Here is a 72,089-nt window from a genome sequence, read left to right on the forward strand (position 1 = left end):
AGGATGAGGAGGTGGCTGATAGGCTCAGCAACAAATCATCGAGATTTCCAAAGGATGGATTTCCACAATTAGGTGAGCAAGGAAATATCATTTGTCGGATCAAATGATATGATGATGTATGCTCGAGGGAAACATACACAACTGAACAATGATAGAAGGGTGCACCCAGGAATCTGGACTAGGTAGCACGATCAATGTTTGAATGATGATTCAATAAGCAAATAGCATTAGAATGAAACTATAGACCAATAACTGCAAAGTAATAGGGTTGCTAGAAGTTTTGAATTTACACATCACAGACCCTTTGTCGAAAGGTTTCATGAAGATGCAATCAAACATCAACGGCAACAAGAAAGGGAATAACGAAGCGACAAGTTATAGGATCAATATATAAGATGCAAGCTCAGAACCAAAGTTGCCTTTCAAGACAAGCAACATGATGTTGAAAGCTCGACGTAAGTCGTGCTCACACACTTAAGAACTCGTGCACCAGAGGAGGACGAGGTAGCACAGTCAAAGATAGCAAGACCAGGATGCAGCCGATAGTCTAGGAATGACCAGATTGAATTCAGAATTTCCCAGTAAAAATACTAGGGGTATTTGATTTGTAGTGCGGAATAATTTCACTAGTCGGTGTTCTCGGTTGACAACAACCTAGAACCTAAGAACAATTGGACCTGGTGAGTAATAACAATTGATGAAGAACCCATAAGAAGTTATGATGTTCCATGATATTCTTGAGATACCAGATTGTAATACTCGACGGTAGAGCAGAGTAGAGGGTGGACACGTGAAGTGATCTGCAGAAGATAAGTACTTCATCTTGTCTGAGAAATGGAATCAAAGGGGATCAATCATGGTCGGAGCCATGATAGCAAAGGATCAATTCACAGGTACCAGATGATATTATACCAAGGAAATAGTTATTATTACAAGAAGTTTCCATGATAGGATCTACATCATGTCCATGGGCATGAACACAAAGTTCAAGGTCGACTCCCACTTCTCCAATGCATAACCTTTCATTTACTTCTCGCGTTCGATGAAGTTGTAGTGTTGAAATTTTATCTGGCAAAATACCAGAAGAGTATGACTCGTGAAAACTTTCGAGTTCACACAGTTTTAGAGAAGGTTGTATAGGTTCAACCCATCGGGGTTTCATAGAAACATATACCACAAGTTTCAAGAGTAAATATCACAAGCTCGAAAGTAGAGCATGGTTAGCAAAACAGATGATACAATTTACCAAAGGTATCATATACCCATGGAAAGGCTCACAAGATTATTGAATAGGAAGGACACTGCCGGATAATAATCCAACAAGGGATCCTACGGTCTACAATGGAGCTGATGCGAGTATCGGTACTCTATCTGAGGAAGATGGAATGAAAGGGCATCAGATTATATAAACAACTGAGTATTTCAAATCTTAAATACAAAGGAATTATCATTTCCAAATCAAGGGATCAAAAGCCAACGCTCTCATTAAGAATGGATCAGTCGAATAGACTTAGGGGTACAATCGACGACAATTTGATTGGTCGATAACCAGCTCATGTTCAAAATGACGTGTGAGCCGGAAGGATGAATCATTGGATCTGATTAAGGATGGCGAGCATTCACAACATTTTGAATCAACGGACTCAAAATGATAATGATAAGGGATGCCAATAAAATTATAGACTTATGGGATTAACCATAATGCAATCAAGTAAGAACTTCAAGAGTAATAGGCTACTCAAGATTTTCGGAAGTTCAAATAGTATTTTGAAGACTTTTGTGAAATACATGAACCAACTGGGGATGAGCAAATATCTGGTGAGTGCTAGAAATTTACCCATAGTGGTATTCATGTGGCAAATAAATGCAAAGCAGAAGACACAAAGTATTCTCGGAACAATAGAGAGAATTTTGGGGCATCTTGTAATATCAAGATCAATGAGGAATGATTATATGAATGGCACGTGTACGTGGTTATCCATAAAGGTTTATCGATAGAAGGGAATTGCAAAAGCAACACGCACAAGGTCTCGAGAGAATATCGGAGAGTATCTTCAGAATCTTCTAGTGCAGCAGGTGATCATCTGAAGTGAGGGGCTCTCGGGGAGAAAATATTTTCGAGAACCTAAAGTTAGTTTGTTTTTAGCAAAATCATTTAACCCGAATAGAAGAGAGATCAGAGTCCCAGAGTATAGGTCGAGGAATAAAAGATCCTAATACCACCCAAATGGCGACGTGGGCCCGTAAGGCACACAGCCATGTTAGTAAAAGTTTTGCAATATCTAGACTCGACTTCGGCCAAGGAGTGTGGAAGGGGAATTCCTAAGGAAGTCGGCTCTGATACCAACTTATGACGCCCCCGATTTAATCGTACACTAATCATACACGCAAACGTGTACGATCAAGATCAGGGACTCACGGGAAGATATCACAACACAACTCTACAAATAAAATAAGTCATACAAGCATCATATTACAAGCCAGGGGCCTCGAGGGCTCGAATACAAGAGCTCGATCATAGACGAGTCAGCGGAAGCAACAATATCTGAGTACAGACATAAGTTAAACAAGTTTTCCTTAAGAAGGCTAGCACAAACTGGGATACAGATCGAAAGAGGCGCAGGCCTCCTGCCTGGGATCCTCCTAACTACTCCTGGTCGTCATCAGCGGGCATCACGTAGTAGTAGGCACCTCCGGTGTAGTAGGAGTCGTCGTCGAAGATGGCGTCTGACTCCTGGGCTCCAACATCTGGTTGCGACAACCAGGTAGAAGGGATAGGGGGAAAAGAGGGAGAAAGCAACCGTGAGTACTCATCCAAAGTACTCGCAAGCAAGGAGCTATACTACATATGTATGCATTAGTATCAAATGGATTAAGGGAATCATATGTGGACTGAACTGCAGAAAGCCGGAATAAGGGGGGATAGCTAGTCCTTTCGAAGACTACGCTTCTGGCAGCCTCCGTCTTGCAGCATGTAGAAGAGAGTAGACTGAAGTCCTCCAAGTAGCATCGTATAGCATAACCCTAACCGATGATCCTCCCCTCGTCGCCCTGTGAGAGAGCGACCACCGGTTGTATCTGGCACTTGGAAGGGTGTGTTTTATTAAGTATCCGGTTCTAGTTGTCATAAGGTCAAGGTACAACTCCAAATCGTCCTGTTACCGAAGATCACGGCTATTCGAATAGATTAACTTCCCTGCAGGGGTGCACCACATACCCCAACACGCTCGATCCCATTTGACCGGACACACTTTCCTGGGTCATGCCCGGCCTCGGAAGATCAACACGTCGCAGCCCCACCTAGACCAACAGAGAGGTCAGCACGCCGGTCTAAACCTAAGCGCCCAGGGGTCTGGACCCATCGCCCTTAGCACACCTGCACGTTGCGAACGCGGCCGAGAGCAGAACTAGCCCCCTTAATACAAGAGCAGGCTTACGTTCCAACCCGGCGCGCGCCGCTCAGTCGCTGACGTCACGAAGGCTTCGGCTGATACCACGACGCCGGGATACCCATAACTACTCCCACGTAGATGGTTAGTGCGTATAGACCAAATGGCCAGACTCAGATCAAATACCCAGATCTCGTTAAGCGTGTTAAGTATCCGCGAACGCCGACCAGGGCCAGGCCCACCTCTCTCCTAGGTGGTCTGAACCTGCCCTGTCGCTCCGCCTCAAAGTAACAGTCGGGGGCCGTCGGGAACCCAGGCCCACCTCTACCGGGATGGAGCCACCTGCCCCTTCAGCCCCCATCTCCGAACAGTATCACAGGTAATGTAACTGTGTAAAGTATATTGTATATGCCCGTGATCACCTCCCGAAGTGATCACGGCCCAGTAGTATAGCATGGCAGACGGACAAGAGTGTAGGGCCACTGATGGAACACTAGCATCCTATTCTAAGCATTAGGATAGCAGGTAATGGTAACAACAGTAGTAGCAAGGACAGGCTATGCATCAGAATAGGATTAACGGAAAGCAGTAACATGCTACACTACTCTAATGCAAGCAGTATAGAGAAGAGTAGGCGATATCTGGTGATCAAAGGGGGGGCTTGCCTGGTTGCTCTGGCAAGAGAGAGGGGTCGTCAACACCGTAGTCGTACTGGGTAGCAGCGGTCTCGGGGTCTACCGGAAAGAAGTAAGGGAGGGGGAACACAATAAATAACAGAGCAAACAAAGTAACACAAAACGTAATGTGGCAATGCGCGGTGCTAGGTATGCCCTAACGCGGTACGAGGTGGTACCTGTGAAGGGGGAAAACATCCGGGAACGTATTCCCGATGTTTCGCGTTTTCGGGCAGAGGAGCCAGAGGGGGAAAGTTACGAGTTCGATAGGTTAGGGAGGTGTGGCGGACGAACGGGTTGCGTATCCGGAATCGTCTCGACATTCTGAGCAACTTTCATGTTGAAAATATTTTAATCCGAGTTACGGATTAAAAGATATGATTTTCTAAAGATTTTATTAATTTCTGGAATTTAATTAATTATTTAAATTAATTCGAAAAACAGATTAATGACATCAGCATGATGTCATGCTGACATCAGCAGCCAACAGAGTTGACTTGGTCAACCTGACCAGTGGGTCCAGTGGGACCCACCTGTCATACACTGTTTATGTTAATTAGGGTTTAATTAACCTAACTAATTGATTAGATTAATTAACAGGATTAATTAACTTAATTAATTAATTAATTATTTTAATTATTTATTATTATTATTATTATTATTCATTTTTTTTGTTCTGGGGCGGGGCCCGTTGTCATAGGCCCAGGGGGTTTTGCGAGCGCTGGGCGAAAAAGGCAGCGGGCGCCTGGGCGTGGTCGAACCCGACAGAGCGCTGCGGGGCGCCGGGGGCCACGGCGTTGTCCAGGCGGCCACCGCGGCGAGAGGCGGCGTAGGGACGCGGGGCGGCGGTGGTCGGCGGGCAGCTGCATCGGGGTGAAGCGGCAGGGTGGAGCCGACGATGAGAGGGGGCCAGCAGCGGGCGCGTCCGAACGAGGTGGGGCGCGGGCGCGGGCGCAGGCAAGGGGCACGGGCGCGGCCAGGGCGGCCGGCGCGCGTGCGGGCGTCGGTGAGTGAGGCCATGGCCGAAGTGGCCGGAGCAGGAGAGAAGGAGGAGATGCCGGGGCCTCACCACGGGGTCATGGGGTCTAGGCAGCGGTGCTCGGGGAGGTTGACGGGGACGGCCGGCGCAGGGGAGGAGGCGACGACGTAGAGGACGCCGGGGAGGCAGACTGGGCGGCGACGATGTTGAGCTGGCTCCAGGGACGGCGAGCGGCGGGCGGTGTCGAGGGCGCCGGTGACTTCGAGGCGGCCCCAGGCGGGTGTCGCACGAGGGCGAGGAGTCCGAGAGGGCGGCGCCGGCGCCGGCTCGCGGCGGCCTTAGCGGAGCCGCGGCTTGTGTCGGGCGTAGGCGTACGGGAGGGGATCGAACAGGGCGCCCCTCCCCTATCCGTTCGCCAGGGCGTGCGTGTGTCGTGGGTGACGGCGCGGGTGAGGGGAGAAGGGGATCGTGGGGGGCGACTGGGTTCGTTCCCCCGATCCAGATCTGGATCGGGGAGGGGGAGAGAACGACGTGGGGGGGTGTGAGCAAGTGGGACGGGGGATTAGGGTTTCGGGGGGGTGTCATGGAGGGAGTGGGTCGTGGCTGGGCCGGCCGGGCGGCCCGATGGCCTGCTGGGCCATGGTCCAGCGGGGGGGGGGATCTTCTATTTCTTTTTTTGTTTAACTGTTTATAACATTTTTCCTTTACAGTTTTAATTCATATTATTTTAGTTTTATGAAATATAATTCTAGCACCTAAATTAGTGGTAGTAATTATATTACTGCCACAATTATCCTTTTATTTATTAAAAGTAGTTTTCAATAATTTAATCATTTAAGTGACGATTAAATAAATAATTTAGCTATTGTTTCTATCATTTAGTGCATCTAAGCATTTTATAAAATTTTGGGTTCACCACCCTGATCATATATGATTTATTTGCTACACTTTGAACATTTTAGATTTGACTTTAGAAAACTTTTATCGTTTAACTTTATTTTAAGTTAGAATTCAAAAGGGACGTGATACACCGCAAGATTAACAACAATAACCATGGTGACGTGGCATCATTATCATGAGATAACTGTAGCCTAATTATCCGGGCGTCACAATTCTCCTCCACTACAAGAAATCTCGTCCCGAGATTTAGGAGGGAAGTAAGGGAAACACGTGGCTACGAAATTCTATCGAGTCTTCTCGGTCTTGGTTGCTCTTCTCGAAGAGGTTGATCCCTTTCGTTGATGTCTTCATTTCTCTGATTTAAATCACCATGACCAAGTCGTCATCCTTTCTTCAGAACTCCAACGTACTTACGAATAGGTAATAGGCAACTTGGCTACGTCAGAATGCTTATGAGGGAAACAAGCTGGGGGTTAACCCATGAATGAGCATAAGACTACCTCTCGAGTTGAACATATAAAATACATCGAGAGTAAGGTACAAAGGTACAATGAGAGGGTCCAAGCGGATAGATAGTTGCTCAAGGTCTGAACCATAGTGAGAAAGGGTTCAGAGCAGCGAGAGTAATTATTGCGTCTGATACCAGAATGGAGCACTAGGAAGGTGGCTCGCGAATTACCTACGAAACCAAGAGCAAGGGATAACTTTGTTAACAAGGTGTACAGGAGAGTCAGGTTTCGATCCTGTGGAACTGTGGGTTATGGGCCCACCATGTGGTTAAAAGTAGGAAGGACAGTGACATCTTGCACGATCATGTAAGCAAGGCATGTTAGAGGATAGTCTGTCGGTCATGTCGGCAACACATCAGTACCAAGGGCGAGGGACGGAGAGAACCATTTTCCTGCTCGTTGAACGAGGCGGACCAGTAGGCAAGATTCTCGTCCATCGGTGGTTACCAGAATGCCATCAACAAAAGTAACAGGGTCGTTCTAACAGAGTGGTACAACGAGGTGTTTACATAAGCAAGGATATATTACTGCTTATACAATATAGATCAAAAGAAGGTTTAAACAAACCAATGGAAAGGAAAAGTGATTATCAGGTTTTAAACGAAACAATGGAAAGGAAAATGTGTTTAAACACATATTTCAAGGGTATATTATTCCCAAGGACAAGCAGAACATATTATCCATGACAGGATATAATGTAGAAAACTCTTTATGTAGGGGAGAGAATTTTCATGACATTACCCGTACAACGGTGTTTGGATAATTGAGCAGGAAACATTTAACATTAGGCTTTAAATGTTCTTGTTGAAAATTGGAGTACCATATATATGCTTTGAGATAGCTTTGACATGGTATTCAGGCAAAGGTCAGACTTTGGAACACAAAGGATCCATCAGGAATAACTTGTAGAATAAGTCTTACAATTTCCTCATGGAAGAATGGATAACCTTGCTGAAAAGGAATCTATAACCATAGGGCCTCCGGCCAGGTGGGCTAGGTATGACACCACCTTATCGGGTCATACAAAGACCAACGTTATAACTCTTGGAAATATGTTCCAACCATCATATCTGACCGAGATTCAGATTTGATTGGTGTCAGGATACCTCAGACTCAGGATGCCTGAGAAGAAAAGGTGCAATACAATTTGACGAGATGACATTGTGAGATTCTCAGAAATGATCTATGGAAGTGAGCTCTGAAACAAGAGTTCATCAGTAAACAAAGGAGAGGATGAGGAGGTGGCTGATAGGCTCAGCAACAAATCATCGAGATTTCCAAAGGATGGATTTCCACAATTAGGTGAGCAAGGAAATATCATTTGTCGGATCAAATGATATGATGATGTATGCTCGAGGGAAACATACACAACTGAACAATGATAGAAGGGTGCACCCAGGAATCTGGACTAGGTAGCACGATCAATGTTTGAATGATGATTCAATAAGCAAATAGCATTAGAATGAAACTATAGACCAATAACTGCAAAGTAATAGGGTTGCTAGAAGTTTTGAATTTACACATCACAGACCCTTTGTCGAAAGGTTTCATGAAGATGCAATCAAACATCAACGGCAACAAGAAAGGGAATAACGAAGCGACAAGTTATAGGATCAATATATAAGATGCAAGCTCAGAACCAAAGTTGCCTTTCAAGACAAGCAACATGATGTTGAAAGCTCGACGTAAGTCGTGCTCACACACTTAAGAACTCGTGCACCAGAGGAGGACGAGGTAGCACAGTCAAAGATAGCAAGACCAGGATGCAGCCGATAGTCTAGGAATGACCAGATTGAATTCAGAATTTCCCAGTAAAAATACTAGGGGTATTTGATTTGTAGTGCGGAATAATTTCACTAGTCGGTGTTCTCGGTTGACAACAACCTAGAACCTAAGAACAATTGGACCTGGTGAGTAATAACAATTGATGAAGAACCCATAAGAAGTTATGATGTTCCATGATATTCTTGAGATACCAGATTGTAATACTCGACGGTAGAGCAGAGTAGAGGGTGGACACGTGAAGTGATCTGCAGAAGATAAGTACTTCATCTTGTCTGAGAAATGGAATCAAAGGGGATCAATCATGGTCGGAGCCATGATAGCAAAGGATCAATTCACAGGTACCAGATGATATTATACCAAGGAAATAGTTATTATTACAAGAAGTTTCCATGATAGGATCTACATCATGTCCATGGGCATGAACACAAAGTTCAAGGTCGACTCCCACTTCTCCAATGCATAACCTTTCATTTACTTCTCGCGTTCGATGAAGTTGTAGTGTTGAAATTTTATCTGGCAAAATACCAGAAGAGTATGACTCGTGAAAACTTTCGAGTTCACACGGTTTTAGAGAAGGTTGTATAGGTTCAACCCATCGGGGTTTCATAGAAACATATACCACAAGTTTCAAGAGTAAATATCACAAGCTCGAAAGTAGAGCATGGTTAGCAAAACAGATGATACAATTTACCAAAGGTATCATATACCCATGGAAAGGCTCACAAGATTATTGAATAGGAAGGACACTGCCGGATAATAATCCAACAAGGGATCCTACGGTCTACAATGGAGCTGATGCGAGTATCGGTACTCTATCTGAGGAAGATGGAATGAAAGGGCATCAGATTATATAAACAACTGAGTATTTCAAATCTTAAATACAAAGGAATTATCATTTCCAAATCAAGGGATCAAAAGCCAACGCTCTCATTAAGAATGGATCAGTCGAATAGACTTAGGGGTACAATCGACGACAATTTGATTGGTCGATAACCAGCTCATGTTCAAAATGACGTGTGAGCCGGAAGGATGAATCATTGGATCTGATTAAGGATGGCGAGCATTCACAACATTTTGAATCAACGGACTCAAAATGATAATGATAAGGGATGCCAATAAAATTATAGACTTATGGGATTAACCATAATGCAATCAAGTAAGAACTTCAAGAGTAATAGGCTACTCAAGATTTTCGGAAGTTCAAATAGTATTTTGAAGACTTTTGTGAAATACATGAACCAACTGGGGATGAGCAAATATCTGGTGAGTGCTAGAAATTTACCCATAGTGGTATTCATGTGGCAAATAAATGCAAAGCAGAAGACACAAAGTATTCTCGGAACAATAGAGAGAATTTTGGGGCATCTTGTAATATCAAGATCAATGAGGAATGATTATATGAATGGCACGTGTACGTGGTTATCCATAAAGGTTTATCGATAGAAGGGAATTGCAAAAGCAACACGCACAAGGTCTCGAGAGAATATCGGAGAGTATCTTCAGAATCTTCTAGTGCAGCAGGTGATCATCTGAAGTGAGGGGCTCTCGGGGAGAAAATATTTTCGAGAACCTAAAGTTAGTTTGTTTTTAGCAAAATCATTTAACCCGAATAGAAGAGAGATCAGAGTCCCAGAGTATAGGTCGAGGAATAAAAGATCCTAATACCACCCAAATGGCGACGTGGGCCCGTAAGGCACACAGCCATGTTAGTAAAAGTTTTGCAATATCTAGACTCGACTTCGGCCAAGGAGTGTGGAAGGGGAATTCCTAAGGAAGTCGGCTCTGATACCAACTTATGACGCCCCCGATTTAATCGTACACTAATCATACACGCAAACGTGTACGATCAAGATCAGGGACTCACGGGAAGATATCACAACACAACTCTACAAATAAAATAAGTCATACAAGCATCATATTACAAGCCAGGGGCCTCGAGGGCTCGAATACAAGAGCTCGATCATAGACGAGTCAGCGGAAGCAACAATATCTGAGTACAGACATAAGTTAAACAAGTTTTCCTTAAGAAGGCTAGCACAAACTGGGATACAGATCGAAAGAGGCGCAGGCCTCCTGCCTGGGATCCTCCTAACTACTCCTGGTCGTCATCAGCGGGCATCACGTAGTAGTAGGCACCTCCGGTGTAGTAGGAGTCGTCGTCGAAGATGGCGTCTGACTCCTGGGCTCCAACATCTGGTTGCGACAACCAGGTAGAAGGGATAGGGGGAAAAGAGGGAGAAAGCAACCGTGAGTACTCATCCAAAGTACTCGCAAGCAAGGAGCTATACTACATATGTATGCATTAGTATCAAATGGATTAAGGGAATCATATGTGGACTGAACTGCAGAAAGCCGGAATAAGGGGGGATAGCTAGTCCTTTCGAAGACTACGCTTCTGGCAGCCTCCGTCTTGCAGCATGTAGAAGAGAGTAGACTGAAGTCCTCCAAGTAGCATCGTATAGCATAACCCTAACCGATGATCCTCCCCTCGTCGCCCTGTGAGAGAGCGACCACCGGTTGTATCTGGCACTTGGAAGGGTGTGTTTTATTAAGTATCCGGTTCTAGTTGTCATAAGGTCAAGGTACAACTCCAAATCGTCCTGTTACCGAAGATCACGGCTATTCGAATAGATTAACTTCCCTGCAGGGGTGCACCACATACCCCAACACGCTCGATCCCATTTGACCGGACACACTTTCCTGGGTCATGCCCGGCCTCGGAAGATCAACACGTCGCAGCCCCACCTAGACCAACAGAGAGGTCAGCACGCCGGTCTAAACCTAAGCGCCCAGGGGTCTGGACCCATCGCCCTTAGCACACCTGCACGTTGCGAACGCGGCCGAGAGCAGAACTAGCCCCCTTAATACAAGAGCAGGCTTACGTTCCAACCCGGCGCGCGCCGCTCAGTCGCTGACGTCACGAAGGCTTCGGCTGATACCACGACGCCGGGATACCCATAACTACTCCCACGTAGATGGTTAGTGCGTATAGACCAAATGGCCAGACTCAGATCAAATACCCAGATCTCGTTAAGCGTGTTAAGTATCCGCGAACGCCGACCAGGGCCAGGCCCACCTCTCTCCTAGGTGGTCTGAACCTGCCCTGTCGCTCCGCCTCAAAGTAACAGTCGGGGGCCGTCGGGAACCCAGGCCCACCTCTACCGGGATGGAGCCACCTGCCCCTTCAGCCCCCATCTCCGAACAGTATCACAGGTAATGTAACTGTGTAAAGTATATTGTATATGCCCGTGATCACCTCCCGAAGTGATCACGGCCCAGTAGTATAGCATGGCAGACGGACAAGAGTGTAGGGCCACTGATGGAACACTAGCATCCTATTCTAAGCATTAGGATAGCAGGTAATGGTAACAACAGTAGTAGCAAGGACAGGCTATGCATCAGAATAGGATTAACGGAAAGCAGTAACATGCTACACTACTCTAATGCAAGCAGTATAGAGAAGAGTAGGCGATATCTGGTGATCAAAGGGGGGGCTTGCCTGGTTGCTCTGGCAAGAGAGAGGGGTCGTCAACACCGTAGTCGTACTGGGTAGCAGCGGTCTCGGGGTCTACCGGAAAGAAGTAAGGGAGGGGGAACACAATAAATAACAGAGCAAACAAAGTAACACAAAACGTAATGTGGCAATGCGCGGTGCTAGGTATGCCCTAACGCGGTACGAGGTGGTACCTGTGAAGGGGGAAAACATCCGGGAACGTATTCCCGATGTTTCGCGTTTTCGGGCAGAGGAGCCAGAGGGGGAAAGTTACGAGTTCGATAGGTTAGGGAGGTGTGGCGGACGAACGGGTTGCGTATCTGGAATCGTCTCGACATTCTGAGCAACTTTCATGTTGAAAATATTTTAATCCGAGTTACGGATTAAAAGATATGATTTTCTAAAGATTTTATTAATTTCTGGAATTTAATTAATTATTTAAATTAATTCGAAAAACAGATTAATGACATCAGCATGATGTCATGCTGACATCAGCAGCCAACAGAGTTGACTTGGTCAACCTGACCAGTGGGTCCAGTGGGACCCACCTGTCATACACTGTTTATGTTAATTAGGGTTTAATTAACCTAACTAATTGATTAGATTAATTAACAGGATTAATTAACTTAATTAATTAATTAATTATTTTAATTATTTATTATTATTATTATTATTATTCATTTTTTTTGTTCTGGGGCGGGGCCCGTTGTCATAGGCCCAGGGGGTTTTGCGAGCGCTGGGCGAAAAAGGCAGCGGGCGCCTGGGCGTGGTCGAACCCGACAGAGCGCTGCGGGGCGCCGGGGGCCACGGCGTTGTCCAGGCGGCCACCGCGGCGAGAGGCGGCGTAGGGACGCGGGGCGGCGGTGGTCGGCGGGCAGCTGCATCGGGGTGAAGCGGCAGGGTGGAGCCGACGATGAGAGGGGGCCAGCAGCGGGCGCGTCCGAACGAGGTGGGGCGCGGGCGCGGGCGCAGGCAAGGGGCACGGGCGCGGCCAGGGCGGCCGGCGCGCGTGCGGGCGTCGGTGAGTGAGGCCATGGCCGAAGTGGCCGGAGCAGGAGAGAAGGAGGAGATGCCGGGGCCTCACCACAGGGTCATGGGGTCTAGGCAGCGGTGCTCGGGGAGGTTGACGGGGACGGCCGGCGCAGGGGAGGAGGCGACGACGTAGAGGACGCCGGGGAGGCAGACTGGGCGGCGACGATGTTGAGCTGGCTCCAGGGACGGCGAGCGGCGGGCGGTGTCGAGGGCGCCGGTGACTTCGAGGCAGCCCCAGGCGGGTGTCGCACGAGGGCGAGGAGTCCGAGAGGGCGGCGCCGGCGCCGGCTCACGGCGGCCTTAGCGGAGCCGCGGCTTGTGTCGGGCGTAGGCGTACGGGAGGGGATCGAACAGGGCGCCCCTCCCCTATCCGTTCGCCAGGGCGTGCGTGTGTCGTGGGTGACGGCGCGGGTGAGGGGAGAAGGGGATCGTGGGGGGCGACTGGGTTCGTTCCCCCGATCCAGATCTGGATCGGGGAGGGGGAGAGAACGACGTGGGGGGGTGTGAGCAAGTGGGACGGGGGATTAGGGTTTCGGGGGGGTGTCATGGAGGGAGTGGGTCGTGGCTGGGCCGGCCGGGCGGCCCGATGGCCTGCTGGGCCATGGTCCAGCGGGGGGGGGGATCTTCTATTTCTTTTTTTGTTTAACTGTTTATAACATTTTTCCTTTACAGTTTTAATTCATATTATTTTAGTTTTATGAAATATAATTCTAGCACCTAAATTAGTGGTAGTAATTATATTACTGCCACAATTATCCTTTTATTTATTAAAAGTAGTTTTCAATAATTTAATCATTTAAGTGACGATTAAATAAATAATTTAGCTATTGTTTCTATCATTTAGTGCATCTAAGCATTTTATAAAATTTTGGGTTCACCACCCTGATCATATATGATTTATTTGCTACACTTTGAACATTTTAGATTTGACTTTAGAAAACTTTTATCGTTTAACTTTATTTTAAGTTAGAATTCAAAAGGGACGTGATACACCGCAAGATTAACAACAATAACCATGGTGACGTGGCATCATTATCATGAGATAACTGTAGCCTAATTATCCGGGCGTCACAATTCTCCTCCACTACAAGAAATCTCGTCCCGAGATTTAGGAGGGAAGTAAGGGAAACACGTGGCTACGAAATTCTATCGAGTCTTCTCGGTCTTGGTTGCTCTTCTCGAAGAGGTTGATCCCTTTCGTTGATGTCTTCATTTCTCTGATTTAAATCACCATGACCAAGTCGTCATCCTTTCTTCAGAACTCCAACGTACTTACGAATAGGTAATAGGCAACTTGGCTACGTCAGAATGCTTATGAGGGAAACAAGCTGGGGGTTAACCCATGAATGAGCATAAGACTACCTCTCGAGTTGAACATATAAAATACATCGAGAGTAAGGTACAAAGGTACAATGAGAGGGTCCAAGCGGATAGATAGTTGCTCAAGGTCTGAACCATAGTGAGAAAGGGTTCAGAGCAGCGAGAGTAATTATTGCGTCTGATACCAGAATGGAGCACTAGGAAGGTGGCTCGCGAATTACCTACGAAACCAAGAGCAAGGGATAACTTTGTTAACAAGGTGTACAGGAGAGTCAGGTTTCGATCATGTGGAACTGTGGGTTATGGGCCCACCATGTGGTTAAAAGTAGGAAGGACAGTGACATCTTGCACGATCATGTAAGCAAGGCATGTTAGAGGATAGTCTGTCGGTCATGTCGGCAACACATCAGTACCAAGGGCGAGGGACGGAGAGAACCATTTTCCTGCTCGTTGAACGAGGCGGACCAGTAGGCAAGATTCTCGTCCATCGGTGGTTACCAGAATGCCATCAACAAAAGTAACAGGGTCGTTCTAACAGAGTGGTACAACGAGGTGTTTACATAAGCAAGGATATATTACTGCTTATACAATATAGATCAAAAGAAGGTTTAAACAAACCAATGGAAAGGAAAAGTGATTATCAGGTTTTAAACGAAACAATGGAAAGGAAAATGTGTTTAAACACATATTTCAAGGGTATATTATTCCCAAGGACAAGCAGAACATATTATCCATGACAGGATATAATGTAGAAAACTCTTTATGTAGGGGAGAGAATTTTCATGACATTACCCGTACAACGGTGTTTGGATAATTGAGCAGGAAACATTTAACATTAGGCTTTAAATGTTCTTGTTGAAAATTGGAGTACCATATATATGCTTTGAGATAGCTTTGACATGGTATTCAGGCAAAGGTCAGACTTTGGAACACAAAGGATCCATCAGGAATAACTTGTAGAATAAGTCTTACAATTTCCTCATGGAAGAATGGATAACCTTGCTGAAAAGGAATCTATAACCATAGGGCCTCCGGCCAGGTGGGCTAGGTATGACACCACCTTATCGGGTCATACAAAGACCAACGTTATAACTCTTGGAAATATGTTCCAACCATCATATCTGACCGAGATTCAGATTTGATTGGTGTCAGGATACCTCAGACTCAGGATGCCTGAGAAGAAAAGGTGCAATACAATTTGACGAGATGACATTGTGAGATTCTCAGAAATGATCTATGGAAGTGAGCTCTGAAACAAGAGTTCATCAGTAAACAAAGGAGAGGATGAGGAGGTGGCTGATAGGCTCAGCAACAAATCATCGAGATTTCCAAAGGATGGATTTCCACAATTAGGTGAGCAAGGAAATATCATTTGTCGGATCAAATGATATGATGATGTATGCTCGAGGGAAACATACACAACTGAACAATGATAGAAGGGTGCACCCAGGAATCTGGACTAGGTAGCACGATCAATGTTTGAATGATGATTCAATAAGCAAATAGCATTAGAATGAAACTATAGACCAATAACTGCAAAGTAATAGGGTTGCTAGAAGTTTTGAATTTACACATCACAGACCCTTTGTCGAAAGGTTTCATGAAGATGCAATCAAACATCAACGGCAACAAGAAAGGGAATAACGAAGCGACAAGTTATAGGATCAATATATAAGATGCAAGCTCAGAACCAAAGTTGCCTTTCAAGACAAGCAACATGATGTTGAAAGCTCGACGTAAGTCGTGCTCACACACTTAAGAACTCGTGCACCAGAGGAGGACGAGGTAGCACAGTCAAAGATAGCAAGACCAGGATGCAGCCGATAGTCTAGGAATGACCAGATTGAATTCAGAATTTCCCAGTAAAAATACTAGGGGTATTTGATTTGTAGTGCGGAATAATTTCACTAGTCGGTGTTCTCGGTTGACAACAACCTAGAACCTAAGAACAATTGGACCTGGTGAGTAATAACAATTGATGAAGAACCCATAAGAAGTTATGATGTTCCATGATATTCTTGAGATACCAGATTGTAATACTCGACGGTAGAGCAGAGTAGAGGGTGGACACGTGAAGTGATCTGCAGAAGATAAGTACTTCATCTTGTCTGAGAAATGGAATCAAAGGGGATCAATCATGGTCGGAGCCATGATAGCAAAGGATCAATTCACAGGTACCAGATGATATTATACCAAGGAAATAGTTATTATTACAAGAAGTTTCCATGATAGGATCTACATCATGTCCATGGGCATGAACACAAAGTTCAAGGTCGACTCCCACTTCTCCAATGCATAACCTTTCATTTACTTCTCGCGTTCGATGAAGTTGTAGTGTTGAAATTTTATCTGGCAAAATACCAGAAGAGTATGACTCGTGAAAACTTTCGAGTTCACACGGTTTTAGAGAAGGTTGTATAGGTTCAACCCATCGGGGTTTCATAGAAACATATACCACAAGTTTCAAGAGTAAATATCACAAGCTCGAAAGTAGAGCATGGTTAGCAAAACAGATGATACAATTTACCAAAGGTATCATATACCCATGGAAAGGCTCACAAGATTATTGAATAGGAAGGACACTGCCGGATAATAATCCAACAAGGGATCCTACGGTCTACAATGGAGCTGATGCGAGTATCGGTACTCTATCTGAGGAAGATGGAATGAAAGGGCATCAGATTATATAAACAACTGAGTATTTCAAATCTTAAATACAAAGGAATTATCATTTCCAAATCAAGGGATCAAAAGCCAACGCTCTCATTAAGAATGGATCAGTCGAATAGACTTAGGGGTACAATCGACGACAATTTGATTGGTCGATAACCAGCTCATGTTCAAAATGACGTGTGAGCCGGAAGGATGAATCATTGGATCTGATTAAGGATGGCGAGCATTCACAACATTTTGAATCAACGGACTCAAAATGATAATGATAAGGGATGCCAATAAAATTATAGACTTATGGGATTAACCATAATGCAATCAAGTAAGAACTTCAAGAGTAATAGGCTACTCAAGATTTTCGGAAGTTCAAATAGTATTTTGAAGACTTTTGTGAAATACATGAACCAACTGGGGATGAGCAAATATCTGGTGAGTGCTAGAAATTTACCCATAGTGGTATTCATGTGGCAAATAAATGCAAAGCAGAAGACACAAAGTATTCTCGGAACAATAGAGAGAATTTTGGGGCATCTTGTAATATCAAGATCAATGAGGAATGATTATATGAATGGCACGTGTACGTGGTTATCCATAAAGGTTTATCGATAGAAGGGAATTGCAAAAGCAACACGCACAAGGTCTCGAGAGAATATCGGAGAGTATCTTCAGAATCTTCTAGTGCAGCAGGTGATCATCTGAAGTGAGGGGCTCTCGGGGAGAAAATATTTTCGAGAACCTAAAGTTAGTTTGTTTTTAGCAAAATCATTTAACCCGAATAGAAGAGAGATCAGAGTCCCAGAGTATAGGTCGAGGAATAAAAGATCCTAATACCACCCAAATGGCGACGTGGGCCCGTAAGGCACACAGCCATGTTAGTAAAAGTTTTGCAATATCTAGACTCGACTTCGGCCAAGGAGTGTGGAAGGGGAATTCCTACAGGAAGTCGGCTCTGATACCAACTTATGACGCCCCCGATTTAATCGTACACTAATCATACACGCAAACGTGTACGATCAAGATCAGGGACTCACGGGAAGATATCACAACACAACTCTACAAATAAAATAAGTCATACAAGCATCATATTACAAGCCAGGGGCCTCGAGGGCTCGAATACAAGAGCTCGATCATAGACGAGTCAGCGGAAGCAACAATATCTGAGTACAGACATAAGTTAAACAAGTTTTCCTTAAGAAGGCTAGCACAAACTGGGATACAGATCGAAAGAGGCGCAGGCCTCCTGCCTGGGATCCTCCTAACTACTCCTGGTCGTCATCAGCGGGCATCACGTAGTAGTAGGCACCTCCGGTGTAGTAGGAGTCGTCGTCGAAGATGGCGTCTGACTCCTGGGCTCCAACATCTGGTTGCGACAACCAGGTAGAAGGGATAGGGGGAAAAGAGGGAGAAAGCAACCGTGAGTACTCATCCAAAGTACTCGCAAGCAAGGAGCTATACTACATATGTATGCATTAGTATCAAATGGATTAAGGGAATCATATGTGGACTGAACTGCAGAAAGCCGGAATAAGGGGGGATAGCTAGTCCTTTCGAAGACTACGCTTCTGGCAGCCTCCGTCTTGCAGCATGTAGAAGAGAGTAGACTGAAGTCCTCCAAGTAGCATCGCATAGCATAACCCTAACCGATGATCCTCCCCTCGTCGCCCTGTGAGAGAGCGACCACCGGTTGTATCTGGCACTTGGAAGGGTGTGTTTTATTAAGTATCCAGTTCTAGTTGTCATAAGGTCAAGGTACAACTCCAAATCGTCCTGTTACCGAAGATCACGGCTATTCGAATAGATTAACTTCCCTGCAGGGGTGCACCACATACCCCAACACGCTCGATCCCATTTGGCCGGACACACTTTCCTGGGTCATGCCCGGCCTCGGAAGATCAACACGTTGCAGCCCCACCTAGACCAACAGAGAGGTCAGCACGCCGGTCTAAACCTAAGCGCCCAGGGGTCTGGACCCATCGCCCTTAGCACACCTGCACGTTGCGAACGCGGCCGAGAGCAGAACTAGCCCCCTTAATACAAGAGCAGGCTTACGTTCCAACCCGGCGCGCGCCGCTCAGTCGCTGACGTCACGAAGGCTTCGGCTGATACCACGACGCCGGGATACCCATAACTACTCCCGCGTAGATGGTTAGTGCGTATAGACCAAATGGCCAGACTCAGATCAAATACCCAGATCTCGTTAAGCGTGTTAAGTATCCGCGAACGCCGACCAGGGCCAGGCCCACCTCTCTCCTAGGTGGTCTGAACCTGCCCTGTCGCTCCGCCTCAAAGTAACAGTCGGGGGCCGTCGGGAACCCAGGCCCACCTCTACCGGGATGGAGCCACCTGCCCCTTCAGCCCCCATCTCCGAACAGTATCACAGGTAATGTAACTGTGTAAAGTATATTGTATATGCCCGTGATCACCTCCCGAAGTGATCACGGCCCAGTAGTATAGCATGGCAGACGGACAAGAGTGTAGGGCCACTGATGGAACACTAGCATCCTATTCTAAGCATTAGGATAGCAGGTAATGGTAACAACAGTAGTAGCAAGGACAGGCTATGCATCAGAATAGGATTAACGGAAAGCAGTAACATGCTACACTACTCTAATGCAAGCAGTATAGAGAAGAGTAGGCGATATCTGGTGATCAAAGGGGGGGCTTGCCTGGTTGCTCTGGCAAGAGAGAGGGGTCGTCAACACCGTAGTCGTACTGGGTAGCAGCGGTCTCGGGGTCTACCGGAAAGAAGTAAGGGAGGGGGAACACAATAAATAACAGAGCAAACAAAGTAACACAAAACGTAATGTGGCAATGCGCGGTGCTAGGTATGCCCTAACGCGGTACGAGGTGGTACCGGTGAAGGGGGAAAACATCCGGGAACGTATTCCCGATGTTTCGCGTTTTCGGGCAGAGGAGCCAGAGGGGGAAAGTTACGAGTTCGATAGGTTAGGGAGGTGTGGCGGACGAACGGGTTGCGTATCCGGAATCGTCTCGACATTCTGAGCAACTTTCATGTTGAAAATATTTTAATCCGAGTTACGGATTAAAAGATATGATTTTCTAAAGATTTTATTAATTTCTGGAATTTAATTAATTATTTAAATTAATTCGAAAAACAGATTAATGACATCAGCATGATGTCATGCTGACATCAGCAGCCAACAGAGTTGACTTGGTCAACCTGACCAGTGGGTCCAGTGGGACCCACCTGTCATACACTGTTTATGTTAATTAGGGTTTAATTAACCTAACTAATTGATTAGATTAATTAACAGGATTAATTAACTTAATTAATTAATTAATTATTTTAATTATTTATTATTATTATTATTATTATTCATTTTTTTTGTTCTGGGGCGGGGCCCGTTGTCATAGGCCCAGGGGGTTTTGCGAGCGCTGGGCGAAAAAGGCAGCGGGCGCCTGGGCGTGGTCGAACCCGACAGAGCGCTGCGGGGCGCCGGGGGCCACGGCGCTGTCCAGGCGGCCACCGCGGCGAGAGGCGGCGTAGGGATGCGGGGCGGCGGTGGTCGGCGGGCAGCTGCATCGGGGTGAAGCGGCAGGGTGGAGCCGACGGTGAGAGGGGGCCAGCAGCGGGCGCGGGCGTAGGCAAGGGGCACGGGCGCGGCCAGGGCGGCCGGCGCGCGTGCGGGCGTCGGTGAGCGAGGCCATGGCCGAAGTGGCCGGAGCAGGAGAGAAGGAGGAGATGCCGGGGCCTCACCACGGGGCCGTGGGGTCTAGGCAGCGGTGCTCGGGGAGGTTGACGGGGACGGCCGGCGCAGGGGAGGAGGCGACGACGTAGAGGACGCCGGGGAGGCAGTCTGGGCGGCGACGACGTTGAGCTGGCTCCAGGGACGGCGAGCGGCGGGCGGTGTCGAGGGCGCCGGTGACTTCGGGGCGGCCCCAGGCGGGTGTCGCACGAGGGCGAGGAGTCCGAGAGGGCGGCGCCGGCGCCGGCTCGCGGCGGCCTTAGCAGAGCCGCGGCTTGTGTCGGGCGTAGGCGTACGGGAGGGGATCGAACAGGGCGCCCCTCCCCTGTCCGTTCGCCAGGGCGTGCGTGTGTCGTGGGTGACGGCGCGGGTGAGGGGAGAAGGGGATCGTGGGGGGGCGACTGGGTTCGTTCCCCCGATCCAGATCTGGATCGGGGAAGGGGAGAGAACGACGTGGGGGGTGAGCGAGTGGGACGGGGGATTAGGGTTTCGGGGGGGGGGGTGTTATGGAGGGAGTGGGTCGTGGCTGGGCCGGCCTGGCGGCCCGATGGCCTGCTGGGCCATGGTCCAGCGGGGGGGGTCTTCTATTTCTTTTTTTTTTGTTTAACTGTTTATAACATTTTTCTTTTACAGTTTTAATTCATATTATTTTAGTTTTATGAAATATAATTCTAGCACCTAAATTAGTGGTAGTAATTATATTACTGCCACAATTATCCTTTTATTTATTAAAAGTAGTTTTTAATAATTTAATTATTTAAGTGACGATTAAATAAATAATTTAGCTATTGTTTCTATCATTTAGTGCATCTAAGCATTTTATAAAATTTTGGGTTCACCACCCTGATCATATATGATTTATTTGCTACACTTTGAACATTTTAAATTTGATTTTAGAAAACTTTTATCGTTTAACTTTATTTTAAGTTAGAATTCAAAAGGGACGTGATACACCGCAAGATTAACAACAGTAACCATGGTGATGTGGCATCATTATCATAAGATAACTGTAGCCTAATTATCCGGGCGTCACACGCTATGTGTGGACCTTCCCGTTGCGGCGAAAGTCGGTTGTTGTTGCCACTCTCACCGCTTTCTACTCTTATGTCTCCACACAGTTTGGGCGTCCCATCCATGCGTTGCAAATAGACAACGGGAAGGAGTTTGATAATCTTGCGATCCGCAACCTTCTTGTCACACACGGCACGATTTTTCGTCTCACTTGCCCGTACACTTCGCAATAGAATGGTTGCGCTGAGCGTGTGCTTCGCACTCTTAATGACTGCGTCCGCACCCTCCTTTTTCACACCAACATGCCACCACGTTTTTGGCCCGACGCGCTTGCCACCGCTTCACTACTCATCAACATTTTTCCCTATCGCACTCGCGGGAATTTTGCACCCCCATCACCTTTTGTTCGGCACGCCACCATCCTATGCTGAGCTCCGCATATTCGGTTGCCTGTGCTAGCCTAGCATCGCTTCCACTACTCCGCATAAGCTCGCACCTCGGTTTGTGGCCTGCATCTTTCTCGGTTATCCCCCCAACACCAAAGGCTACCGCTGCTATGATTCTATCTCACACTGGGTGATCACTTCTCGACACGTTTACTTTGATGAAATGGTTTTCCGTTTCAGCAGGTACCTTCGGATGTTGCGGCTTTGCCCGCTCCCGGTGACGGCCGCCCGCGTGCTCCTCTTGGGCCGCCTCCCGGTTTTGAGGGTGAACCTACGCCATGGGTCGAGTTTCTCCCCGTTTGGCTGCCTCAGGGATCGCACCCCCCCCCCCCCCCCGGCGCTATGTAGGCCAAAAGAGATGTCAAATTCACTTTCCGGCATTTTGGCACCGATGCCCTACATTGCTCAGCTAGAGCCAAAAAAAATTTATGGGCATCGAAGCAGCTACATGCTCTGATGCCAAACTCTGTAAAGCTAGCCAGAAGCCCCCTGATGGCTAGATCAATGGACTTGTTTATTTTTTATTTTACACTGAGCAGTGCCCTCCATGATGAAGCCGGTGCCATAAATTTTTCTTTGGAAACGATGATGATGCGGCATCTTTTTGACTAGTATGACACCGGTAACATAGTGGAAGGCCTAAGCAACCTGCGGAGCAAAAAAAAAAACACACGCAACAGCGATTTAGCGAGCAGGATAGACGGTAAACCTGAAAAAAAAAAGACAATATCACGGTAAGCTATGTGGGACGGGGGTGCCATGTCGATTGGAGGGACAAAACACGTCGTTGGCTCTTCCGTTTAGATTTGAAAGAAAAAATACAGCCTGTGGATCACTGAAATTTAACGAGTAAACTATTTTGGCTCAGGGAGAGACGTGCATCAAGCCCTGTTGGCAAGTCAATGGACGCACCACATTCCCGCAACAGCAGAACATAAGGAAGTTGCGCCCGGCGGACAAGCCGACGGCAGTTGCCAACAACAAACTGACAAACACGCCGTCCGGTGATGGCCGACGTGAGCCCCTCCCTGAGCCGCGCCGTGGCCACTCGGCCGCCGCGGAGGCGACGGCCGACGACTGGCACGCCCCAGCCACCGGCGGAGACGGCGACGGACAGGAAGAGCAAGGTCACCGGCGCAGAGGCGAGGGCGACAAGCCGCAAGGCGACCACGGCGTGGCTGGTGGCGTACCAGGAGGCCGCGTACGCCTGGGACGACGCGGTGGACGATCTGGAGGCTCACGTGGAGAAGGAGAAGGAGCAGCAGCCGTCGCCGGAGGGGGCTAGGAGATCATCGGTAAGTGCCTTTGGTCTGGATAGATTCCGTGCCAAGTACTATCTTACCCATGCACTCGTTGAGCATGAATGGCAGCTTCAAATTCATATTTTGGCTTTCCGAAATTCCTGTGTTTCTCCTCCATTGATCCCAAACAAGGCCCATAGGTGCTCATTTTTTTCAAGGGGCAGAGATTTGTAGATAGCTGATCACGCTTGCCGCGCGATTCATAGGTGCCCATTTCATGACGCAACGATCTCCCTAATCTTGTCTGATAAACTCATCGCCCTGTTGGTCAACCTTTTGGGTTGCGTGGAGACTAGTATTTCGCTGGCTCTGCACGTGCCAGATTCAGATTAATACACCCTCTCTTCTTAAGGAGGGCGACACAAATTCTGCATTCTACAAGATTCATGCCGCACACAGAAGCCAAAAGAAACGCATCCTCGGTCTCCGGGTGCGCGACAACACCATCACCGACGCGGCTTCCATGACGCAGGCGGTGTACGAGCACTTGTCCTCCATTCTTGGAACCGCATCAGCACGTACTCACTCCATCCGCCTTGACATCATCGATGATCGGCGTTTTGACCTGCTCGAGCTCGACGCTCCGTTCTTTGAGCATGAGATCTGGGAGGCTATCAAGAAAATGCCAACAGGCAAGGCACCCGGGCCAGACGGATTTGCTTCCGAGTTCCTTCAAGCATGTTGGCCAATCATCAAGGCCGACATCTATGAGGCCTTCGACAAACTCTACATCATGAATGGGCGCGGATTTCACAAGCTCATCAAGGCTCCCTCCTACCTAAGAAGCCTGATGCTGCCGCGCTCACCAACTACCGGCCAATCATCTTGATCCACATCATCGCCAAATTGTTTGCCAAGGTCCTCTTGCTGCGTCTCGCTCTGAGGATGGGGGAAATCGTCTCCACCAACCAAAGCGCATTTATCGTCGGGTGATACGTGCACGACAATTTCCTTCTTGTCCAACAAACGGCTAGATTACTCCACAATACCAAGGCGCCGCGGGTTCTCCTCAAACTCGAATCACTAAGGCCTTCGACACGGTCTCCTGCCCTTCCTCCTCAAAACCCTAGTGCACCTTGGCTTCAGTCTGACGTTGTTGTGAATGGGTCTCCATCCTCACATCTACGGCCTCCACCCGCGTCCTCGTCAACGGCAACCAGGGGCCACATGTGGATCACGCTTGTGGGCTGCGCCAGGACGATCCACTCTCACTCATGCTCTTCGCTATCGTCATCGACACTCTGAAATCCCTCCTCCAACATGCCGGCAGACACGGTCTCCTGGCCCTTCCTCCTCGAAAGCCTAGCGGCTCACCACTGGGCACGTGGCCTCAAGCATCTCTCTCTTCGCCGATGACGTAGTCATTTTCTGCCATCCCGAGCCGCCCGAGCTAGCTACCATCCGTGAGCTCCTACGAATGTTTAGACACGCCTCTGACCTGCACACAAATTTCGCCAAGTAGTCGGCATCACCAATCTAGTGCACGGCCGACGTTGCCAACGTGATCGCCACCTCTTGCATCGTGAAAGACTTGCCCATCCCCTACCTCGGATTGCCGCTCACCATCCGCAAGTGCCACGCCTCCATGATGTTCCCTTTAGTCGACAGGCTTATCAAGAAGCTTACCACCTGGAAAAGTGTCCCTTCTATCATGCATCGGGCCCCTTGCTCTGGTGCGCCTCGTACTCACTGCCATGCCGGTCCACATCCTCCTCGCCATGGCCTTAAACCCCACGATCCTAAAAAAATCACCACGGTGGTTAGAGACTTCCTTTGGCATGGCCGCAATGCCTGGTCTGTGATGATCTCCAAGTTTCACTGTGGATCAGAGACATCCACGAAGCCATGAGCTCTGCTACTGCAATCAAGTACGTCGACCTCTATGCCGAGCCAGACAAAATCACTTGGAAGTGGACCAACAATGGATATACAAGGCCAACTCTGCCTACAAGGCCATGTTCCTTGGATCGACCACCACCCCCTTTTGGTGCCTCATCTGGTGTTCCCAGGCCTCAACTGATGCTAAGTTCTTCCTTTGGCTCGCCTCCATGGACCCGTGCTGGACCACGGAGCGCCGCGCTCGCCACGGCCTACCCCATGCCCCCCTCTGCAAATTTTGCAGTCAAGAGCCAAAGTCCCTTGACCACCTGCTCGTCCAATGCGCCTTTTCCATGTTCGTCCAATGCGCCTTTTCCAGAATAACCTGGCATGAGATCCTCTCCTGGTGTCGCCTACCAGTCCCTACACCGAGCCCGACGAATGGCTTCTTCAACTGGTGGTCCATGATCAGCAGCACCGCCCCAGCCCACCTCCGTAAAGGGACCAACTGCATCATTGCCTAGTTCCTCTGGAAGCACCGGAACGCCTGTGTGTTTGACAACCTCCGGCCATCGAACAATGATCTTGCTCGCACAATCAAAGACGAGGCTTGCTTGTGGGCACGTGCTGGAGAAACTAGGCTAGCATCAATTATTCCAGTAACCTGAGAACACTTGCATTGAGGCCGAGCTACTCAACAATGTGTATTCACCAAAAATAAACGTAACAAAACATCCTAAATTAGTTTGTACTAAATCAGCGACAATAATATGAATCAGAGGGAGTAGTACATGTGAACCGGTCCAATTTATAGTTGGATCCTCAACATCAGATATGTACATCAAACACACTTTTCATCTTTTGCCCGCATACTTCAGCATGACTGCAGAAAAATAACGCAGCATGACTGCTACATGGTGGAAACCATGCCTGTACAATGCAGTCCAAAGAGTTACATGATTGTTTCAAGTATATATAAATTCACAAAACGATAATAGTACACTCGTGACAGAAAGAATAAACAGTCAAATCAAAAATTGCAACTGTGCAATACTGAAAAAAAAAATGTAATACAACTGCCCAAGAGTTATTATTGGAGAAATTATGCATACCATTCAAAATGCTGATGAAATCAAATCTTGCTGGAACAATATGTTTTTCCAATTTGAAATATTTAGTTTAGCTTCACTTGAGATGTGTTGTCTCCAAAGTGATTTACAGCTGAATGGTATGTTAAAGTATGTTGACAAGCCTTGTCTTGTAGTTTTCGGCATTTTCTCTGGATTTTCTAAGCCTTTTCATATGACAGAGAAGAAATTGAACCTGAACAGATCCTTGTTATTTCATTTATTTCTGATCACTAACAAGAAAAATTCAACCTGAACAGATTCTCCGTTGGCTCTTACCATCATCAGCTGTCCATAGGACAGAGAAGAAATTGAACACCAATATTGAAAAGCTGGGCAAGAAAGTGCTTGCGATTTTACAGCGGGGACGGGAACAAGATCTTATACAAATGGACTGGCAGCGACATGATTGGATAAGTAAATTTTCCGGGAGTCCGTCCACTAACTCTGGTAGCCTGGGAAACCTAGAGCAGGAAAAGATGGAGTTGATTGATATTTTGACTGACAGCCAAAGCTCCAGCACTGTTGTTGCCATAGTTGGGTGCTGTGGAATTGGCAAGACTACATTGGCACGAAAGGTATATGATGATTGCTACACGAGAAATGTTTTCAATACAACTATATGGGTAGATGGTTCCATAGAGTCAACTGGTCCGGGATTACTGTCCGCGGTTGTACGTGCCGCTGGTGGGAAACCTGGAGCAGAAGAACAAAGTAGGGAGAAAATTATGGACATGTTGGCTGTAATGCTTGAAGGGAAGAGATTCTTACTGGTTCTTGATGATATATCCAGTCACCATAACCATGATAGTTTCCTGGAAGACCGCTCGTTTGTAAAGCATGGAAGCCGAATCCTGATCACAACGCGAGACCAGAGTGTTGCAGCAGGAATGAATCGTAGCTACATTCATAATATGCAGGAATGGCCATTCCAAGACTTCTGGACTCTGCTCTGTGCTAGTGCTGGCCTGGACAAGGAACATGATCAGGAGAACTTGAGGGAAATTGTGATAACAATTATCCAGAGGTGTAACAAGGTCCCACTGGCTATCAAGATTATCGGCGGTGTCCTAGCAACCAAGGACCCAACACAGGCGGAGTGGCAGCAGGTTAATGAAAGTGAACTGTGGTCCTTGGATCTGGAGGACATTCCTGGTGGGATGAAGAAACTGAGTGGGCCTGTCTACATGGCATACAGTAATTTGCCATACCGTTTGAAGCTATGTTTCCTTTACTGCCTGAAGCTCCCAGAAGGCTTTGTGATTAGCCAGCATGTTGTTACTCAGATGTGGATAGCAGAGGGCTTTATCATCGATGAAGAAAATGACTGTGATCCTCAAGATATCGCAGACCGCTTTTACAGGGAGCTGGTACTCACAAACCTTCTGGAGCCTGAGATTGGCTCTGCTGACATGACAAGATGCACAGTACATGGATGTGTCAGGTCAGTTTTGCAACTCTTAATTAAGCACCGGTGGTTTGGGAAGAACAAGTGGGCATCTAGTATTGAAGAAGCAGGAAATATGACAAGGTTCAGGACAGTTATCTGCAAGAATCCCTTGGCTGACCGTGGCCTGGACAAAGTGTTTATGGGGCGGAGATATTTGAGGGTGTTGGACCTTACTGGCACCGGTATTAGGCACATTCCAGGGTCAATAGCACTTCTCCATCACCTTAGGCTCTTAAATCTTTCTCTGACTCAAATCATGGAGCTTCCAGAGTCCATTGAGAGCCTCAGAAATCTGCAATTCTTGCTCCTCCGGTGTTGCAATGGGCTTCATTCTCTGCCAGAGGGGATCGGTAAGCTGCATGACTTGCAGTGCCTCGATCTCGAAGGATCAGTGCCACAGCTTTTCTTGCCAAGCTTGGTAGGCTTGAAGCAGCTAACTACTCTGCGTGGTTTCATAGTGAACCACAAGGAAGTAACTGAGAAAGATGTCAGTGGGTGGCCGTTGGAAGACCTGGAACATATGAACTCTTTGAGAAGCCTCCAGATACTGAAGATAGACAGAGTTGTGCAGTTTACCAGGGCACAAGAAGCTGCACTGGAGATGAAGTCTCACCTCACACAGCTTGATCTATGTGGTAGCACCAGTGATATGCATCTGCACGTACCAGCGGCAGAAGCTAGAAGGCTCCATGGAGTTCTCAACAGTCTCTGCCCTCCCGGATGCCTGGAGTCTCTCAAAATAGCAAGTTACCACGGGCGATTATTTCCAGATTGGTTACTGCAGCTCCCCAGTCTCCAACGGCTGGTTCTTGCAGATTGCAAATTCTGTGAGAGCCTCCCTTGTCTCGGACAGCTACCTCAACTCAAGTTTCTCACCATAACCAGCTGTTCCAAGTTGCGCACCATTCAGCGAGGTTGGTACACAAAACCAGCATTTCTGAAGCTAGAGCATCTCCATGTAGATGACATGGACAAGTTGGAGTCATGGACAGGATTCCAAGCTGGTGACTTTCCTTCCCTAATCAAGTTTCATCTAGATAGCTGCCCCAACATAGAGTCACTCCCAGCTTGCCTTGAGTACTCCAAACAACTGACAAGCATGAAGGTTGTTGCTGCTGGTAGCCTCATAGTAATTGGCAACCTACCCATGCTCAAAGAGTTAATTGTGCAAGACAGCAAAACTCTTACTTCTGTCTCCAATCTTCCATCACTTGAAGTCCTGATGGTCATTGGCTGCTCCGGGCTGCAAGATGTGAAGGGACTCAGATGTGTAAAGCACCTCCGCATAGTAGACAGAGAGCTCACAAGGCTTCCAGATTGGTTGACAGGGCACGCTTCAGTGCTACAGACATTGACTGTATTTGGCACGGAGGAACTGCTTGGCATGTTAGTTCCCAGTGGCAAAGATTGGCCGGCCATTCGTGACATCGAAAAAGTTTATGGTAACCTGACTGATGGATCTCCATTCTTCACATACACAAAGAAGATGGGCGATTTCCAAGCATTTGGAGAGCAACGAGATCTTGTTGTTAGGTCAGTAGTTGACCATCAATTGGAGGGCTGGTCTTCACATTTCATAGCTAGGAGTTTTATCTCTCGAATCAGCATGCACAATACCATCAAATGGTATTTGATTCCTCTGCTTGCCACTGCCCTGGTGCTTTTGCTGTCCATGGTTGAGGAGATTAAAGTCATAGGAGTCTTCCTCGTCTTCTTCGCTATCATAGCATGCTTTTGGTGTCTTTACTTCTTCAGTATCTGTAAAGCTTCGAACTAAGATTGGAAGAAACAAAACCATGTGGAAAGGAAAGGATCGAATATTTCAGTGGTACATATACTCATTGTAAATTTGCCTGTGTTGTCTGCTAAAGGGTGCTGCTTGTGGGGTAATGGCTTACCATGTACTCACTCCGTTCCAAAATAAGTGTAGGGGAATACAAGGCATTAACCCATTGGGGGGGGGGGGGGGGGGGGGGGGGGAGGCAGTAGCCGATGTATACATCAAGCGCTGACGTTTTCTGGGATATTACCCTGTGTACTGTATAGAAAATAAAAGAATATACATGCTTTCTCTATCCAGTCATGCTGCTGCTGCATTCGACGAAAAAAAGACAGGGGAGGAAGCTGAATCACTATTGGAAACAATATGCTGTTCCTCATAATCTACTCAAGATTTATTTTTCCACTCACAAGCTCTCTGCATATTGGCAACATTGTCTGATTGTCACATGCCAAGGATGAGAGGAGAAAGAAATGCAAGTATAAAAGAGAAAGTTAATGCTTCAAGTCAGTCAAGCCTACTAGGGGGAAGAGAGAGACACCTAGCTACAGTCCACCATGCACCATGGACAAAGTAACCCCTCCCTCTCATGGACCAAGTGTACAGAACAGATTAGACTAAATGCCTTCAGTTATGGGTGATTTGTGCATGGCCTTGAGCCTGTTTAAGAACACCCTATGGGTACATGTACTTTAATACTCCCTCCGTTCCAAAATAATTGAAGTTCTACGATTTTTCTTAGTCAAACTTTTTTTAAGTTTGACCAAGTCTATTGAAAAATCCGCAAAGACCTACAATATCAAATATATATAATATGAAAATTCATTTCATAATGAATCTAATGAAGTAAATTTTATTTTGTAGATGCTGATAAATTTTATATAGACTTGGTAAAACTTTAATGAAGTTTGACTTAGGATAGGACAATCCTAAAACTTCAATTATTTTGAAACGGAGGAAGTACATCTCTTCCATTTGAATGAACTCTCTAACCCTCAAGGGTGACCTAGTGCTACTTTTCTGTCGAGGAATGCCATAAACTCTGTGAAGGGATCCATGCTACCGAGGTTACAACATAAGCACGACTATCCGAAAGCCCAATTGATTCCGTCACCGGGGACATGGTCGTAAGCTTGGACTCTTCGCCTTACCTGGATTACGCCTCCCATCAAGAGTTCAGGCAAAACCATGTTAAGAAACATCGTTGCCCGACTTCCGCAAGTATACCACAGCTTGTTCCGAGGATAATGTATATGCCTCTTTAATATTTGCATCTCCCAATGCTTGCTTGCTCCAAAGCATCTGGACTTTGTTACCACAAAAGGCACCAATGGCCAATATATATAATTATCAAGAATAATATGAGATATCCATATAGGTATTGTATTACAAGTTTACAACGGGCATCACTCCTACCATAAAAACAGTAATTTAATCTAGTTTTCTTCCAGTAGAAATGAGTAACACAGACAGAAAGGGCCTTCTAGTTATAAAGGAAATATTGTGTACTAACACTGGCACTGCCTATTGTATGGTTCTGTTGCAAAGGGCCTATTAAGCAAAATTAAAGGACAAACCTATCGACCTAAAGCTAAGAATGGCACTCTTCATGCACTGGGCACTCAAGATGAAATAAGCTTCTGTTTCTCCTCATCATACTCAGCACTGTCACTTTCATCCTTAAGTTCCTCCGATGCCGTTTCATGCTGAGCTGATGCAATATTTCCTTTTGCAGTAACTGATTGCTGATAGAGTACTCCACCAGCAAGAGTGAACAGCAGGCTAACCAAACCAAATGCACTGGCGTGCTTGTCCCAGATCGTCACATTGATTGCCACCGTGAGGAACTTGTTCACAACCCCAGTCACCGTGAATGCCGTGGCTGAGATTGCTTTCCTAGCCGCAAAGCCAAAGAAGCTGATGAGTAACCCAAACAAGCATGACAATGCCACCGCGAAAAAGGCATCGAGCTGGAACCAACCCTCAACCCGTGATTCGACTGCTGAGAAGACCGACTTGTGCTCCCCTGTCAAAAACCAAAAGATGGGGGATATCATCAAGGAAAGAAGGTTGTTATACAGCACAAAACCCCATGTGTTTAGACCCAGATTCGTCACAATATGCTTGATGTACACCATCTCAGCTGTTATTGTCACCAGATAGGCAAGCGCCCAAGAGTATGCTGTGAGGCTGAATGCAGAATCTGTTATCACATAGCCAACCGCTCCTCCCAATATGATAACAAGGGATGAAAATGTGAGCTTGGAAGGGCATGGTTGCTTCCGGAAGGTTGTGTCAGCAATAGCAACCAAAAGCGGAGTCAAGGATCTGAAAACTATGAACGTGTCCACATTGGCATGAACAAGGAGGTTTGTGTTTGTAAATATGGCGAGGTAGAAGACAATAGCAGCCGGTGCAAATTTCTTGGCAGTCTCCAGGTTGAAGGGGTCATGGCAGAGAAAGCCTAGCTTTCCAAGGGCCCAAACACCAGCAGCAGATGTCAAGTACTGTAGCGTTGTCAGGAGGCCGGGGTAATTGAACTTTGTGACGGCATACTTGTTAATGATCGCCAGCAAGCTCGAGCACAAGGCATAGCCTATCACAAGGCTGCTGGTTGCATAGTGTTGCTTCGCCATGAGACCAGATTATTCGCCTGAAATTGGTTCAGTAATGACACACATGAGAGACCAAACCATACATTATTATTCTAATGGAACTGCAAGATATCCCAAGTATTCTTCGACTTATTTTGCCTCTAAGAGAACTAGTTAGATATTTTGACATGACTCGTAGTATATTTTTATCGGATGTCCCCAAAGGGACTCTTAATGACGCATAATTACACGCAAGTATGCACTTGTTAAATTAGTACTACCTGGCCACCAAATATAACTAAGATGGCCACATCAACAACATGACGCATTAGAAAAATCAACAGGCAGCAAGAGTTTAAGGCGCCTAGCATGATCTTAGACAATTTTCTCCCCTAATGTCTTGGCAGTTCTTGCTTATGATCACATTTGTCAGCAGATTAAAGCAATGCAGTGTGTTTCACTTGCGCGTGAATCATGAGAGTATAGCTAGAGAATACCAGGGCACTAAAGCTAAAGTGGTGCTCTGCTCACCAAAGTCTGATCCGGACCAACAGAATATCTCAGTTGAGGACAAGTGATTCAACACGTGTGTAGTATGAGCTCATATAAGCGTCTTTGCACAGCCATGCCCCCCATATGCCTATGTATCCCAATTAGTGGGCTAGGCATTAATTACTGCAGAATCGGTTTGACACTAATTACTGCAAAAGCCGTGCTACTGGTACTGACTACTGCTAGTATACTGCAGAATGGGTACTACTACTAGTACTAGAAGTGCAAGAAGCTCCTAAGATGAGGCACCCTAAGTTTCCGACGAACAGAGCAAAAGGGCAAACACCACAAAACAGCGCGTTCGTTTAGGGGGGATCTGCCACACGATCTCCGGTTGGCTGCACACAAACAAATAACAAAAGGAATGGAGACAAGAAACCATCAGCTTCCGTCCTCCGCGTCGCGCCCTGACCAAGGTTCTGGGGGGCAACCGCGCTAAGATCACACAGGCAATGAGTCATGGTAGTAACAGTAACCCCCAAGATTTTTCTTTTTCTCTTGGCTTTTCTTTCTTTCTGCGAGGTCTTGGCTTCTCAGCTGAGCCAAGAATCTATTCGCCACATCAAGGGCGAGCGATTCCGGCCCCCGATCTTATTATCTCACGGCCAGGTCCCCCGCCCCGTTCCCCGGGATTTCTCGGATGCGGATTAGCAACGACAGGAAGAGAAGGGGTGTTGACGGAGAACAGTTTCCAGATCAGAAATCCAACCCAAGAAGGAAGCGAGCCACACAGCGGAGCAGAGAGGGGAAGAAGATGGGCGTACGTACGGGGGGAGGTCAGGACGCGCGGCAGCGTCCACCCTTGCCTCCGGCTCCGGGCTTGTGCAAAGCCCGCAATGCTACGCGCGTGTGTGGCTGTGTGCTGTGTCGGTGTGTGTGGCGGAGAGGGATTTATACGTCAGGGGAAGAAGAAGAGGAAGAAGAAGAAGGAGGAGATTTTTTGGAACGAAAACAAAGCATTTAACGCAGCACAGAGGTCCATCCCCGTCGTCGAGACTCGAGACAAAACGATTACATCAAGTCAAGGAAAAAACTGCACGAAATTGATGGCGCGGGCACGGGAGTAGGGCTACTTCCTCAACTATCCATTTCCTTGTACTCTCCCATTACTCCAAGCAAAGTACTACCTCTCTATGGCTTTTTATGGGTTTATTAGGCCTTCCACTATGTGATCGGTGCCCGGTACATTAAAATATTATAGATTGGGCATCGATGCTCTGAGAAATTTCTATGGCACCGGTCACATTATGTGCCTTTGCAGCCCATAAAAAAGTGGGACTACATGTATACATAAAAATATTATTGCAATTTCTACGAGTTCTCTAGTCCTCCTCTGTCTCATCCCGTTGATCCTTCACAGTTTAACATATTTTATTGCAATGCTAGAAGTGGGCATCGGTGCACCAACTTGCTCCGGTTCCCTGGAAAAATATTATGGCACCGGCTGGGCAATGGAGGGCATCGGTGCCAAATGAACCAAAAGTGTATTTGGCACCACTTTTGGCCTACATAGTGGAGGGCCTTAGTTCCCTTTATATTGTACTAGATGACTCGTTGCGCCAATAGCGCAAGGGGCAAGAGGGAGCCAACAATTGTGAGAATATTTAGACACCCAAGTCGAAAACCAAATGTGGCCAACAATCCTGCATCCTCTGCTTGGAAGACGCCTTTTCTCATCGGATCTAACATAAAGAGCAAATTTCAGAGAAAATATAAAGCATGGAAGGCTTTAAGTTATACGATTGAGACCATACCATCATATCTTCATTTAGTTTCTTTGGAATCTAAAGGTCTAAGAGGAGGGTACATGTGAGAAGTTGTGAATCCACAACAAAAAACTAAACTAACTTGCAAACAAACATTTCAAGTTTGGAAGCCACAAAGAAGCAGCCCAGATCTCTCGTTGTAGTGCAGGTACATGTCCTTAATCCTGCATCCACGTCCCATAATTTTTCAGCACCTAAATCCACGAAATCCAACCGGAGGAAATCATGGCAGAAACATGCGTCGTGGCTTATGTGATTATATTAGTGAAAGCAAACATTGCTCATTGCTCGGCTACCAAATTATTTGGCCCCATGAAAAAATATATGACGAAGGGAGCAACTGGGTATGATAAAGCTATGAAGTATGGAGTATAAACCAAATACAAAATACTGTTTTGCTACTTTACCATTTTAACTCTGCAAGTGTTCATACTATGTACTGATAACCTAGAATAAACTAAACCACAATTAGAGTTATGATTCAATACCACACTCACCGGGGTGAAACTTTCATACTCAAATCTGTAAACTTCTTAAGTATCTATCTTTTGTTATCTATTGATTATTGCACAATCGAATAATATAAATACAAGACCCATTCTTCCTGAAGAATCTGAACTGTCATTGACAATGGAGAGTGTTACAAAACTACAGATAACTAATAAACAGTCTGGTAACGTAAAAACTGCCAGTATCTTGTCTCCAGATACCAAGAAAGGAGCATAGTTCAACTTAAATATGTCCACAGATTATACAACTGGCCAATGGAACAAATAGTGAACTTGTTATATGTGAACACCTCCAGCATAGATCATGCGACGCCCCATTCACCAGTGTGACTCCAAAGTGAAAAGTAGTGCAATCTTAAACACAAGTAACTTAATTGGTCCCATTTATTCTCCCTTCTTTTTGTGCTGGTCCTTGCTGATATTTCAGTGCCTTCCTTGATCGATCAGTGAGCAGAGAGAGCATTTAGATTAGTCAAAGAGTGAGCTCAGAACAGTAGCAAGAGAGCTCTCCTCACGCAATCCTCTCCCTATTTATAGTTGCACTACACATCAGGGGAGAGGAACAACACATGTAGATCATCAACTTAGTCTACACTCGTCAGTTCTGCAATCTGAGAAATAAATGAACATAAGGGGAAAAAACAACCGATTCTGACAAGAGAATTCACAATCCAAAAAATGTTGGCATTCCCTTATAAGATAATATATATACCAAAACACCTGATAAATCACTTCTATAGGCGCATTAGGAAAAATGGCAATAAGGAGCATAAAGATAGATCACTGAGAATTGAAATGTTTCCTTCAAATAAACATATAGCCAAGGGAAAAACATCATGTTTTGATTGGATTCTTTTTAGCGGTGTTGATACTGATGGTGTATCCCAGGTGAAAACAATGAGTGAATGTTCAGTTTGGTCGGCCAGGTCCTATGAAGCCATTACACATCAGTCAGAGTTCCATGGAGACGGTCTCCTTTCCTACCTAACATATGCATATATACCTCCATGGAGATGGACGAAGACGACGCGACCCACATCACGACAGTGCGGCTCTAGTTTCCTTGGTCCGCTCCTTTGCTTCTCTTTAGGTCTCTACCTTGGTGTTGCCATGCTACTCCTGCATTCCAATATAACATCCAACTAATAAAAACTCACTGCTCTCTGTACAACAGAGCAGTAACAGGGGAAAGAAGAAAAACTGGAACTTCACTTACCCACTGAAGTGTGTAAAGCCTAGCTCTGAATTTTCAGTTGCACCGCTCAATCGCTCATCATCATCCATCTCAGAGAATAAGAGCATGCCCTTAAGCAATAAATCATCTGATCCGTTTTGATATGGAGGTAAGGAAATTGACATGGCACCTCCAAATCATCTAAATCGTAAACTTTCGGTCTCTGCTTTCACTCTGTCTGAGTACCTGCATTGTGTGAACAGATCATTCAATCAGTACACAAAAAGGAATAGTGTTCTAAAAAAGAAGTACACAACAAGCGAATCCACCAGATGGTCGATTTTTTCACTCATTCTCAAGAAATCTTGTACATACTGAAAAAAGTGCCCAACAAAGAGCGTATACAAAAAATTTACAGCTCCTTGAAAGAATGCCCTTCTCCAGAGTAACCAAGCAAGCTCATGGATTTCTTGTGATTTAATATAAACAAGCATGTGATGTGAAAGTAAAACCACTGGAATAAAATATGAACTAAATAATGTGTATCTACTCAAGCTCTAGGTAAATCTGCATACTACCTCATCCTTTGACATGGTTCATATTTTATTGTGACCAACTCTATCACTCTGGAAGGTAAGCCATATCCGTGGGATATTGCATCCAAAATACACAGTCCCAATCTTCATCCTCGTATCTGTACACAATGTTTAGGAAACTCATATATTACCAAATGTAAATGTGAGTGGTGGTGAAATTAACACGAACATAGAGAGGAGCACCTTAGCGAAAATCTCAACAAAATGCCAATGGCACTGTACAATTTCTCTCATTTCTCTCTGAGGCTATTTAGTTAACAAAGAATAAATTGTACAGTGCCAAGATGTTAACAAAGAAATTTTCATAATTCAGATCAGCAAAAACCTCCACAATATACATGCAAACAGACTTCAAACATGAAACAACATTGGCGAATCTCAGTTCAACAACACAAATGCAGTATTGACCTACTGGGATCACAATCATACAACTGCAGTAGCAATCTAAGAAAATTATATTCAACATACAAGGCAAACTTGACAAACTCGTAGGCCCTCTCTTATCAATTTGCACGAAAAAGATGTTCATAACAGCATGACAAGTGAGGTGAAAGCATTAATATATGTGAAACCTTCATCTTTTCACCGAGAACTAATATTCACATGCTTTGACCATGATATATTTTGTCTAAGCAGACGATGATATACTGAACCTACTGACAAATAACAATTTCTTAATTTATTAGAGATCTAACTGAGGAATAAGGGGGATAATTAACAACTTTATCGCTTCAATGGTACATAAATGCTCGCTGTCCATTGGCTTGACCAAACACTAAAAAGGGGTAAGCATAAATACACCTCACTAATCCCATGGTAAAATACACCTCACCAGCGCAGCCCAATGTCGGACGACGCACCTCCATCTCATCGTTCCTTTCCCTCCCTCCCTCTCAAGGGACTGATCGACGACGCACCTCCATCTCATCGTTTCCCTCCCTCCCCCTCCCTCCCTCATCTCCCTCCCAAGGGACTGATCCATGGCGCTACATCGAATCAAGCGCCGCCAACGCCCTCCATGGCTCCTCTCCTATGTTGAAGCCGAGATGCGACCGGGTGGATGCTCAACTGCATCTGCTGCTCGTGCTTCCCCTATTGAGCACCGACGACGATGACGAGGTCGAGCAGAGCAGCTAGGGAAGGTTGACGGCGAGCCAGTGGAGGCGAAGAACCAGCATCCGGGGGGCCAAGACGATAGGAGAGCACGGGAAGGTGCTGGATGGCCGCCGGGGTCGGCGGAGCGGGCCGGAATCGGCTGGCGGCTGCTCCCCTTCTCCAGATCCCTTATCCTTCAGAGCGTGCGGCGGTGTCGAGGCTCGGGAGGAGGAAGCGAGCAAGGGGAAAGGGAGAGGAGAGGATGCTGGACATGGCGCTCGGGACCTTATCCCTTCCCTCGTCGCTACAGTAACGCGATAAAAGGAGACGTGGCCACGGCCGCTAGTTTGGCGTAGTCCCTCATCCTTTATATGTTCAATGCCTAAGACTAGCCATAGTGGGAGTAACTTGAGTAGTAACATCGAGTCCAACTAAGCAAATTTGCTTATGTGGCAATAAGTTAATAAGGAGAGAGGTAGTTATAGTAACTTAGCTAGTTACTGTAACATCACATGTTCCAATGCAATATGAGTCTATAATCTAATAAATAAACTTTTACATGACACTACATTTATGTTACTATCCATTATAAATGTAGTAACATAGTCTAGGAATATGTGTATGTTACTAGTGTATGTTACTCTTCATTGTGGCTAGTCTAACTTTGATCATAGATTTGATTTACAAATTATAAGTTATATGTCACAAAACTTATATTGTTAGACTCATATTTGAAAAAGGTTTCCGGTGATACTATTTTTTGTATAATTTATTTTTTAATAGTTAAAAAACACTCAAAGTTTAATTTAAACTACAAAGACTAATAAACCAGGACAGATGTTCAAAAAAAAGGTCGGATGTAGTAGTGCAAGACACATTTTCCATAGCTGCCTTTTATGAGTGTTGACTACATCTTCGTGGCGGTGGATTTTCATTCATATATCTGATAGAACCGCTGTGTTAGACAAAATTTGAGCTAAAAAATTAAAATTTTGGATGTTGATTTCTAAAAATAATCAATTAACCAAGCAAATCAGTAAAACTCGCACTAGTACTCCCTCCAATCTATAATAAATGTTACGGTTTTGAACTAAATTAAATTAACCTTAGTTTAAAACTGTGATACTTATTTTGGATCGGAGGAAGTATGCTCGACGATCACTTTGGTCGGATTAGACTTCCCATCAAACGGCCTATGACGTGTTCGGTCGATAGAAGAAAATCAGTATTCTGATGCCTAGCGGTGCCCATCACTTCTGAATTTACTACAAAAGTGTCACATAAATTGTATATTAATACAATTGTCTGTTGAGTATTGTCTAAACCAATTAATCCATGTCAAGTATTGTAAACGCAAAATGCAGCGTCTCCTTTGTTTATCCATATGTTGTGCAATTTTGCACCTGAATGGTTTATATTGTTGAGTATAATGTTTATTAGGAAAGATGAGATAGATTAGGATTTGTTTTGACTTGTCTTGTACTCCAAGTAGATCATTGTATTCCTATATATATGCCCACGAGGCTCAAGCAATACCACGAACTATTTCATTAGTCCCCCTCTCTCCCTTCTAACATGGTATCTATCGCAAGTCGATCCTAAACCCTAGCTGTCGCCGCTTCCGCACTTGCGCGCCGCCCCCCGGGGTGGTCGGCCCCATGACCGCCGTCGGGGGCCGCGCCGCCCGTATATAGGGTTCGTCCGCCGGCCGTGTAGGCCGGTTGCCCTGAAATTTTTTTCCCGAGCCTTTGCTCCAGGTTTTTCGCTCTCTTGCCGATCGTTTTGATCGGCGTTTTTCTTTTTGGTTTTTCGATCTAATCTTGATCGGTTTGCGTCACCCACCGTCGTCGACCCCGTATGCCTCTACTCCAACGCCGATGCGATCGGCCGGCTTCTTCATCGATCCGGTGGACTCGCGCGTCGTCCGCACGTCTGCCCTCCGGTCGCCCCGACCCGGCGGCCTCGCGCGTCTGCCCGCCGGTCGTCCCGACCCGACGGCCACGCGTCATGTGCGGCCCTTCCCCGCCGCCATTTGCACGCCGGCCCGCCCGTCGATCTACGCCGACCGTTATCGCCTTGCTTCGACCGGGACTCCTGCATCACCCCGACCAGGCGGCCTCGCGCCATGCGGCGGCCAATCATAGCCGCCCTGCCGCCCGCCGTCGCCGGCTTCATCTCGGACTCCGTCGCCACCCTGCCTCCATCGAGCGGCGTCCCCAACCTCATGCGCGATCGGATTGACCACTTGCACGCCGTCGTGATCCGCCTTAGCTACGCAGTGCGACCGACCTGGCCCGTCGGTTACGCGCGCCTTCGCAGGCCCCGTGAAGATCATCCCCGAGTTCAGCGCGCCTCTCCACCGATCGAGCATCGGGCTGCCGCTGTGTCGCCCTGTCGGGCCGCAGCGCCACCGCCCCGTGGTTCTCCCCGTGGCTGCATCGACCCGTGTGCTACCGCTGCGTCGCCCCTTTGGGCCGTAGTGCCGCGGCCCGCGGTCTACCGCCGCCTCGAGTACGTCTGTTTCAGGCCGTCTCCATGGCAGCATCGACCCTCGCGCTGCCGCTGCGTCGCCCCATCGGGCCGTAGCGAGCGTGGCACGCGGTCTCCGCCGCCGCTCAAGGTCGTCCCCGCGGCTGCACCGACTCGCACACCGCCGTTGCGTTGCCCCTTCGGGCCACAACGCCATGGCCTGCGGTCCCAGCCGCCGCCCCGAGGTTTTCCCGCCATCGCCCCGACCTGCCCGCCGCCACTGTGTCGCCCCTTCGGGCCGTAGCATCGCGGCCCGCGGTCCACTCCGCTGTCACGCGCATCGACCTCCCGTCGTATGCGCTGCGCCGTCTCCCTTGGCGCGGGAATGCCACCATTCGCGCCGGTCTTCGTCACGCTGTCGGGTTCTTCGCCTCCTTCGAGCATCGCCGCCGCGCTCCTAACCTAGCCGCCGTCGTCGTTAGGCCGCCGCAGCTGCTCTTCTTCGGCCGCCGCCACTGCCCGTCCAACCCCTTCGTCTTCGTCCAACACTAGCCCGTCGCCAGCGTCACCGTCATCTACCCCGACCACTTCGTCTACTCCGACAACCGCGGTTGACATCGGCTGGCTTCTCTGACTTCTTCGACATGGCGTACAGCTCGTGCGGGTCCCAGTCGACGCATGCCCGGTGCTGGCAATACCGAAGCGTGCCTTCGTCCACGACGTGTCCCGGGCCTGGCAAGCCTGGTGCGGTGCTTCGTCAGCTTCGTCTTCATCCCTCTACGCATGCCCGGTGCTGGCAACACCGATGCGTGCCTTCGTCCATGATGTGTCCCCAGGCTTGGCAAACCCGCCGCAACGCGTCATCAACCACATCTTCTTCCCGACGCACCACTACTTCGACACCACTGCGCCCATGCTAACTCGACGCCCCCTTACGCCCGCGGCTGGTGAGTTCCTCGACACTGGCCACCCCGACTCGACCTCGACCACGGCATTCTTCGTACGGCTACCTCGACCACGGCTCCACCACCCACGCTCTCGGCTACCTCAACAAACGGCACAAAGGGCTACCGCCTTGCTTGAGCAACCTCGTCAGTTTTCACTCCAGCCACGACTCCGCGATGCGTCGACCGTTACGACTGTGGGGGGGTGTCCGTCGACTTTCCTTCGGATTCTTCTCCAGTCTCACTGTCCACGTCGCTACCGTTGTGACCGCGGGGGGATGTTGAGTATAGTGTTTATTAGGAAAGACGAGATAGACTAGGATTTGTTCTGGCTTGTCTTGTACTCCAAGTAGATCATTGTATTCCTATATATATGCCCACGAGGCTCAAGCAATACAACGAACTATTCCATCAGTCCCTCTCTCTCCCTTCTAACATACATAAACGGACGTAAGATTCTGAATGTATATTTCTTGAGTTCGTGGAACAAATCATAGAGCGATTTTCCTTTCTTCGCCACAAAGAAAGGAAGAAAGGCTTCAAGACGTTTAGAGTTTCGTGGCCTCACGCCGGTGCCGTCACCAATCTGCCTCGTCTTCTATGGCCGTAGAGCAACTCTATGAAGGAAATATGCCCTTGAGGCAATAATAAAGTTATTATTTATTTCCTTATTTCATGATAAATGTTTATTATTCATGCTAGAATTGTATTACCCGGAAACATAATACATGTGTGAATACATAGACAAACATAGTGTCACTAGTATGCCTCTACTTGACTAGTTCGTTAATCAAAGATGGTTAAGTTTCCTAACCATAGACATGAGTTGTCATTTGATTAACGGGATCACATCATTAGGAGAATGATGTGATTGACTTGACCCATTCCGTTAGCTTAGCACTTGATCGTTTAGTATTCTGCTATTGCTTTCTTCATGACTTATACATGTTCCTATGACTATGAGATTATGCAACTCCCGTTTATCGGAGGAACACTTTATGTGCTACCAAACGTCACAACGTAATTGGGTGATTATAAAGGTGCTCTACAGGTGTCTCCAAAGGTACTTGTTGGGTTGGCGTATTTGGAGATTAGGATTTGTCACTCTGATTGTCGGAGAGGTATCTCTGGGCCCTCTCGGTAATGCACATCACTATAAGCCTTGCAAGCAATGTGAATAATAAGTTAGTTATGAAATGATGTATTACGGAACGAGTAAAGAGACTTGCCGGTAACGACATTGAACTAGGTATTGAGATACCGACGATCGAATCTCGGGCAAGTAACAAACCGATGACAAAGGGAACAACATATGTTGTTATGCGGTTTGACCGATAAAGATCTTCGTAGAATATGTGGGAGCCAATATGAGCATCCAGATTCCGCTATTGGTTATTGGCCGGAGACGTGTCTCGGTCATGTCTATATAGTTCTTGAACCCGTAGGGTCCGCACGCTTAAAGTTTGGATGACGATTGTATTATGAGTTTATGTGATTTGATGTACCGAAGGTAGTTCGAAGTCCTGGATGAGATCGGGGACATGACAAGGGGTCTCAAAATGGTCGAGACGTAAAGATCGATATATTGGACGACTATACTCGGACATCGGAAAGGTTCCGAGTGATTCGGGTATTTTTGGAGTACCGAGGAGTTACGGGAATTCACCGGGAGAAGTATTGGGCCTTATTGGGCCATACAGGAATAGAGGAGAGAGGCCAAAAGGAAGGAGGCGCCCCCCCCTCTGGTCCGTATTGGACAAGGGGTGCAGCCCCCTTTTCCTTCTCCATCTCCCCCTCTTTCCTTCTCTCCTACTCCGGAAAGGAAAGGGGAATCCTACTAGGACTTGGGAGTCCTAGTAGGACTCCCCACACTTGGCGCGCCTCCTCTAGGGCTGGCCTCTCCCTCCCTCCTTTATATACGGGGGCATGGGGCACCTCTAGACACAACAATTGATCTCTTAGATCTTTTAGCCGCGTGCGGTGCCCCCCTCCACCATAATCCACCTCGGTCATATCGTAGCGGTGCTTAGGCGAAGCCCTGCGTCGGTAGAACATCATCATTGTCACAACGCCGTCGTGCTGACGGAACTCTCCCTCAAAGCTCGGCTGGATCGGAGTTCGAGGGACGTCATCGAGTTGAACGTGTGCAGAACTCGGAGGTGTCATGCGTTCGGTGCTTGACCGATCAGATCGTGAAGACGTACAACTACATCAATCGCGTTGTGCTAACGCTGCCGCTTTCGGTCTACGAGGGTACATGGACACACTCTCCCCTCCCATTGCTATGCATCACCATGATCTTGCGTGTGCGTAGGAATTTTTTTGAAATTATTACGTTCCCCAACAATGGTATCAGAGCCAGGTTTTATGCGTTGATGTTATATGCACGAGTGAACACAAGTGAGTTGTGGGCGATACAAGTCATACTACTTACCAGCATGTCATACTTTGGTTCGGCGGTATTGTTGGATGAAGCGGCCCGGACCGACATTACGCGTACGCTTACGCGAGACTAGTTCTACCGACGTGCTTTGCACACAGGTGGCTGGCGGGTGTCAGTTTCTCCAACTTTAGTTGAACCGAGTGTGGCTACGCCCGGTCCTTGAGAAGGTTAAAACATCACTAACTTGACGAACTATCGTTGTGGTTTTGATGCATAGGTAAGAACGGTTCTTGCTCAGCCCGTAGCAGCCACGTAAAACTTGCAACAACAAAAGTAGAGGACGTCTAACTTGTTTTTATAGGGCATGTTGTGATGTGATATGGTCAAGGCATGATGCTAAATTTTATTGTATGAGATGATCATGTTTTGTAACCGAGTTATCGGCAACTGGCAGGAGCCATATGGTTGTCGCTTTATTATATGCAATGCAATCGCCCTGTAATGCTTTACTTTATCACTAAGCGGTAGCGATAAGCGTAGAAGCATAAGTTGGCGAGACGACAGTGATGCTACGATGGAGATCAAGGTGTCGTGCCGGTGACGATGGTGATCATGACGGTGCTTCGGAGAGGGAGATCACAAGCACAAGATGATGATGGCCATATCATATCACTTATATTGATTGCATGTGATGTTTATCTTTTATGCATCTTATTTGCTTAGATCGACGGTAGCATTATAAGATTATCTCTCACTAAATTTCAAGGTATAAGTGTTCTCCCTGAGTATGCACCGTTGCCAAAGTTCTTCGTGCTGAGACACCACGTGATGATCGGGTGTGATTGGCTCTACGTTCAAATACAATGGGTGCAAAACAGTTGCACACGCGGAATACTCAGGTTAAACTTGACGAGCCTAGCATATGCAGATATGGCCTCGGAACACTGAGACCGAAAGGTCGAGCGTGAATCATATAGTAGATATGATCAACATAGTGATGTTCACCATTGAAAACTACTCCATCTTGCTACCTCTTGAGCACTGCGTTGGATTTTCTTGAAGAGGAAAGGATGATGCAGCAAAGTAGCGTAAGTATTTCCCTCATTTTTTGAGAACCAAGGTATCAATCCAGTAGGAGGCTACACGCGAGTCCCTTGTACCTGCACAAAGCAAATAACTCCTCGCAACCAACGCGATAAGGGGTTGTCAATCCCTTCACGGTCACTTACGAGAGTGAGATCTAATAGATATGATAGGATAATATTTTTGGTGTTTTTGTGATAAAGATGCAAAGTAAAATAAAAAGCAAAGGAAATAACTAAGTATTGGAAGATTAATATGATGAAGATAGACCCGGGGGGCATAGATTTCACTAGTGGCTTCTCTCAAGAGCATAAGTATTTTACGGTGGGTGAACGAATTACTGTTGAGCAATTGATAGAACTGAGCATAGTTATGAGAATATCTAGGTATGATCATGTATATAGGCATCACGTCCGAGACAAGTAGACCGACTCCTGCCTGCATCTACTACTATTACTCCACTCATGGACCGCTATCCAGCATGCATCTAAAGTATTAAGTTCATGGAAACAGAGTAACGCCTTAAGCAAGATGACATGATGTAGAGGGATAAATTCATGCAATATGATAAAAAAACCATCTTGTTATCCTTGATGGCAACAATACAATACGTGCCTTGTTGCCCCTACTGTCACTGGGAAAGGACACCGCAAGATTGAACCCAAAGTTAAGCACTTCTCCCATTGCAAGAAAGATCAATCTAGTAGGCCAAACCAAACTGATAATTCGAAGAGACTTGCAAAGATAACCAATCATACATAAAAGAATTCAGAGAAGATTCATATATTGCTCATAGATAATCTTGATCATAAACCCACAATTCATCGGTCTCAACAAACACACCGCAAAAAGAAGATTACATCGAATAGATCTCCACAAGAGGGGAGAACATTGTATTGAGATCCAAAAAGAGAGAAGAAGCCATCTAGCTAATAACTATGGACCCAAAGGTCTGAGGTAAACTACTCACACTTCATCAGAGGGGCTATGATGTTGATGTAGAAGCCCTCCGTGATGGATGCCCCCTCCGGCGGAGCTCCGGAATAGGCCCCAAGATGGGATCTCGTGGATACAGAAAGTTACGGCGGTGGAATTAGGGTTTTGGCTCCGTATCTGATCGTTTGGGGGTACGTAGGTATATATAGGTGGAAGGAGTACGTCGGTGGAGCAACAGGGGGCCCACGAGGGTGGAGGGCGCGCCTGGGGGGGTAGGCGCACCTCCCTACCTCGTGGCCTCCTCCTTTATTTCTTGACGTAGGGTCCAAGTCTCCTGGATCATGTTCGGTGAGAAAATCATGTTCCCGAAGGTTTCATTCCGTTTGGACTCCGTTTGATATTCCTTTTCTTCGAAATCCTAAAATAGGCAAAAAAAAGCAATTCTGGGCTGGGCCTCCGGTTAATAGGTTAGTCCCAAAAATAATATAAAAGTGGATAATAAAGCCCAATAATGTCCAAAACAGTAGAAAATATAGCATGGAGCAATCAAAAATTATAGATACGTTGGAGACGTATCAAGCATCCCCAAGCTTAATTCTTGCTCGTCCTCGAGTAGGTAAATGATAAAAATAGAATTTTTTATGCGGAGTGCTACTTGGCATAATTTTAATGCAATTCTTCTTAATTGTGGTATGAATATTCAGATCCGAAAGATTCAAGATAAAAGTTCATAGTGACATAAAAATAATAATACTTGAAGCATACTAACTAAGCAATTATGTCTTCTCAAAATAACATGGCCAAAGAAAGTTCATCCCTACAAAATCATATAGTTTAGTCATGCTCCATTTTCGTCACACAAGAATGCTCTCATCATGCACAACACCGATGACAAGCCAAGCAACTGTTTCATACTTTAGTAATCTCAAACCTATAAACTTTCACGCAATATATGAGCGCGAGCCATGGACATAACACTATGGGTGGAATAGAATATGATGATGGGGGTTATGTGGAGAAGACAAAAAGGATAAAGTCTCACATCACCGAGGCTAATCAATGGGCTATGGAGATGCCCATCGATTGATGTTAATGCAAGGAGTAGGGATTGCCATGCAACGGATGCACTAGAGCTATAAATGTATGAAAGCTCAACAAAAGAAACTAAGTGGGTGTGCATCCAACTTGCTTGCTCACGAAGACCTAGGGCACTTGAGGAGGCCCATAGTTGGAATATACAAGCCAAGTTCTATAATGAAAAATTCCCACTAGTATATGAAAGTGACAAAACAAAATACTCTCTATCATGAAGATTATGGTGCTACTTTGAAGCACAAGTGTGGCAAAGGATAGTAACATTGTCCCTTCTCTATTTCTCTCTCTTTTTTATGGCCTTTCTCTCCCTTTTTTTAATTCATCACTTGGGACAATTGTAACACCCACGATGCGGCTATATCTCCCACGTGTCGGAGCACGACTTAGAGGCATAACCGCATAGTAGGCATGTCGCAAGAGGGGTAATCTTTACACATCCCATGTACTGAATAAGAAAGGGGTAAAGAGTTGGCTTACAATCGCCACTTCACACAATACATAAATATAGCATTACATCATCCAGAATACAATCAAGGTCCAACTACGGAACCAAATAAAGAAAGACCACCCCAAATGCATGGATCCCCGATCACCCCAACTGGGCTCCACTACTGATCGTCCAGAAAGGAAACATAGTAACGTCCCGAATCCTTGTCGAACTCCCACTTGAGTTTGGTAGCGTCCCCTGCACTGGCATCGTCGGCACCTGCATCTGGTTTTGGAAGTAATCTGTGAGTCACGGGGACTCAGCAATCTCACACCCTCGCGATCAAGACTATTTAAGCTTAAGGTAGGAAAAGGGGGTAGTGAGGTGGATCTGCAGCAAGCACTAGCATATATGGTGGCTAACTTACGCAAATGAGAGCGAGAAGAGAAGCAAGGCACAGTCAATAAGCTATAATGATCAAGAAGTGATCATGAAACTACTTACTTTCAGGCATAACACGAGACCGTGTTCTCTTCCCGGACTCCACCGGAAAGAGACCATCACAGTTACACACGATGTTGATTCATTTTAATTAAGTTTAGTGTCAGGTTTTCTACAACCGGATATTAACAAATTCCTATCTGCCCATAACCGCGGGCACGGCTTTCAAAAGTTCAAAACCCTGCAGGGGTGTCCCAACTTAGCCCATCACAAGCTCTCACGGTCAACGAAGGATAATCCTTCTCCCAGGAAGACCCGGTCAGACTCGGAATCCCGGTTACAAGACATTTCGACAATGGTAAAACAAGACCAGCAAAGCCACCCAAATGTGCCGACAAATCCCGATAGGAGCTGCACATATCTCGTTCTCAGGGCACACCGGATAAGCAATCCATACAACTAAAACCAACCCTCAAGTTTCCCCGAGGTGCGCTGCAAGGGGCTCTAGTTTGGACCAACACTCAGAGGAGCATTGGCCCGGGGGTTTAAAATAAAGATGACCCTTGAGTCCATGGAACCCAAGGGAAAAAAGGCTTAGGTGGCAAATGGTAAAACCAAGTGTCGGTGTCAAAACCGGTGGATCTCGGGAAGGGGGTCCCGAACTGTGCGTCTAGGCGGATGGTAACAGGAGGCAGGGGACACGATGTTTTACCCAGGTTCGGGCCCTCTTGATGGAGGTAATACCCTACGTCCTGCTTGATTGTTCTTGATAATATGAGTAGTACAAGAGTTGATCTACCATGAGATCAGAGAGGCTAAACCCTAGAAGCTAGCCTATGGTACGATTGTTGTTGTTCGTCCTACGGACTAAACCCTCCGGTTTATATAGACACCGGAGGGGGCTAGGGTTACACAGAGTCGGTTACAAGGAAGGAGATCTACATATCCGTATTGCCTAGCTTGCCTTCCACGCCAAGGAGAGTCCCATCCGGACACGGGACGAAATCTTCAATCTTGTATCTTCATAGTCCAATAGTCCGGCCAAAGGATATAATCCGGATGTCCGGATACCCCCTAATCCAGGACTCCCTTAGTAGCCCCTGAACCAGGCTTCAATGACGATGAGTCCGACGCGCAGATTGTCTTCGGCATTGCAAGGCGGGTTCCTCCTCCGAATACTTCATAGAAGATTTTGAACATGAGGATCGTGTCCGGCTCTGCAAAACAAGTTCCACATACCACCATAGAGAGAATAATATTTCCACAAATCTAATCTGCTGACGTACCCCGTAGCGTGACATCACACCACAGCCAGATCTTTATTCGAATCTTTTTCATAACCTATCTCAACGTGTTTTGCGAGGCGGTTTCCTTGGCACGTCTTGTCGAAGCAGAGATCATGTCCCCTTATTACGGGATTCCCATCAATAAGGACGTGGGTAACCCAACCGCGCCATCAATTACAGCGCTTGGGGGATAATCGAGTTTTACCAGGCTGGTGGGGGCGCATAGTTTCGTCCGCCCTTATAAAGGGATAAGGTTTCACCTTTTTCTACCCACGCCTTCTTCCTCCTTGCTCATCCATTCTCGTGTACTCGAGCTCTAGTGCCCAAGTCCACATCCTTCTCCTCAACTCTCTCCAAACATGTCCGGAGCGGGAGGCAAGTGGATGGTCTCCCCCGTCATGGAGGGACACATCAAAAAACTACGTGGGGATACTTAGCCGCGGATATCGCGCACCGGCTGCCAGCCGCGGGGCAGATCGTCCCTACCCCGGAACCTTACGAAAGGGTGGTTTTCCTCCCCCACTTCGTCCGCGGACTGGGGTTTCCCCTCCATCCATTCGTCCGCGGCCTTATGTTCTATTATGGGCTGGACTTTCATGATCTGGCCCCGAATTTCATCCTCAACATCTCGGCGTTCATCGCCGTGTGCGAGGCTTTCCTCCGCATCCGACCCCACTTCGGCCTGTGGCTGAAGACCTTCAATATCAAGCCGAAGGTAGTAGGCGACCAACAAGCGGAATGTGGCGGAGCCATGGTGGGCAAAATGCCCAACGTTACATGGCTCGAGGGCTCCTTCGTGGAGACCATAAAGGGGTGGCAATCGGGATGGTTCTACATCACCGAGCCGCGCGACACCAACTAGGTGGCGGCCCCCGAGTTTCGATCCGGAATCCCCACGCGGCTCACTTCCTGGAAGGAGAAGGGCCTGTCCTGGGGCTCATCGGTGGAGCTGGACGGACTCCAGAAGTGTATCCGGAACATGATAAGCAAGAAACTTAAACTTGTCAACATAGTCCAGGTCATGCTCTTCCGCCGGATCCTCCCGTGTCAACAACGGGCTTTCAACTTATGGGAGTTCGACCCGGCCCAGCACCAGACTCTACGCGAGCTCTTTGACACAACGCATAAGGACGTCTGGAAGGTGCTGTTCAAGGGCGCCGAGGTCCCCCCTTCTCTTACCGAGGACCGCGGGCTAAGCGCGAAGCGCCCTGCGAATCCGGTAAGTTCCGTACATCTGGTAGGGTATTTATTTCCCATAGCTTAACCATGTGCGGGGTTTGAACTCCCATGCCTTTGACAGGACTGGGTGAAGACATCGGAGCAGATTAACTGTCCGGCCCCTCTGCCCGAAGACCCTGCAGACGCTCTCCTCGCGGAGATGCAGACTCCGGCTCCTTATGAGGTGCCGAAGAAGACCAAGAAGAAGGCCAAGGGAACCCGAAAGAGTTCCCGGTGCCAGGTGGTATCAGACTCATCATCCGATAACTCTGAGACGCACTCCTCCCGTGAAAACGAGGAGGAAGATGAAGATTCTCCCCCTCCAGCCGGGGGAGACAAGAAAAGGAAGGTCGCCCCAACCGGGAAGGCCGAAGGGTCCAAGAAGGGAAGGACTCTCCTTCCGGACTGTTCCACCACTACCGCCGATGGCGAAGACGAGTGGTTACTCAGGGCCAAGCCCCTGGCGTAGTCGTAAGTATTCGGACACCAGAGTAACTCATAGCATACTTTTGTTGCACTGCTTCTCCTAACGTCGAATATGATTATGCAGTCCGCCCCGAGCCCGTATCGACGTATCCTCGTCGGACGGTTCGTTGGACTCGTCGGATATGAATAGTGATACACTTCCAACCGCCTCCTCTCCTCGCCCTATGGACGATGTCGAGGTACTATCTCAAGGGGCACCGAGCCGGGGGGAGACAGTCCCGGAGGCGCCTCAAGGCGACCTTCCGGACTCCAGGCGCGAAGGGAGGAAGACTCCCAAGGGCTCCAAGTTCGACCCCCAGCCGAACGCTGCGCCAGAACCTCCAGTGGTTCCGGACTCCGGCAGGCGGCCCCCTTCCAAGAGGGGTAAGCCGCCTGTGCCGGTGACCTCTGTCCATCCAGAGGCACCGGACAACCTGCTGGGAGCGCTTCGCGGCGCTTCCATCGACGAAGAGCACCGCACTATTATGAGTGCGGTGATCAAAAAGGTTCAGTCCGCCAAGAGCGGACTGACTGAAACCTATGCCAGCCTTCTAACAGGCTTTGAGGTAAGTATTTAAAATATAGGAAAATATTACCGCATAGACAGTAGCCCCTGATGCTCTGTTTGGTGTTCACAAAGAAAAGCCGAATAGAGGATCAAATAATATCTGCAGGAGTCTAATATAAGTATGTCTATATGCGTATGCAGGCTTCACTGCTGACCTCTGCCGCACTGACTGTGGAGGTCGCTGCACTGAGGCAGAACCTCGAGCGGTCCGAGAAAGAGCTCGGTCTTGCCAAGAGGCAGCTCGAGGAGAACAAAGGTAAGTAATGCCTTCTATATATATATATATAAGATGCGGTTGCAAAATGATAGGATCATCATGGATGTGCCAGGGGCCATGACCGAAGTGGCAACTCTGAAGCAAGCGTTGTCCGAGGCCGAAAACAAAGCGGCCAAGGAGCGCACCGAGCGGGAAAAACAAGAGGCACGGGTGGGCGAGGTGCAGCGAGAGCTCCAAGCTCTCGTGAAGAAGCACGAGGCTTTGGAGCTTGACTCGAAGACGCGAGAGTCCGAGCTTTCCGCGGCCCTCGAGAGCACAAAGCATGCCAAGGCCGAAGCCCAAATGGCCCTCCAGGAAATTGAGGCGATGAGGAAGATAGCGCCGGGTAAGGCCTTCAATATGCAAAGCAAGCATGTGAAAGTAAATTACTTGTTACTTACCCGAGTCCGGAGCTCTCCAGGAGCATTCGCAGATTTGCCCCGCAGCGTGTCGGATGCCACGAAGTATTACCAGGACGAGGAGGGAAGCTCGACGGAGAAGTTGTTCTGGTCTCAGTATACTGGTACCGAACACCCGATGCTTCTGAGCGACCAGCTGAAGCAACTGGTCGAGCTGCACAAGGCAGCCGAACAGGCCATGAGGGGCCTTATAGTCCGGATGTGGCCCGATGACTCCCTTCCCAATAGCTACTTCGGCCTGGTGAGGCGGCTTGTGGATGCCTGCCCATGGCTGGAAGTCATAAAGCGGTCCGTCTGTATCGAAGGTGCACACCGGGCTTTTGCCCGTGCGAAGGTGCACTGGGCCAAGATGGACGCCGAGAAGCTGGTGAAGGAGGGGCCGTCGCAGGGCAAGGAGCATCGCCACCCCGGAATGTATTATGAGGGTGTCCTGAAGGGTGCCCGTCTTGTGGCGGACGAGTGTGCGAAGGATGTAATTTTTGAATGAACTTGCTCGTGTGATCCTGTATTATGAAAACTTGTTCATATGCGCTATGCAACTCTTGTTTGAATTTAAAATATTACCTTCGGTGTGGCTGTTTATTAAATCTGAGAGATGGCCAGTCGTCGGCTTCTGCCCCCATGCCACGAGTGTTGGGGTGTTCGGAATAAATCTGAGCACTCTTTTTCCCATTGTTGGGTCCTTTGAGGGAGGTGCTCAGCACAACGAACAAGGCAATCGGACTATAATGCTTTATCACTCTCACTTAGCCATAGAAGTCTACAATTTTAAATTTTGGCAAAGCCCCTAGTATTCAGAAGGCCGAATTCGGGGCGCTATACACGCCTTAAGCCGGACAAAGCCGACTCCTCGCTCTAAGCAGCATAAGTCTTTAGGGACTCGAGACCTCTCGAACAGCGACCAGCTCTAGCCTTATCATGATAGTCAGTTTTAGCTTTCTCTACCGAGGTGCTTGCCCAGATGAACCGGGGCACAATCGCAGTAGTTCTCCCAGTGCTACCTTAGCCGATATAGCGGAACATAAGGTACCAAAACATGGGAGCCGGGCAAACCCAACTATTGACCCAAGACATGATTCAAAGCTGATGCATATAATGCTATAAGTTCGGGGTGACGCGCTGTCGAAGGTGTTCGGACTTCTCACGCTGTATTATGGGGTATGCTTAAGCCCCTGGCGTATTGGCCGTACTAGAGTGTACGGGTGCTGAATGTCATGAATGAACATATATATATATATATAAGAATAGAGAATGCGGTAATAATCTAGTGCTATGCATTGTTTATTCAAAAAGGTGCGTTGAAGCAGAATGATGTAAGTAGTGCGATAAGCAAAAAGTAGGACTATTTGACATGTCCCCTCCAAGGGCAAGCTGAGGAATGGTATTTAAAGCAGGCATTTCACTCGTTATCAGAGACCACCTGGGAATTCCATGATGCGACGTAGCTTTCTGCCTCCTTGGTTGTTGTATCGTGTGTCCGGCAATCGTACTGCCGGACGGGGTTTCCAGAGAGTAAAGTCCTGAAAGAGAGAAAAAAATAATAAGGCGGGAAGCCCTAGTGCGGTTGAGCCGCGTTTTGGGGTGTGCCGTAGTCGTGCCCCCCCACCTATGCCCATGGTATTTTCAATGCATAATTATGTACGCGTGGTAGGGATTTCGCCGTTTGGCGGGGACTGGGGTGGGGGCCGCATTGCTATGCGAGCTCGGAGCGTGCCAGGTGGTCTTGTTGTAGATTACTCCGGGCGCGCTTGACGGTGTCTAGGCGTTTAATCACCGAACTGTTGGATTGCCTGAAGAGGCTGCTTTGTGCTTCTGCTGCGAGGGCCGCAGTGTGCTCCTCCATGCGGAGAGAGCGCTCTGTGTTTCCATTGACTGTGATGACCCCCTGAGGTCCTGGCATCTTGAGCTTGAGGTATGCATAATGCGGTACCGCATTGAATCTCGCAAATGCGGTTCGCCCGAGCAGTGCATGATAGCCACTGCGGAACGGGACTATATCGAAGATTAACTCCTCGCTTCGGAAATTATCCGGGGATCCGAAGACCACTTCTAGTGTGACTGAGCCTGTGCAATGGGCCTCTACGCCTGGTATGACGCCTTTGAAGGTCGTTTTTGTGGGTTTGATCCTTGAGGGGTCTATACCCATTTTGCGCACTGTGTCCTGATAAAGCAGGTTCAGGCTACTGCCGCCGTCCATAAGGACTCGAGCGAGGTGAAATCCGTCGATGATTGGTTCTAGGACCGGTGCGGCGAATCCGCCATGACGGATACTAGTGGGATGGTCCCTGCGATCGAAGGTGATCGGACAAGAGGACCATGGGTTGTACTTTGGGGCGAATGGCTCCAACGCATATACGTCCCTTAACGCATGCTTCCGCTCCCTCTTGGGGATATGGGTTGCGTATATCATGTTCACCATCCGCACTTGTGGGGGGAACCTCTTCTGTCCTCCGGTGTTCGGCGGCCGGGGCTCCTCCTTGTCATCGATATGTGACCCCTTATCTTTGTTTTCGGCATTTAACTTGCCGGCCTGCTTGAACACCCAACATTCCATGTTGGTGTGGTTGGCTGGCTTGTCGGGGGTGCCGTGTATTTGGCACGAGCGATCGAGTATACGGTCCAAACTGGACGGGCCCGGAGTGCTTATTTTGAATGGCTTTTTCCGCTGACCGGGTTTAGAGCCTCTGAATCTGGCATTGACTGCCGTATCCTCGGTATTGTCATTGTTGATGCGGCGCTTGTGTTTGTTGCTGAAGGAAATATGCCCTAGAGGCAATAAGATAGTTATTATTTATTTCCTTATATCATGATAAATGTTTATTATTCATGCTAGAATTGTATTAATCGGAAACATAATACATGTGTGAATACATAGACAAACAGAGTGTCACTAGTATGCCTCTACTTGACTAGCTCGTTAATCAAAGATGGTTATGTTTCCTAACCATGGACAAAAGAGTTGTTATTTGATTAATGAGATCACATCATTAGTTGAATGATCTGATTGACATGACCCATTCCATTAGCTTAGCACCTGATCGTTTAGTATGTTGCTATTGCTTTCTTCATGACTTATACATGTTCCTATGACTATGAGATTATGCAACTCCCGTTTGCCGGAGGAACACTTTGGGTGCTACCAAACGTCACAACGTAACTGGGTGATTATAAAGGAGCATTACAGGTGTCTCCAAAGGTAGATGTTGGGTTGGCGTATTTCGAGATTAGGATTTGTCACTCCGATTGTCGGAGAGGTATCTCTGGGCCCTCTCGGTAATGCACATCACATAAGCCTTGCAAGCATTGCAACTAATGAGCTAGTTGCGAGATGATGTATTACGGAACGAGTAAAGAGACTTGCCGGTAACGAGATTGAACTAGGTATTGGAATACCGACGATCGAATCTCGGGCAAGTAACATACCGATGACAAAGGGAACAACGTATGTTGTTATGCGGTCTGACCAATAAAGATCTTCGTAGAATATGTAGGAGCCAATATGGGCATCCAGGTCCCGCTATTGGTTATTGACCGGAGACGTGTCTCGGTCATGTCTACATTGTTCTCGAACCCGTAGGGTCCGCACGCTTAAGGTTACGATGACAGTTATATTATGAGTTTATGCATTTTGATGTACCGAAGGTTGTTCGGAGTCCCGGATGTGATCACGGACATGACGAGGAGTCTCGAAATGGTCGAGACATAAAGATTGATATATTGGAAGCCTATGTTTGGATATCGGAAGTGTTCCCGGTGAAATCGGGATTTTACCGGAGTACCGGGAAGGTTACCGGAACCCCCCGGGAGTTAAATGGGCCATGATGGGCCTTAGTGGAAAAGAGAAGAGGCAGCCCTACATGGGCTGCGCGCCTCCCTCTTCCCCTAGTCCTATTAGGACTAGGATAGGTGGCCGGCCCCCTCCCTCTCTTTTCCCCCTCCACGAATCCTATTCCAACTAGGATTGGGGGGGGGGAATCCTACTCCCAGAGGGAGTAGGACTCTCCTGGCGCGCCACACCTTGGCCGGCCAGCCTCCCCCCTCTAGTTCTTTATATACTAAGGCAGAGGCACCCTAGAACACACAAGTTGATCCACGTGATCTATTCCTCAGCCGTGTGCGGTGCCCCCAGCCACCATATTCCTCGATAATACTGTAGCGGAGTTTAGGCGAAGCCCTGCTGCTGTAGTGCATCAAGATCGTCACCACGCCGTCGTGCTGACGGAACTCTTCCCCGACACTTTGCTGGATCGGAGTCCGGGGATCGTCATCGAGCTGAACGTGTGCTCGAACTTGGAGGTGCCATAGTTTCGGTACTTGATCGGTTGGATCGTGAAGACGTACAACTACTTCCTCTATGTTGCGTCAATGCTTCCGCAGTTGGTCTGCGTGGGTACGTAGACAACACTCTCCCCTCTCGTTGCTATGCATCACATGATCTTGCGTGAGCGTAGGAAAATTTTGAAATTACTACGAAACCCAACAGTGGCATCCGAGCCTAGGTTATTTATGTTGATGTTATATGCACGAGTGGAACACAAGTGAGTTGTGGGCGATATAAGTCATACTGCCTACCAGCATGTCATACTTTGGTTCGACGACATTGTTGGACGAGACGACCCGGACCAACATTACGCGTACGCTTACACGAGACCGGTTCCCCCGACGTGCTTTGCACATAGGTGGCTTGCGGGCGACTGTCTCTCCAACTTTAGTTGAACCGAGTATGGCTACGCCCGGTCCTTGCGAAGGTTAAAACGGAGTCTATTTGACAAACTATCGTTGTGGTTTTGATGCGTAGGTGAGATTGGTTCTTGCTTAAGCCCGTAGCAGCCACGTAAAACTTGCAACAACAAAGTAGAGGACGTCTAACTTGTTTTTGCAGGGCATGTTGTGATGTGATATGGTCAAGGCATGATGCTGAATTTTATTGTATGAGATGATCATGTTTTGTAACCGAGTTATCGGCAACTGGCAGGAGCCATATGGTTGTCGTTTTATTGTATGCAATGCAATCGCGATGTAATGCTTTACTTTTATCACTAAGTGGTAGCGATAGTCGTGGAAGCATAAACTTGGCGAGACGACAACGATGCTATGATGGAGATCAAGGTGTCACGCCGGTGACGATGGTGATCATGACGGTGCTTCAGAGATGGAGACCACAGGCACAAGATGATGATGGCCATATCATATCACTTATATTGATTGCATGTGATGTTTATCCTTTTATGCATCTTATCTTGCTTTGATTGACGGTAGCATTATAAGATGATCTCTCACTAAATTATCAAGAAGTGTTCTCCCTAAGTATGCACCGTTGCGAAAGTTCTTCGTGCTGAGACACCACGTGATGATCGGGTGTGATAGGTTCTACGTTCAAATACAACGGGTGCAAAACAGTTGCACACGCGGAATACTTAGGTTATACTTGACGAGCCAAGCATATACAGATATGGCCTCGGAACACGGAGACCGAAAGGTCGAGCGTGAATCATATAGTAGATATGATCAACATAACGATGTTCACCATTGAAAACTACTCCATCTCACGTGATGATCGGTTATGGTTTAGTTAATTTGGATCACGTAATAACTTAGAGGATTAGAGGGATGTCTATCTAAGTGGGAGTTCTTAAGTAATATGATTAATTGAACTTTAATTTATCATGAACTTAGTCCTGGTAGTATTAGCATATCTATGTTGTGGATCAATAGCTCGCGTTGTTGCTTCCCTGTGTTTATTTTGATATGTTCCTAGAGAAAATTGTGTTGAAAGATGTTAGTAGCAATGATGCGGATTGGATCCGTGATCTGAGGTTCATCCTCATTGCTGCACAGAAGAATTATGTCCTTGATGCACCGCTAGGTGACGGACCTATTGCAGGAGCAGATGCAGACGTTATGAACGTTTGGCTAGCTCAATATGATGACTTCTTGATAGTTTAGTGCACCATGCTTAATGGCTTAGAATCGGGACTTCAAAGACGTTTTGAACGTCATGGAGCATATGAGATGTTCCAGGAGTTGAAGTTAATATTTCAAGCAAATACCCGAGTTGAGAGATATGAAGTCTCCAACAAGTTCTATGGCTAAAAGATGGAGGAGAATCGCTCAACTAGTGAGCATGTGCCCAGATTGTCTGAGTACTACAATCGCTTGAATCAAGTGGGAGTTAATCTTCCAGATAAGATAGTGATTGACAGAATTCTCTAGTCACCATCACCAAGTTAGTAGAACTTCGTGATGAACTATGATATGCAAGGGATAAAGGAAATGATTCCCAAGCTCTTCGTAATGCAGAAATTGACGAAGGTAGAAATCGAGAAAAACATCAAGTGTTGATGATAGACAAGACCACTAGTTTCAAGAAAAGGGCAGAGGGAAGAAGGGGAAACTTCAAGAAGAAGAGCAAAAAAGTTGCTGCTCAAGTGAAGAAGCCCAAGTCTGGTCCTAAGCCTGAGACTAAGTGTTTCTACTGCAAAGGGACTGGTCACTGGAAGCGGAACTACCCCAAGTTTGGCAGATAAGAAGGATGGCAAAGTGAACATAAGTATATTTGATATACATGTTATTGATGTGTACTTTACTAGTGTTTATAGCAACCCCTCAGTATTTGATACTAGTTCAGTTGCTAAGATTAGTAACTCGAAACGGGAGTTGCAGAATAAACAAAGACTAGTTAAGGGTGAAGTGACGATGTGTGTTGGAAGTGGTTCCAAGATTGATATGATCATCATCGCAAATTCCCTATAAATTTGGGATTAGTGTTGAACCTAAATAAGTGTTATTTGGTGTTTACGTTGAGCATGAATATGATTTGATCATGTTTATTGTAATACGGTTATTCATTTAAGTAAGAGAATAAATTGTTGTTCTGTTTACATGAATAAAACCTTGTATGGTTACACACCCAATGAAAATAGTTCGTTGGATCTCGATCGTAGTGATACACATAATCATATTGAAACCAAAAGATGCAAAGTTAATAATGATAGTGCAACTTATTTGTAGCACTGCCGTTTAGGTCATATTGGTGTAAAGTGCATGAAGAAACTCCATGCTGATGGGCTTTTGGAATCACTTGATTATGAATCACTTGATGCTTGCGAACCATGCCTCATGGGCAAGATGACTAAGACTCCGTTCTCCGGAGCGAGCAACTGACTTATTGGAAATAATACATACTGATGTATGCGGTCCAATGAGTGTTAAGGCTCACGGCAAGTATCGTTATTTTCTGAACTTCACAGATGATTTGAGCAGATATGGGTATATCTACTTGATGAAACATAAGTCTGAAACATTTGAAAAGTTCAAAGAATTTTCAGAGTGAAGTGGAAAATCATCATGACAAGAAAATAAAGTTTCTACGATCTGATCGCGGAGACAAATATTTGAGTTACGAGTTTGGTCTTCAATTAAAACAATGTGGAATAGTTTCACAAACTCATGCCACATGGAACACCACAGCATAATGGTGTGTCCGAACGTCATAACCATACTTTATTGGATATAGTGCAATCTATGATGTCTCTTACCGATCTACTGAAGGAAATATGTCCTAGAGGCAATAATAAATTTATTATTTATTTCCTTATTTCATGATAAATGTTTATTATTCATGCTAGAATTGTATTAACCGGAAACATAATACATGTGTGAATACATAGACAAACAGAGTGTCACTAGTATGCCTCTACTTGACTAGCTCGTTAATCAAAGATGGTTATGTTTCCTAACCATAGACAAAGAGTTGTTATTTGATTAACGAGGTCACATCATTAGTTGAATGATCTGATTGACATGACCCATTCCATTAGCTTAGCACCCGATCGTTTAGTATGTTGCTATTGCTTTCTTCATGACTTATACATGTTCCTATGACTATGAGATTATGCAACTCCCGTTTACCGGAGGAACACTTTGGGTGCTACCAAACGTCACAACGTAACTGGGTGATTATAAAGGACTACTACAGGTGTCTCCAATGGTAGATGTTGGGTTGGCGTATTTCGAGAATAGGATTTGTCACTCCCATTGTCGGAGAGGTATCTCTGGGCCCTCTCGGTAATGCACATCACTTAAGCCTTGCAAGCATTGCAACTAATAAGTTAGTTGCGGGATGATGTATTACGGAACGAGTAAAGAGACTTGCCGGTAACGAGATTGAACTAGGTATTGGATACCGACGATCGAATCTCGGGCAAGTAACATACCGATGACAAAGGGAACAACGTATGTTGTTATGCGGTCTGACCGATAAAGATCTTCGTAGAATATGTAGGAGCCAATATGGGCATCCAGGTCCCGCTATTGGTTATTGACTGGAGACGTGTCTCGGTCATGTCTACATTGTTCTCGAACCGTAGGGTCCGCACGCTTAACGTTACGATGACAGTTATTATGAGTTTATGCATTTTTGATGTACCGAAGGTTGTTCGGAGTCCCGGATGTGATCACGGACATTACGAGGAGTCTCGAAATGGTCGAGACGTAAAGATTGATATATTGGAAGCCTATGTTTGGACATCGGAAGTGTTCCGGGTGAAATCGGGATTTTACCGGATTACCGGGAGGGTTACCGGAACCCCCCGGGAGCCAAATGGGCTAACATGGGCCTTAGTGGAAAGGTGAGAAGGCAGCCCACATAGGGCTGCGCCTCCCCCCTCTCCCTAGTCCTATTAGGACTAGGAGAGGGGCCGGCCACCTCTCTCTCCCTCTCCCCTTTAAGGAATCCTATTAGGAATAGGATTGAGGGGGGGAGTCCTACTCCCGGTAGGAGTAGGACTCCTCCTGCGCCTCCCTCCTTGGCCGGCCAGCCTCCCCCCCTTCATCCTTTATATACGGGGGCAGGGGACACCCCAAGACACACAAGTTGATCCTTGAGATCGTTCCTTAGCCGTGTGCGGTGCCCCCTGCCACCAAATTCCACCTCGATCATACCGTTACAGTGCTTAGGCGAAGCCCTGCGTCGGTAGTACATCAAGATCGTCACCACGCCGTCGTGCTGACGGAACTCTTCCTCGACGCTTTGCTGGATCGGAGCCCGAGGATCGTCATCGAGCTGAACGTGTGCTAAGAACTCGGAGGTGCCGGAGTAACGGTGCTTGGATCGGTCGGATCGGGAAGAAGACGTACGACTACTTCCTCTACGTTGTGTCAACGCTTCCGTTGCGATTTACAAGGGTACGTAGATCATACTCTCCCCTCGTTGCTATGCATCACCATGATCTTGCGTGTGCGTAGGAAATTTTTTGAAATTACTACGTTCCCCAACAGTGGCATCCGAGCCTAGGTTTTATGGTTTGATGTTATATGCACGAGTAGAACACAAGTGAGTTGTGGGCGATATAAGTCATACTGCCTACCAGCATGTCATACTTTGGTTCGGCGGTATTGTTGGATGAAGCGGCCCGGACCGACATTACGCGTACGCTTACACGAGACCGGTTTCCCCGACGTGCTTCGCACATAGGTGACTTGCGGGTGACTGTTTCTCCAACTTTAGTTGAACCGAGTGTGGCTACGCCCGGTCCTTGCGAAGGTTAAAACGGAGTCTATTTGACAAACTATCATTGTGGTTTTGATGCGTAGGTGAGATTGGTTCTTGCTTAAGCCCGTAGCAGCCACGTAAAACTTGCAACAACAAAGTAGAGGACGTCTAACTTGTTTTTGCAGGGCATGTTGTGATGTGATATGGTCAAGACGTGATGAGATATAAGATGTTGTATGAGATGATCATGTTTTGTTGAAGTTATCAGCAACTGGCAAAATCCTTATGGTTGTCTCTCTATTGCATAAGATGCGCGCGTCCAATAATTGCTTTACTTTATCGCTATGCGATAGCAATAGTTGCAAGAGCAATTGTTGGCGAGACGACCACGCGATGACACATTGATATAGATCAAGATGATGGAGATCATGGTGTCATGCCGGTGACGATATAGATCATGACAGTACTTTGGAGATGGAGATCAAAGAAGCAAGATGATGATGGCCATATCATGTCACATATATTGATTACATGTGATGTTTATCTTTTATGCATCTTATCTTGCTTTGATTGACGGTAGCATTATAAGATGATCTCTCACTAAATTATCAAGAAGTGTTCTCCCTGAGTATGCACCGTTGCGAAAGTTCTTCGTGCTGAGACACCACGTGATGATCGGGTGTGATAGGTTCTACGTTCAAATACAACGGGTGCAAAACAGTTGCACACGCGGAATACTCAGGTTATACTTGACGAGCCAAGCATATACAGATATGGCCTCGGAACACGGAGACCGAAAGGTCGAGCGTGAATCATATAGTAGATATGATCAACATAACGATGTTCACCATTGAAAACTACTCCATCTCACGTGATGATCGGTTATGGTTTAGTTGATTTGGATCACGTGATCACTTAGAGGATTAGAGGGATATCTATCTAAGTGGGAGTTCTTAAGTAATATGATTAATTGAACTTAAATTTATCATGAACTTAGTCCTGGTAGTATTTTGCAAATTATGTTGTAGATCAATAGCTCGCGTTGTTGCTTTCATATGTTTATTTTGATATGTTCCTAGAGAAAATTGTGTTGAAAGATGTTAGTAGCAATGATACGGATTGGATCCGTGATCTGAGGTTTATCCTCATTGTTGCACAGAAAAATTATGTCCTTGATGCACCGCTAGGTGACAGACCTATTGCAGGAGCAGATGCAGACGTTATGAACGTTTGGCTAGCTCAATATGATGACTACTTGATAGTTTAGTGCACCATGCTTAATGGCTTAGAATCGGGACTTCAAAGACGTTTCGAACGTCATGGACCATATGAGATGTTCCAGGAGTTGAAGTTAATATTTCAAGCAAATACCCGAGTTGAGAGATATGAAGTCTCCAACAAGTTCTATAGCTAAAAGATGGAGGAGAATCGCTCAACTAGTGAGCATGTGCTCAGATTGTCTGGGTACTACAATCGCTTGAATCAAGTGGGAGTTAATCTTCCAGATAAGATAGTGATTGACAGAATTCTCTAGTCACCATCACCAAGTTAGTAGAACTTCATGATGAACTATAATATGCAAGGGATAACAGAAACGACTCCCAAGCTCTTCGTGATGTTGAAATCAACGAAGGTAGAAATGAAGAAAAACATCAAGTGTTGATGGTTGACAAGACCACTAGTTTCAAGAAAAGGGCAGAGGGAAGAAGGGGAACTTCAAGAAGAACAGCAAGCAAGTTGCTGCTCAAGTGAAGAATCCCAAGTCTGGTCCTAAGCCTGAGATTAAGTGCTTCTACTGCAAAGGGACTGGTCACTGGAAGCGGAACTACCCCAAGTGATTGGCGGATAAGAAGGATGGCAAAGTGAACATAAGTATATTTGATATACATGTTATTGATGTGTACTTTACTAGTGTTTATAGCAACCCCTCAGTATTTGATGCTAGTTCAGTTGCTAAGAGTAGTAACTCGAAACGGGAGTTGCAGAATGAACAAAGACTAGTTAAGGGCGAAGTGACGATGTGTGTTGGAAGTGGTTCCAAGATTGATATGATCATCATCGCACACTCCCTATACTTTCGGGATTAGTGTTGAACCTAAATAAGTGTTATTTGGTGTTTGCGTTGAGCATGAATATGATTTGATCATGTTTATTGTAATACGGTTATTCATTTGAGTAAAAGAATAAATTGTTGTTCTGTTTACATGAATAAAACCTTATATGGTTACACACCCAATGAAAATAGTTCATTGGATCTCGATCTTAATAATACACATATTCATAATATTGAAACCAAAAGATGCGAAGTTAATAATGATAGTGCAACTTATTTGTGGCACTGCCGTTTAGGTCATATTGGTGTAAAGCGCATGAAGAAACTCCATGCTGATGGGATTTTGGAATCACTTGATTATGAATCACTTGATGCTTGTGAACCATGTCTTATGGGCAAGATGGACTAAAACGCCGTTCTCCGGAACAATGAAGCAAGCAACAGATTTGTTGGAAATCATACATACTGATGTATGTGGTCCGATGAATATTAAGGCTTACAGCAGGTATCATTATTTTCTGACCTTCACAAGATGATTTGAGCAGATATGGGGATATGTACTTGATGAAACGTAAGTCTGAAACACTTGAACAGTTCAAAGAATTTCAGAGTGAAGTGGAAAATCATCGTAACAAGAAAATAAAGTTTCTACGATCTGATCGTGGAAAAGAGTATTTGAGTTATGAGTTTGGTCTTCAGTTAAAACAATGTGAAATAGTTTCACTACTCACGCCACCTGGAACACCACAGCATAATGGTGTGTCCGAACGTCATAACCATACTTTATTGGATATAGTGCAATCTATGATGTTTCTTACCGATTTACCAATATCGTTTTTGGGATCATGCATTAGAGACAGCTGCATTCATGTTAAAAAGGGGCACCATCTATATCCGTCGAGACGACGCCTTATGAACTATGGTTTGGCAAGAAACCAAAGTTGTCGTTTCTTGAAGTTTGGGGTTGCGATGCTTATGAGAAAAAGTTTCATCCTGATAAGCTCAAACCCAAATCGGAGAAATATGTCTTCATAGGATACCCAAAGGAGACTGTTGGGTACACCTTCTATCACAGATCCTAAGGCAAGACATTTGTTGCTTATAATGGATCCTTTCTAGAGAAGGAGTTTCTCTCGAAAGAAATGAGTGGGAGGAAAGTAGAAAACTTGATAAGGTAATTGTATCTTCTACCATATTGGAAAGTAGTTCATCACAAAAATCTGTTCTTGTGACTACTACACCAATTAGTGAGGAAGCTAATGATGATGATCATGTAACTTCAGATCAAGTTACTACCGAATCTCGTAGGTAAACCAGAGTGAGATCCGCACCAGAGTGGTACGGTAATCCTGTTCTGGAGGTCATGTTACTTGACCATGACGAACCTACGAACTATGAGGAAGCGATGATGAGCCCAGATTCCGCGAAATGGTTTGAGGCCATGAAATCTGAGATATGATCCATGTATGAGAACAAAGTTTGGACTTTGGTTGACTTGCCCGATGATCGGCAAGCAATTGAGAATAAATGGATCTTCAAGAGGAAGACGGACGTTGATAGTAGTGTTACTATCTACAAAGCTAGAATTGTCGCAAAAGGTTTTCGACAAGTTCAAGGTGTTGACTACGATGAGATCTTCTCACTCATATCTATGCTTGAGTCTGTCCGAATCATGTTAGTAATTGCCGCATTTTATGAAATCTGGCAAATGGATAAACAAAACTGCATTCCTTAATGGATTTATTAAAGAAGAAGTTGTATATGATGCAACAGAAGGTTTTGTCAATCCGAAAGGTGCTAACAAAATGTGGAAGCTCCAGCGATCCATTTGTGGACTGGTGCAAGCATCTCGGAGTTGGAATATATGCTTTGATGAGTTGATCAAAGCATATAGTTTTATACAGACTTGCAGTGAAGCCTGTATTTACGAGAAAGTGAGTGGGAGTACTACAGCATTTCTGATAAGTATATGTGAATGACATATTGTTGATCGGAAATAATGTAGAATTGTTCTGTAAAGCATAAAGGAGTGTTTGAAAGGAGTTTTTCAAAGAAAGACTTCGGTGAAGCTGCTTACATATTGAGCTTCAAGATCTATAGAGATAGATCAAGACGCTTGATAAGTTTTTTCAATGAGTACATACCTTGACAAGATTTTGAAGTAGTTCAAAATGGAGCAGTCAAAGAAAGAGTTCTTGCCTGTGTTACAAGGTGTGAAGTTGAGTAAGACTCAAAGCCCGACCACGGCAGAAGATAGAAAGAGAATGAAAGTCATTCCCTATGCCTTGGCCATAGGTTCTATAAAGTATGCCATGCTGTATACCAGATCTATTGTATACCCTGCATTGATTTGGCAAGGGAGTACAATAGTGATCTAGGAGTAGATCACTGGACAGCGTTCAGAATTATCCTTAGTGAAATAAGGATATGTTTCTCGATTATGGACGTGACAAAAAGGTTCGTCGTAAAGGATTACGTCGATGCAAGTTTTTGACACTGATCCAGATGATTCTAAGTCTCAATCTGGATACATATTGAAAGTGGGAGCAATTAGCTAGAGTAGCTCCGTGCAGAGCATTGTAGACATAGAAAATTGCAAAATACATAACGGATCTGAATGTGAAAGACCGTTGACTAAGATTCTCTCACAAGCAAAACATGATCACACCTTAGTACTCTTTGGGTGCTAATCACATAGCGATGTGAACTAGATTACCGAATCTAGTAAACCCTTTGGGTGTTGGTCACATGACGATGTGAACTATAGGTGTTAATCACATGATGATGTGAACTATCGATGTTAATCACATGGTGATGTGATCTAGATTATTGACTCTAGTGCAAGTGGGAGACTGAAGGAAATATGCCCTAGAGGCAATAATATAGTTATTATTTATTTCCTTATATCATGATAAATGTTTATTATTCATGCTAGAATTGTATTAATCGAAAACATAATACATGTGTGAATACATAGACAAACAGAGTGTCACTAGTATGCCTCTACTTGACTAGCTCGTTAATCAAAGATGGTTATGTTTCCTAACCATGGACAAAAGAGTTGTTATTTGATTAACGAGATCACATCATTAGTTGAATGATCTGATTGACATGACCCATTCCATTAGCTTAGCACCTGATCGTTTAGTATGTTGCTATTGCTTTCTTCATGACTTATACATGTTCCTATGACTATGAGATTATGCAACTCCCGTTTGCCGGAGGAACACTTTGGGTGCTACCAAACGTCACAACGTAACTGGGTGATTATAAAGGAGCATTACAGGTGTCTCCAAAGGTAGATGTTGGGTTGGCGTATTTCGAGATTAGGATTTGTCACTCCGATTGTCGGAGAGGTATCTCTGGGCCCTCTCGGTAATGCACATCACATAAGCCTTGCAAGCATTGCAACTAATGAGGTAGTTGCGAGATGATGTATTACGGAACAAGTAAAGAGACTTCCCGGTAATGAGATTGAACTAGGTATTGGAATACCGACGATCGAATCTCAGGCAAGTAACATACCGATGACAAAGGGAACAACGTATGTTGTTACGGGTCTGACCGATAAAGATCTTCATAGAATATGTAGGAGCCAATATGGGCATCCAGGTCCCGCTATTGGTTATTGACCGGAGACGTGTCTCGGTCATGTCTACATTGTTCTCGAACCCGTAGGGTCCGCACGCTTAAGGTTACGATGACAGTTATATTATGAGTTTATGCATTTTGATGTACCGAAGGTTGTTCGGAGTCCCGTATGTGATCACGGACATGACGAGGAGTCTCGAAATGGTCAAGACATAAAGATTGATATATTGGAAGCCTATGTTTGGATATCGGAAGTGTTCCGGGTGAAATCGGGATTTTACCGGAGTACCGGGAAGGTTACCGGAACCCCCCGGGAGTTAAATGGGCCATGATGGGCCTTAGTGGAAAAGAGAAGAGGCAGCCCTACATGGGCTGCGCGCCTCCCTCTTCCCCTAGTCCTATTAGGACTAGGAGAGGTGGCCGGCCCCCTCCTTCTCTTTTCCCCCTCCGCGAATCCTATTCCAACTAGGATTGGGGGGGGGGATCCTACTCCCAGAGGGAGTAGGACTCTCCTGGCGCACCCCTTGTGGCCGGCCAGCCTCCCCCCCTTTGGTCCTTTATATACTGAGGTAGAGGCACCCTAGAACACACAAGTTGATCCACGTGATCTATTCCTTAGCCGTGTGCGGTGCCCCCAGCCACCATATTCCTCGATAATACTGTAGCAGAGTTTAGGCGAAGCCCTGCTGCTGTAATGCATCAAGATCATCACCACGCCGTCGTGCTGACGAAACTCTTCCCCGACACTTTGCTGGATCGGAGTCCGGGGATCGTCATCGAGCTGAACGTGTGCTCGAACTCGGAGGTGCCGTAGTTTCGGTACTTGATCGGTTGGATCGTGAAGACGTACAACTACTTTCTCTACGTTGCGTCAACGCTTCCGCAGTCGGTCTGCGTGGGTACGTAGACAACACTCTCCCCTCTCGTTGCTATGCATCACATGATCTTGCGTGAGCGTAGGAAAATTTTGAAATTACTACGAAACCCAACAGTTGCGACATGACCTGCCACTGCTATCCTTGGTATCTGAAGTACCATGGTTCTTTGATATGTTATTGCTTCGAGCCAACCAGCTGTCCTCTCCCGCGCAAAAGCGGGTCATGAGTGTCGTGAGGGCTGCCATAGATTTCGGCTTTTCCTGGCCAAGGTGCCGGGCGAGCCACTCGTCGCGGATGTTGTGCTTAAAAGCTGCTAGGGCCTCTGCATCCCGACAGTCGACGATTTGATTTTTCTTTGTTAGGAACCATGTCCAGAATTGCCTGGCCAATTCCTCTGGCTGTTGAATTATGTGGCTCAAGTCATCGACATCTGGTGGTCGCACATAAGTGCCCTGGAAGTTGTCGAGGAATGCGGCTTCCAGATCCTCCCAACAGTCAATGGATTCTGCTGGAAGACTGTTGATCCAATGCCGAGCTGGTTCTTTGAGTTTGAGTGGGAGGTATTTGATGGCGTGTAGATCATCACTACGGGCCATGTGGATGTGCAGGAGGAAGTCCTCGATCCATACCGCAGGATCTGTTGTGCCATCGTATGATTCGATATTTATGGGTTTGAAACCCTCTGGGATTTGGTGATCCATTACTTCGTCTATGAAGCATAGGGGGTGTGCGGCGCCTCTGTACCGGGCTATATCACGACGCAGCTCAAATGAGTCTTGTCCGCTGTGTTTGGCCCGGCCGGATTTACTTTTACTGTATCCGGCGTGACGATTATCGTCTCATGTAGTGGTGCGCCCTCGTGATCCGTAGATCGATCTTGCATGTTTTGCTTTGTCCTCTAATACGTCTCGCAGGTCGAGCGCGTTTCCCCGTGCCTTGACATTTTTATTTGAGTGGTGTCGGGGTGCGGGCTGAGCTTTTGGCTGAAATGCCTCTCTGTCGCGGCCACGAGGTGGCCGATCAGCCGCGTCATACACTGGAGATGTAGGTTTTAATGCTTCCTCCTCTAGTTGGGGTAGCAACCTGCGCTTTGGGTAACTCTTGGAGGGGCGTTCGAGTTCATATTCCTCGGCCGCAAGGACTTCAGTCCATCTGTCAGCTAGCAAATCTTGATTAGCTTGAAGCTACTGTTGCTTTTTCTTAAGGCTATTTGCCGTGGCTATAAGCCGGCGCTTGAAGCGCTCTTGCTCGACGGGATCCTCAGGCACGAAAAATTCGTCATCGTCAAGGCTTGCCTCGTCTTCGGATGGAGGCATGTAATTATCATCCTTCGCCTCTCCATCTGCCGCTCTCTCGGGAGGGTTGGCTTCTCCATCCTCCTGCTCTAAATCTTGCTGGAGGGGATTCTCGTCATCTTCGACATTGTCCGGAGTGCTATTATCTCCTGTGCCGGTATCACCGCTTTTTCTTTGGCGAGACTTAGAGCGGCGCCGCTGTCGTCGGCGCTTGGGTTGCTTCTTGGAGGGGTCATCCTCCGCCGTCCCGTCGCCATTGCCTTCTTTGGGTGTGTCCACCATGTATATATCATATGATGAGGTGGCTGTCTAGTCCAACAGTCCGGCCAAAGGATATAATCCGGCTGTCCGGATACCCCCTAATCCAGGACTCCCTCACCAAGGTTGGGCCTTGCTGGAGGAGTTTTATTCAAGGCGAACTGTCAAGGGGTTCCCATTATAACCCAACTGCTTACGCAAAATCAAGGAACATAACACCGGTATGACGGAAACTAGGGCGGCAAGAGTGGAACAAAACACCAGGCATAAGGCCGAGCCTTCCACCCTTTACCAAGTATATAGATGAATTAAAGTAAACAAGATATAATAATGATATCCCAACAATAATCATGTTCCAACAAGGAACAAGCTCCATCATCACCTGCAACTAGCAACGCTGTAAGAGGGGCTGAGCAAAGTGGTAACATAGCCAAACAATGGTTTGCTAGGACAAGGTGGGTTAGAGGCTTGACATGGCAATATGGGAGGCATGATATAGCAAGTGGTAGGTGTCGCGGCATAGCAAATGAGCGAGCAACTAGCAAGCAAAGATAGAAAATGATTTCGAGGATATGGTCATCTTGCTTGCAAAGTTCTCCGAGTTGACGTAAGCTTGATCCTCGTAAGCGTACTCAACGGGTTCCCCGATCACGTACTCGTCTCCCGGATCTACTCAAGGAAAGAACACAAGCAAAGGAAACCACAATCAACCACGCTGCAATGCGCAAGCAACATGATGCAAAACATGGCATGATATGCGGGATGTGATATGCAATGCATATGCATGCTCCGGAAGGAAAAGATTGAACCAGGCCTCAACTTGGCAAACCAAGAGTGCCGCTGGAAAGATGAGTTGATTTCGATCAAAATCGATATAAAGATCACCTGAATCGGATGCACGGTTTGCAAATGGCAAGCAAAACAATAATGGCACAATTTTGCAATTAACAGCACGATGCCATCTAGAATGCAACAAGAAACTAAGCTACTATACTCCAACATAGCAAAAAAGCACATGGCAGTGATCTACTCAAGATGCTTGACAAAAGATGAACACTGAGCTACGGCTAAATCACACAAGAGAAGGTTCAAACAAGCATGGCAAAAGTGCAAAAGATATCAGCTTCACAGACTTGGTGAAAATAACATGTCAGGAATTAACATCACGAAGCAATGTTTAGAGCAAGATAACAGCATGCTACAGGAACAGAACATAGCAAACAAAGGCATGGCATGAATCTACTCCAAGCATATAACAAAAGTCCCTTACTGACCATAAGCCAAAAAGGATCAGAAGATATGATGGCACCCATGTAAACATAGCAAGTTTCGTTAACAGATTCAGACTTAGCAGAAAACTGGACATGGCAAAAACAGAATTATGAAGGCATGTTTGCGAGCTCGATGCACTCAACACAAGGCATTGCATGACAAGCTAAGTAAACTACCAGCAAGAAGACATATTCATGAAGCTAACCAAAGCAAGAACAATATCATAGCATGCATGGATCAACTAGAACAACCTTGGAAAAATTGATTAACACGTAAACAATCTGCCAGGAACATTTTATAGCAAAAGTAGAGCAAGATTGAGTCATGCTAGGGCACTCCATAAATGCAAACAGGAGCATGGATGGATAGAGCATAAACATATTCCCAAATCATCCTTACTGAACATACTCAAAAGAAGCATGGATCTCTCTGTAGCAATATGAATACATGGCATAAAAATAACAGCAGGAAAAAGACTTGGTGAAATTCTAAGTCCCTGAAAACAGCAATATTACGAGAGCTACTTTGCATGCTTGTGCTAGTCACCACATTGATCACAATAATACATGGCATACACCCCTGTAAAGATGGCATGGCATAGCCCAAAACACATGGAGAGCGCATGCCCATATGCAGCACACAATAATCATGGCAAAAATGACAAAAGCTCATAATCTACTAAGTAACAGGAACTAACATTTTATAGCACTCTTACATCAACAATTTGGGCATCAAGATGGACTCAAACAAGCATGGCAAAATGGAACAAAATGAAGAGCACATCCATATGAACATTTTGATATCTCATGCATGCAAAACGGATCTACGGATGAGGAGTTATGGCATGTTGAACAGGGCTCCAGAATGTAAGAATTTAGGGACTTAGGATATTTTGGGGTCAACCTCGTCTTCCAGATCCAGATCCGGGCGGTGGAAGTTCGCCGGAGACGCGGTGGGACGGCGGCTGGAGTTGGAGTGGGGAGGCAGAGAAGGTCGTGGAGGCCGGCAAAGGAGCTAGCAGGGCGGCGGCGGTCGCCGGAGCGGCGCGGCGGCGCACGACGCAGCGCGGCGGGGCAGAGCGCGCGGCCGGGCGGCGGAGGACGCGGCGGCGAAGGTCGGCGCCGGCGAGGTTGATAGGCGGCGGCGCGGCGAGGTCCCGCGGTGGAGCGCGGCGCAAGGCGGCGGGGTCCCGCGCGGGACGGCGGTGCCCGATCCGGGGCGGGAGGGCCAACTCCGGGCCGCGGGGAGGCGCGGGTGCCACATGGCACAACGCGGTTGGCGCGGGGACGGCAGCGGACACGTCCGGTGAGGGGAGGAAACGTCCGGCGGCGCGAGGAGGAAGAGAAGACTAGGGTTTTATCCGGAATTTTGGAGGGGGGTGCACATATTTATACATAGAAGGAGGTGGAAGTGTCCAAATGGGGAGCGGTTTTCGGCCACGCGATCGTGATCGAACGGCCGAGAGGATGGAGGGGTTTTGGATGGGTTATTGGGCCACTTTGGAGGGGTGTTGGGCTGCAACACACACGAGGCCTTTACGGTTCCGTTAACCGTTGGAGTATCAAACGGACTCCAAATGGCA

The 72,089-nt window shown here is 46.7% G+C and overlaps 2 protein-coding genes and 1 pseudogene across 3 annotated transcripts; 2 read left to right on the plus strand and 1 right to left on the minus strand.

Annotated features, from left to right (window-relative positions):
- The first annotated feature begins 22,800 nt into the window (after window positions 1-22,800).
- LOC147971446 (putative disease resistance protein RGA3) lies at window positions 22,801-29,444 on the plus strand. Its single transcript, XM_087526102.1, has 2 exons — window positions 22,801-23,210; window positions 26,422-29,444. Exons 1-2 carry the CDS (start codon window positions 22,923-22,925, stop codon window positions 29,386-29,388), a joined length of 3,255 nt encoding a protein of 1,084 aa, XP_087382228.1. The 5' UTR covers window positions 22,801-22,922; the 3' UTR covers window positions 29,389-29,444.
- On the plus strand, window positions 23,219-26,381 carry LOC147971447 (uncharacterized; annotated as a pseudogene).
- Window positions 29,445-30,699: 1,255 nt separating the features above from the next.
- On the minus strand, window positions 30,700-33,537 carry LOC125530599 (GDP-fucose transporter 1). 2 transcript variants are annotated; one of them, XM_048694987.2, is made up of 2 exons: window positions 33,306-33,537; window positions 30,700-32,044 (listed from the first exon to the last, which is right to left on the minus strand). In XM_048694987.2, exon 2 carries the CDS (start codon window positions 32,025-32,027, stop codon window positions 31,014-31,016), a length of 1,014 nt encoding a protein of 337 aa, XP_048550944.2. In that variant the 5' UTR covers window positions 32,028-32,044; window positions 33,306-33,537; the 3' UTR covers window positions 30,700-31,013. The 2 variants fall into 2 exon arrangements, with proteins under 2 accessions (XP_048550944.2, XP_048550945.2); XM_048694988.2 differs by having other exon boundaries at window positions 33,302-33,489.
- Between the last annotated feature and the right edge of the window lie 38,552 nt (window positions 33,538-72,089).

The sequence above is a fragment of the Triticum urartu genome, chromosome 5A (genome assembly GCF_056163025.1).
Source record: "Triticum urartu cultivar PI428250 chromosome 5A, HENAU_Tu73, whole genome shotgun sequence".
Classification (NCBI taxonomy): Eukaryota; Viridiplantae; Streptophyta; class Magnoliopsida; order Poales; family Poaceae; genus Triticum; species Triticum urartu.

Excerpts from the sequence above, each read along its gene's own strand:
- LOC147971446 (XM_087526102.1), top strand. The coding sequence starts at position 22,923 with ATGGCCGACGTGAGCCCCTCCCTGAGCCGCGCCGTGGCCACTCGGCCG. Across the intron at positions 23,211-26,421 it reads AGGGGGCTAGGAGATCATCG|ATTCTCCGTTGGCTCTTACC; the intron begins GTAAGTGCCTTT and ends CAACCTGAACAG.
- LOC125530599 (XM_048694987.2), bottom strand. The coding sequence starts at position 32,027 with ATGGCGAAGCAACACTATGCAACCAGCAGCCTTGTGATAGGCTATGCC.